The sequence below is a fragment of the Scleropages formosus genome, chromosome 1, assembly GCF_900964775.1.
Source record: "Scleropages formosus chromosome 1, fSclFor1.1, whole genome shotgun sequence".
Taxonomy (NCBI): Eukaryota; Metazoa; Chordata; class Actinopteri; order Osteoglossiformes; family Osteoglossidae; genus Scleropages; species Scleropages formosus.
In genome coordinates this window covers 32,484,537-32,549,134 of record NC_041806.1, presented here as the reverse complement: position 1 = coordinate 32,549,134, position 64,598 = coordinate 32,484,537, and the positions used below count along the sequence as shown (strand labels likewise).

The 64,598-nt window shown below is 43.4% G+C and overlaps 2 protein-coding genes across 3 annotated transcripts; both read right to left on the bottom strand.

Annotated features, from left to right (window-relative positions):
- Nucleotides 1–20,337: 20,337 nt before the first annotated feature.
- Nucleotides 20,338–26,941, bottom strand: ankef1a (ankyrin repeat and EF-hand domain containing 1a). 2 transcript variants are annotated; one of them, XM_018735103.2, is made up of 10 exons: nt 26,751–26,941; nt 25,883–26,246; nt 25,301–25,500; nt 24,841–24,990; nt 24,450–24,573; nt 23,289–24,129; nt 22,761–22,987; nt 21,781–21,929; nt 21,180–21,317; nt 20,338–20,840 (listed from the first exon to the last, which is right to left on the bottom strand). In XM_018735103.2, exons 2-10 carry the CDS (start codon nt 26,232–26,234, stop codon nt 20,676–20,678), a joined length of 2,346 nt encoding a protein of 781 aa, XP_018590619.1. In that variant the 5' UTR covers nt 26,235–26,246; nt 26,751–26,941; the 3' UTR covers nt 20,338–20,675. The 2 variants fall into 2 exon arrangements, with proteins under 2 accessions (XP_018590619.1, XP_018590620.1); XM_018735104.2 differs by lacking the exon at nt 26,751–26,941 and adding an exon at nt 26,414–26,418.
- Nucleotides 26,942–33,545: 6,604 nt separating this feature from the next.
- On the bottom strand, nt 33,546–57,554 carry emilin1a (elastin microfibril interfacer 1a). Its single transcript, XM_018735256.2, has 8 exons — nt 56,921–57,554; nt 42,971–43,096; nt 38,601–38,815; nt 36,033–38,135; nt 34,941–35,066; nt 34,791–34,808; nt 34,532–34,666; nt 33,546–34,338 (listed from the first exon to the last, which is right to left on the bottom strand). Exons 1-8 carry the CDS (start codon nt 57,070–57,072, stop codon nt 34,016–34,018), a joined length of 3,198 nt encoding a protein of 1,065 aa, XP_018590772.1. The 5' UTR covers nt 57,073–57,554; the 3' UTR covers nt 33,546–34,015.
- Between the last annotated feature and the right edge of the window lie 7,044 nt (nt 57,555–64,598).

Genomic DNA, 64,598 nt, shown 5'->3' with positions numbered 1-64,598 from the left:
AAAGTTTTTTTTGTGGTGTGCTTAAATTAATGCCTCTGCCAGAACACACACACACACACACACACACACACACACACACACACACACACACACATCTTCTGAACCGCTTGTCCCATATAGGGTTGCGGGGAACCGGAGCCTACCTGGTAACACAGGGCGTAAGGCCGGAGGGGGAGGGGACACACCCAGGACGGGACGCCAGTCCATCGCAAGGCACCCCAAGCAGGACTCGAACCCCAAACCCGTCGGAGAGCAGGACTGTGGTCCAACCCACTGCGCCACTGCACATCCCCCTTTCTGCCAGAACACCACATCCTTATTTGTCTCTCATTATTTACCTCTTAGGGGGTGCGGTGGCGCAGTGGGTTGGACCGGGTCCTGTTTTCCAGTGGGTCTGGGGTTTGAGTCCCGCTTGGGGTGCCTTGCGACGGACTGGCATCCTGTCCTAGGTGTGTCCCCTCCCCCTCCATCCTCACGCCCTGTGTTGCCAGGTAGGCTCCGGTTCCATGCGACACTGTAGGGGACAAGTGGTTCAGAAAGTCTGTGTGTGTGTGTGTGTGTATTTACCTCTTTGTTTTAATATTCTGGCTCCAGTGTTACCTTATCTTGGTGTTTCTTTGATGCTGTATGCAGTTTATGACTGGCCTAAGCAGAGGAAAGCCACGCTCTTGATTTTACACCTTGCTGCACCTTTTGTTTCTGTCCTAAACTTAATTGGCGGATAAACTCTGATCATGCAGCGGACATGCATTCTTCAGATGTTCAGGTGTTCGCCGACCTCGGCATTTGGATTGCAAACGTTGTGATGTCACCTCGACTGGTGACGAAGCGCTTGCAATCAAATTGCCAAGCTTGGCGAACACCTGAACATCTGAATCAACAACCTGAGCTGTGAACACCACTAATCTTCTCTATCATTTCTAACATGCATTCTTTTTCGGCATTTACCTAGCATACTCCGGGGGCCGCCCAAAGCAGTTGACTGAATCAATGAAATATTTTACCGGCTGCAAGGTTATTGTTTTTTTTCCTCATCTGCCGCTGTCTTTAACCATGTCGTTGCTCCTCTCATTAGAATGTCAGATCCACAGTAGATGCATCCAGTCAGGTGACGCACCTTTGAGAAGCTGAGAAAACTGGACAAAAGTCTGTGCTTACAAGCACGGAGCAGTCGCTGTGAAGTACAAGAGCCTTGTTGTTACGTTATCCTTTGTTCCAGTGCACAGAGGAGGGAGTTAAAGCTGTGGGATGATGGGAAATCTATGTCCCAAACAAGGGCTGAAGGCAGAGCGTGTTTACAAGGCTGTGAATGGACACGCTGTTTGTCAGCACACTGGCTCGGTTCATCCTCAGCTCAGCCCTCATCAGTCGGAATACACTGCATCTCCAGAGAAAGGCACAGATTCAGCACTGGGCCACATAATGGAACAAGGTGTGATTGTGGAACTGTAACCGCCAGGCAGCCTGGGGAGCAGCTGTTTGCTGTTTAACAGATGCCCGTTCAAACAGCAGAAAACGCGTGTGTCCTAAATGCAAACACACCTCACTAGACGAGCGAGTTAGAGGAATAATAACTGTTTACTCTTTGAAACAGGGGATTGATATGAACCGCAAAAGCAAATACGCCTGCTGAGCTGACCTGTCGTCAGATGAGTGAGAAAAAGAAAAATAAATGTGCAGTGAGAAGCACGGGTATTAAACAGGACTCATAAACTGGCGTGTGCAAGATGCAAACACGTGCATGTGGAGGAGGGGATGAGGCACCTGAGGTGGGGGCGGAGGTGGGGGTTGTGCTGCTGGAGTGCGATCAGTGAGAGCGAGGGAGGGAGGGAGAGAGGGAGAGAGGGAGGCATGGAGGGATGGAGGGGGGGGAGCATGCAGCAGAGACAGATTCTTGCAGTGGTTGTGACTCAGCAAATCCTACCCTAAACCAAAACAAGTGTCTGCTGCTCCTCACGCAGCTTTGTAAAAAAACCAAGGAGATTTTCATAATCAAGGGTCTTCATATGCATGGTTGTCTTTACTTCTCAGGGTTCATCCTGTGGTCATCATAATATGCAATAGCTTATTTGAATATCAAAGGCGATTATTTTAAGGACAGTTACTTTTCTCTTATGGACTTCTTAAAGCACTTTTTTGTTATTGACTGTTATTTCTGGCTTATTTACATGTGCTTGTAGCACAAGCATTTACCCTGTTTGCCAGGGTACGACTACACGCAGAGATGCAGGCCCTAGCATGTCTAGACACAGTGTTACCCTGGGTACATGCTCAAAGTCTGGGCCATGATGACTCAGATGTCTTCATGATGTGTTAGACTGACAAGTGACACTAAACCAGGTGCATAGCATTGTAGTCATAGGAAAAATTTCAAAGACATACCGATAAAAGTTCATTATGTGATATAAACATTTTGCTGTAACGATGCTACTGACATCAGCTGGTGTGTAACTCCAGTTTAGTGTGTAGGAAATCTTGCTGGCAAGTACAGGAAGAAATGTCGAATGTGCTGATAACGTAAGGACTGGATTAGCTGGACTACGGCATGTCTGAGGTTGACTGACTCTTATATGGTCTCTTGGCACAATCTTTCCCGTTAACAACTGAAATGACTTGCATTAATTCCATTATCTTCATTTGCACTTATGAAGACCATATTTTTTTCTTCTTAGGTTTGTTATGCCATCTATGTTGAGCATCCACATGGGCAGGTCCAAGGCACAGGACAGGAGGACTTGAAACAAAAAGAGGTTTATTATAAAGCAAAGGCACCAAAACGAAGTCCCCCCTTTCAGGTGAACAGCAACAAAACCATTCAAACTCTCCAAAACCACCCTTTCCTGTCAAAACCAGTCATCCCCAAAAGTTCTCTGGCCAGCTGCCTTTAATAGCCTTTCTTATTACCCTTTAGTGTATACAGCTGTCACTTAGGGCAAGAGTGGCTCCTTGAGAGCTGTCGATCCTGTACCTTCTGCCTCCAGCCCAAGGTTAGACCACTGACCATCACATAATATACAGTATCTGAAGAGCTGAGGAATTTCCTTGTGGCTCCTCTTTTGTTCAACTTATTGGGGCTGAGACATGTGCCTAGAGGCTTTGTCAACAGCCATTGTTGGGGTGGGCAAGCCAAGACCGCTGTCATGGGTAGTGGGAAAAGAGGGAAATAAACTGCTGCTTCTCATAGGAAGGGTCTATCAAATTTAGTGCAGAGAGCTGGGTGGGGAAGGCACAGAGTACAGTCGGTGTGGGAGTGGGGGTCGCCTGGATGGAAATATAACATTTCCTTAGGGGTAGACTGTCAAGAAGAGAGGAGTCACTGTTATGGGAATCCATTTGTGTGCATTATGTGCCACCATATGCGCAGTTTATACATGTTTGTACCTAAGGGGCAAAGCACTAAGTGGCTGAGTTTGTTGTATTCCTTTAGTATATCATTTGTTCACTAAACACATCCAATGAGTACTCATAGAGAATATTGCATGCAAGCAGAGGCCTGCTGGGCATCGCAAGGATATGTTCTCTAGCATCCACTTGACCGGTATGCATCTGGTCTGTGGAATGAGGGATGTATACATGCTCAGTGGATGACAAGCAGCCAACATCAGTGCGGCTCATAGTGAGATGTTGCCTGCCAGTCTGTAAGGAAGAGTGACTGGACCATGTGACGATTCCTTTTACCACGCTTGAACTAAAAACTTCCTGCAGGGACCTTTCTTTCTGTGAGCGTCTTGCAGCGGGGCACTAAGAAATATGATGCAGTCTGGGTCTTTTTGGCAGCTACTTGTTTTTCTGTGTGGAAATACTGAACAGGTATGCATTCTCTTTTGTTTTAGTGCACTAAAACTGTGTGGCGGTGACTTATCAAAATATCATAACCTAACCAGTGATATAACATAAACAGAAGTAAAATTCAATAAGTATTTGGAGTTGGCGGCCTTAGATGTAACATCAGCTTCAACCTGACAATATAATATCTCGTCAGATAGCATAAGTGCAGTGATGTCAAAGTTGCCCCATAACTATCACTCATGTAGTTTTCATAGGAAGGGAGGGTATACAGGTGGTTTACCACCGTCTTATTCCACATATCTCTTCGGGTTGTGAACACGGAGAGAAGGTGCGAACTCCACACATCCTGAGCAAGATTCAAACCTACGTCCAACTGAGCAGCTGAGGATCTGTAGCTTACCAGCGTTACTCCGTACACCACCATGCCAATGAGATCTTGTACACATACATTACATATGTGTGGGGGAGTTCAGGAATGGACACATAGAATAACAGCTATGGGTGGTTGTAAATCAGACCCACTTTACTGAATAGGACTGTAAACAGTGTAAGCCACTGCCCCCTGCGAAGGCCATGGTCTTGTTCAAGCAAAGGACACACAGCACTAATGCCCCCCTCTCTGGTAGTCCGTCGGCATGCCGTCCTGGGGCACAGAGAAATGAGAGCACGGCCCTGTTGGGGGGGGCGGGGGTGGCTTAGTGAGGCAGAAAACTGAGATTCACATGGAGGCAGCAGGCTTTAGGGTGCCGTGAAAGCATGTCGCTGCAGCACATGGAGGACCAGAACAGGCTGTGTTTTATTTGTGCAGGACGATACAGCCGTTGGCTCAAAAAACTAAAATTATGGCACCAGGGATATAATATAACTTTCCCAGCTGTCCAGCTGATTGAAAAATATGAAGCACTGAAAATATCTGGGAAAATAGTTCCCGGTATATTTAATAGACTAGAGGGTTAATCTTTTAAATAGGTGTTCTCTGGAATATTTTAACAAACACTCAGTCAGGGATGCAGAAACTGAAATGAAGGAATGAACACACATGACCACACATGCATAAACCAAAAAGGAAGTGCCCACAACTGAACACGCACAATGAGTGGCATTTAAGGCACTGCTAAGGTAGAGCGCAGTTGTTATTGCTGCCACGTTTCCCCGTGGGTCAATAATCCGTGCTCCGATGCCGAGTACTCACTCCCGCTTGCCATTCATATAGGCACACACTTCCCAGCACAGCATCTTCTGACATTATGCAGTTCTAATTAACCCGATATAGTGGAAACAAGTCTTTTAAATCAAGTTACTTGACACTGCAGCATTTGGGTCATTTTACCTCACCTTAAAAGAAACGTCCCACTGACAGCTTTCATAACTTTCATAAAGACTATATTATAAGGAGGAATAGAATATACCAACATACAGTATGTCTAACAGCATCCTCACAGAACAGGATAGTTATAAAGTAGCCCAAAGAAAAACTGAAATACTTTCTTGTCTGGTTTCCTATTCAGGATGTTTTATTTGTTTGGAAGGTTTATGGCTTTAATTCCTTTGTCTAAATTAGAACCTGAACCGATACCATTAGAAAAAACAGTACTCTTTCAATGCAGAGGGATAAATGAAATGAAAAATAAACAGATTGAATAGCGTTGTACTCACTAAAAAGTCCTAATCACATTCTGATTTAGCCCAAAACCTCAAGTCCTCCCCCCTCCCCTCCACTTGGCAGAAAATATCCTTCAACTCAGCAGTAAACACATGCCTCCGTGATCGGATGCCTTTCAAAGAGGTAAATTACGGGCAACCCTGTGGTCATCAATTTGCCGTAAGGACACCCTTTCCAATGGGACATTAATTAAAGAATACCATAAATCTCATTTTTTTCCAGTATGCATTTGCCTGTCTGTGAGTCAGACTCCCGCATTTTACCATGAGATGCTTGAGCAGGAACAGCACTCTGCATAAAGCATCCAGTCGGGCCTGACGTGGGCTCCTCTACTATACTATCCCCAAAATTACAGTAAATATTCTGTCTGTCTGCAATGATAAGCATCTTGTGCCATATTTCAATGCATTGCTAAATCCTGTCGCCACTTGAGTTTCCCGGTATTGTGAAAACTGGAATGCAGCGTCTTGATAGTTGAACGCAGGATCTACTAAGATGTTTGCATGCACATGTTTTGACTAAACTTGTGAGGACGCTTCTGAAAAAAATGCCCCACAGGACAGTATATCCTGAATAATGGACCTTGTGGGGATAAGCCCAATATACAGTCTTTTTAAGCTAGTCAGCCTGTGGAAAAACATTTTGTCAATATCATTTATTGCGTTAAAGTAGGTAAAAAGCTCTCATAATGTTATGCAAACCGGAATGCGTGACAGTGTGTGCGAGACGCACGTTTACTTATCAAAGAGTTAGTAACCAGAACCCCTAAATGAGCACTTATAACACAAACTATTAGGTTCCTCTTTCAAAGCCCTTACCTTCTGTTGCTATGGAAACACAGCATCCTCTCTGTGTTCCAAGCAACCTTGTTTTATCTAATTTTCCACTGGAAATCAGTGAAATGAACTAAAATGGGAGCGGAATTTGAGCTCGTCAAAAACATCCCCCAGTGCAACGTTTGTACGGTGTCTATTTGCATCACAATGGGGACACTAAATAAATAATAAACCTCAACGGTCTTAAAATTTGAAAGCAAAATGAACATACTGTTTATTGCCTAGTAAAGATCAGCTTAATTTTTGCCCTATTTGTGTGTGTTTGCAGTGAGGGGTCCGTCGCGTGTAAGTCGGTTCGAACGGCGCCAGTAGAAAAGCGGGTAGAAGAAACAGTACTGCTTTCTTATTGTGGTAACGCGACACTTTATAGGGGGTTTTGTGGCGTGACAACGAGCTTTTGAGGATCTGCCGTGTCCCCTCTCAATGCGGGGCAGAAGGACATCCGGCGCCGGCGTCGGAGCGAGGCGGATCGGATCAGATCGTTCTGCTGCAGTGTAACAGTACCCCCCTGCCGCTGAGCACAATCGATTCATTGCAGCACCGGCTCTGGCACACACCCAGGCAATTTGGGTGCTCTGCAGTGCTTGGCTACAGGGGCTTTTCCTCCCCTCCCCTTCCGCCTTCACCCTCCCACACATCCTCCTGTCAGTGTCAACAGAGAAGGCACTACACAGGCAAGGTTGAAGAAATGCATTGTCGGTGTCTCTGTGTGCCGCTCGGCTCGGGTCAGTGCGTAAAGCGCTGTGTCGTTCAGGTTCCCACAGGTAGCACAGAACCAACACGATATCCTCACCGGTGCTCTGATGACCACACCTCCCATCTTTTTTCTTTTTAGACAAGTTTAAAACCTGCTTTTGAGAAACTCAGGATGATAAGTGATGTTTACTTTCCCTGAACCATTCCAGGCCCTTTCGTTAATTTTCATCGCCCAGCGCTCCTCCTTGCTCTTTGTGATGAGGGACAACGCTGCAAGAAGCCAGTGTCTGATGCAAGTATTTTTGAACCCCCGTCCACGCAGACTTGAGCTCTGTCCGTTCCTTAGGCACGATGCGCGCGGTGGTTCAAACGAGAGAATGGAACACGGTCACAACAGCAAAGCCACAGCCTGCAAAACCTCCACAGCTCTGCTCTGCTCCTCTCATCAGGACATTTCCTCGTATACAGGGTCAGCTGAAAATCCCGAACAGGGACATTTTATCAGCACAGGGTTGTACATCTCGTATTTCTGCAGCTGGACATCCAATATAGCTGTTCAGGTTTAAGTAGGGCGACATCATTATTCTGACACGCCCCACCTCTGTAGCCTTCCAGATGCTGTTCCTCTGCCGGTTCCTCTGACCTGGGTGCCCAACTCCAGTCCTCAGTAGTTTTACTATATGTTCTGATGTTTACTTCATCAAGGAAGTTTACTTGACATCCAACCAGCAACCTCACAAAAACAGGTAAGAACTGCTTTGGACCAGTAATTACTCACTCCTGTAGCCCTCAGAAATGCTGTAAGCCCTGATTTAGTCCATCAATGTCCAAAGTGTCCCACTATCCTCTATGGAAGCTGGAGTCATCTGATTAATGATCAGATATTAATGAAAGCTACTGAAATATTGTATGGATCAATGAGGGCAAGATTGCCACTGTGAGTATTCCAAAATTGGTTTTTAAACAGCTTTCAGGATGTGTTGCGTGTTTTCAGTATTTCAGTTTTCTGCTTCAGTTTCAAAGACCCTTAACTGTTACGGAATGTATTGCTTTTGTAATATTGCTGTTATTTTAATGTACAGTGCTGCTTGAAAGTATGTGAAGCCCTCGTGTCCCTTAGTTTTACCATGAAATGATTATTTACTAAGAAGCAGTCTTTCTCATCTGGCATAATAAGTGTATAATTGCCAGTCCCATATGTTCCAATGACTCTCACCTTGTTTCGTTGGATAATTGTGTCTTAAATAATGGTTTACATTTACATGTAAGATAAAACACAAGACATGCTCAGCTTATAATGAAATAAAGAATAAAGGGCTTGAGTGCTCAAATTCACTCTTGTATATAAGATGTATAGTCAAGATGGGAGAGCACACATGAGCTTGCCAAAAAACCTTTATATATTCCAGAACTGGTCTGTTTTGGTGGGAAGCCTTTGTCTTAATCATATGTTGCAAAAGAATGACACAATGTATAGACTTCTGATATTATTAAATGTGAAATGACATCATACTCAATGGAACAACAACATGAAAATGGCACAGGGATGGACGAAATGGAATCAAAAACCCCAAGATAAACATGTGTCAAACTAAATAGAGAAAAGTAAAAAAAAAAAAAAAATCAAATACAGAACAACTAAAGTAAAATTGGTCACTGCAAATAAAAACAAAGATTAACAGCAGAGATCCCAATACTGATACTAAAAACCACAGCAATAGCTGTACAAGCTGACATGCAAAATGAGATGACAAACAAAATAAATAACATAATTACAACAGACAGGAGTATAAAAACAGTTTAAGAACATCTCTTCATTAAGGCTATTTGGGTGCAGTGTGTTTGAGTGAGGAGGAGGAGTGTGGTGGCACAGCGGGCTTGGCTGGGCCCTGCTCTGTGGTGTGTCGGGGGTTCAAGCTTTGCTTGGGTTGCCTTGTGATGGACTGGCATCCTGTCCGGGGTGTGTCCTCTCCCCTCCAGCCCCCCAAACTGTGCTGCTGGGTTAGGCTCTGGCTCACTGCAGACCCGCAAGGGACAAGCAGCTATAGCCATTATGTGTGCCTGAGTGAATACAGTGCTGTTTGAAAGTATGTGAAGCCCTTATGTCTCTCCATTTTACCATGAAATGGTATTTAGTTAATAGCTGTGAAATTATCAATTCCATATGTTGCTTTAGAGGAAATCATGTGTGTAGTAGGGGGAGCTCAGTGGTGCAGTGAGTTTGACTGGGTCCTGCTCTCTGGTGGGTCTGGGGTTCAAGTCTCGCTTGGGGTGCCTTGCGACGGACTGGCGTCCCATCCTAGGAGTGTCCCCTCCCCCTGCAGCCCTATGCCCTGTGTTGCCGGGTTAGGCTCCGGCACTCCACGACCCCGTATGGGACAAGAAGCTTCGGATGATGTGATGTGTGTAGTAGAAACATGGAGGTAGTGCAGGTGCAAAAATAAGTGAACCCCAAGTTGGTCAGTTAAATCAAGTAGGTAAGTAGAAACAGGTGTCTTTAAAGGTTTTTTTGTACATTTATTTTAATATTTATTCAAGAATAATGATCATTCCTATAGGGTTCACATACTTTCAAGCAGAGAGGACTCTGAATAGTGAGATATATTCAAGGCTGTAGCTGTGTCTCTGTTCTACCAAACTCACATTTTTCATGTGCTAAGACGTCTCCTTTGGAGTGGTTAAGTCACAGATGCTAACCGATGTTGACAGGAATAAAATACTGGTTGCAGCCTTAGCGATGTTTGTGGGTAAGGGCAACAATGTGACTGTTTTCTTTAACTCAGAGCCAAAGCGTGCAGATCTCGAGCCATGACTCTCACATCTTAATATACCCATTTCAAGGTATTATTAACCAAGGAAGGTCCTCTTCTTCACAGAGAATAAACAGCCCCTAATAATGTTAGGTACTTTAAATGATGAAGGTGAACTCATGTACTCTCAAGTGCAACCACATAAAATTAAATTCTTTCGTTTATTTATTTATTAGTTAAACCTTTTATCGTGGTTCTGCAGAACCTTCTCTAAGTCCCTTAATATGTAATACGTGACTGCAATTTCCATCTTGAGACTATCCAGCAAAGGTGTTTTCCATGCTGTTCAGAGCTCTCTATTGTCATCCCACTATGTCAGGTTCATATTGGCAGTAAAAAGTCCTTCATACGTTGAATTAATTTTGACCTCTTGACGACTGACCAAAAGGCAAAGCTCAAGAGCCGTGATGCATTCTTGCTTATTCATTCTCCGCTATTAATGTATTATTGTTTGGGGGCGTTGTCACCGCCGACTACATCAACAGCCCAAGTTCAGATTTTTTGCAGGGTTCAGTCAGGGTAAGAGACTATTCCTTGGCTGTTTACTTGACTAAATAAACAGCAGGAAGTAAAAGGGATGGCAGTTTGGAAGTTAGACTCTGGGTGCCTCTGTACGTGTGTATTCCATAACGATAAAAGCAGGTCGCGCCTTCTTTCTTGTGGGAACACTTATGGCACATTGATTATGAAATTACACTGGAGTCCACACCTGTCAATTCCTAAATGGGACACTGGCATTGTACCCTTAAGAAGATTGACGGAAATAATTACTTACACACACACAGCTTGTCCCAAGTGGGGTCATGGCAAACCGGAGTCTAACCCGGCAACACAGGGCATAAGGCTGGAGGGGGAGGGGACGCACCCAGGAGGGGACACCAGTCCACCACAGGGCACCCCAAGCGGGACTCGAACCCCAGACCCACCAGAGAGCAGGCCCCGGTCAAACCTGCTGCACCACCACGCCCCCTGCCCCTAAATCCTAAATAATTAATTCCTAATTAAAATATTGATATATTCCGATGGCACAATAAGGCAAATACTACTGTAAAATTCTCTTACATTCAAAACTGAAAGTAGAAAAAAGCAGAAAATAAACATTTGTGTTCTTGAATATTGTGAGTCAGGACTGAAATCAATATAGTCTTCATATAATATTCAAATTATAAAACCGAATATGTCTTTATGCGGGGCTTTTAATTTACTATTATGGCACTGATTAATTTTAGCCAGCTCTGTGAACTGTGCTGTGGACCAGCACAGCAGTATAAACTTCTGTATCGATCGATCCGAATATTCATCTCTCGGTCATTACCTTCCAACAGATTGTAATTGTGCTTCTTTGATGCCGCTCAGCTGCATCCTCTGAATCGGCTCCCTTCAGAAGCTGGATTTGTTCCACAAAACCTCTACTCCAGCATACAGATGTTTGCCATTCTAATTTTCTTCATCTTCTACTCACCATTTCCCTGCTCCTTCTATATCTCCTTATTACATCTTACTCGCCTTCAACTTTTAAACTCTCATTCTATCTCATTCTCAGCTCCTTGACATTAACATAAATGCTCCCTCATTGTCAGAAAGCATTATGTTTTATAGACTCATTTCCACCGACCAGTATCGCAAGTATTCATATTTCATCAAATCTGTTCAGCTGACATATACCTTTCATTAGGCTAATAAGGCTGCCTTTTTTTTGATGATTATTCTATTCAATGTGGTCAAATAGTGATAAAGAAACATGTTTCTATTGCCATACATACACAGTCTGTTTACATACACAGTGGAGGGATGTTTGCAGTTGATGAAGAGCTTGAGAGATGCCAGTCAGTTCTAGAAAGAGCACAGTGAGGAAGAATACACTTAGTATGAGGAAATAGGAGAGAGGAGCAAAGTTAGGAGGAAGGGCACAAAAGACAAAATCAAAGCAGTTGTGCAAAATCAGGGTTAGTTTTCACAATTCGCCATCGGGTTGAAACAATAGCTGGATGCTCCAGTTCTCACTGGGTGAAGTAATACTCTTGAAGGTAAGGATAGAACTACAAGACCTGGTGGTGTGGTGGCAAGTTGGTGCAGTGAGTTGGACCAGGTCCTGCTCTCTGGTGGGTCTGGGGTTCGAGTCCCACTTGGGGTGCCTTGAGATAGACTGGTGTCCCGTCCTGGGTGTGTCCCCTCCCCCTCCGGCCTTACGCCCTCAGTTGTCAGGTTAGGCTCCGGCTCCCCCGTGACCCCATATGGGACAAGCGGTTCAGATGATGATGATGATGATGTTGATGATGATCCTCCCTGGGAGGTTTGCCGGACGGACTCATTGTGGTTGCAAGTCCTCGAAATACATGAATCTGAACAGTAATTTATTGACCATCCCAATCTGGGGGTTAGAACTGATGCCTCTGGACTTGGTGGTCATAGGCTTGGGTTCTACCCTCTGCTGTATACCTTTACACAAGCTATCTACCCTAAGCTCTAGTAAAAATACCCAGCTGTACAAATGGATAAATCATTATGTGAATGCTGGGAAAGTGTCAGCTAAATTAATAAATATATAACCCACAGCATCAAAAAGAATGAAACCTCAGCTTCCTGCCTCCTTATCCAGACAAGCTGTTTATTATTTTGAGCTGCACATTAATGCTGTTTTGGGGCCAGATGTGTCTCTGCTTGTTTGTCTTTTATAAAGAAGCAGAGATTTGTTTCCGACACAGTGCCAAGCATGATGTGCGGCAGGGTTTTTACATCTTGTTACGATGCTTCGGGGGACGTCTAACTGGAGGCCCTGCTGGCCCAACACTTGCACAGCGTTTCCCCAGACACCATGCTGTAACACCGGAGTGTGTTTTCAGGACTGGTGACATGACGCCCACAAGGGTCTGGTGTTCGCCTGAGGGCTGTGCCCGCCAGGTTTGGAGCTGCTGTTAGATGGTGAGCTACGAGTCCGCTGTCTGGATGTGCCGGCTCTCTCGCTCTAGTTCTCTCTCTCTCCCTCTCGAGCCTGCTGGGGACCGGAACTGCTGAGTAAGATGGGCGAGAGCAAAAACACTGCAGTGCTGGGAGGCCGGAGCAATTAGGAGGGAAAGTGGAGAGGTTCATCCCTGGCAAGGCAGCTGGGGCATTTCATTAAACACTGCCGTTCGTGTGCAGCCTCACGCCGACACACAGGCACTCCGCTCTGGACATGATCTGAGTCGGTGCATCGGCACGTACTCCGACGGTTGACCTCGTCTGCATCACACGTCCTCTTGTTCCGCTATTCTCGAAGGTATCAATTCATATAGAGTCCTGCACAGAGGATATTTAGCCCAAGTTCCCCTGCATGTAGGATGGTGGATGTTTTTGACTCTGTATGTTACAGCTGTTGCATTTTTAATGCAGAACAAGGATTAACTGGCAGTGCGAAGGGACTTCGGTGCAGTGGTGTTCCTACATCGCCAGGTTTAGCCAGCCTCATCTGCAGCACCTGCCTCTTCTTGGCACCTTCGTCCTGAGTCTCTGTCGCAAGCACTGAAATGTCTCAGTTTTTCGGTTGAAACACACACACTCACGTTCACTGACAAATACACATTAAATAAAAAAAACATGCTTGAATGCTTACTCTTCAAATGACACTTTCGTAAATTTTATAGCACCGCACAGAGTGGTCTGCAAGCTGTGCTCCAGCGCGTTGAATTATTCAAAAGCCTTTTTTTTCTGTTCTCGGAATGGATTTAGCTGTAGTGTTTTAAAGGAAATTATGCTTTGTTATCAAACACAGCCTCTTAATTATCGTTTCCTGTTAGGAATAAAGTGGCCTAAGTGAAAACACATTTGTTGCTTAGTTCTGTTTGGGGAAAATTTTTAGATTTTCATATGTAGATAAAGCAAATCAATGATATGATGTGTCTTCTCTATTTGTGGAATTTTTCTCAGGAAAATTAGACAGTAATAGTGGGGAGTTCTATTAACGGTGTCTAGAAAAAGGGAGAAAAAATGTACTTAGGTGAAGAGCAGGAGCTTCTCACATATGACACCAGAATTAGAGCTGAGAACAACCCTGTAAACGTGCCGTGGGGAACAGATGAAACAACCGTGTGCTAAAACAATGAGCCTCCGAGTCGCCACTGGCGTTCATGCATCTCCCTGGGTCTCCCCAGCACAATAACTGGCATCATCTTTTGTTTTCAGCCGAAAATTGGGATGCCTATGATTACAAATTCATCAGGATTGTATAATAATGAGCCCAAATCTCTGCCTCTGTCAAATTTAATCCTCACAAGCACGACTTTGGCTCTTTTTTAAAGACCCTCAACGGTTTTACTGAACCAAAAGTGTTTTTACTCTGGTTAGGATTAAATACTGCAGAGCAATATTTTCAACTGTGATGAGGCATTATTATTATTATAATTCTTCTTCTTATTATTATTATTATTATTATTATTATTATTACTGGAAACAGGAAATGTAAAAATATGAAAAAAATGCCATAACTGTACGTATGTTGTGCAAGTACATTTTTTGTAAATTATTACATTTTCTAATATTTCTGGTGTGTAATGCCTCTAGAAGTTTCTTCAGACCGCCATGTAAACAGACTGTTCTGTTTTCAGTGAGTGCTCCCTACTGGACGGAGCTCAGATAGCATGGCCTGCAGGAAAAGCAGCCAGCGCACAGCCTGGGAAGTAAAACTGTGTACAACGGCGTACAATGATGTGCAATGGTCTGCAAGGGCTCTCACTCGTAGGAAAGCCTCAGAAAATAAAGGACAAGGAGGGAGGGGGTGTTGTGGTAAGCACCGGATACGACTGGGGCTATGGTTTAATAAGTAGTGCCATCAAATGAATAATGGTATTTGCCAGGTAAATTAGCTACACACACACACACATTTTCAGAACCGCTTGTCCCATACAGGGTCACAGGGAACCAGAGCCCACCCAGTAACACAGGGCATAAGGCCAGAGGGGGAAGGGGACACACCCAGGACAGGACACCAGTCTGCCGCAAGGCACCCCAAGCGGGACTCAAACCCCAGACCCACTGGAGAGCAGGACTGTGGCCCAACCCACTGTGCCACCACACCCTAATTATTCTAAATATGTGATGTTTTCTCTCTTCATATACTCAGAAATTAACCAAAAATGTTGTCCAGGCGACAAATACGAATTTGGCCTCAAACCATGGCAGCTACTTTGGATTTAAGTCAATGAATTGTCAATGTGGGTGGGGCACAGTGGTGCAGCGGATTTTGCTGGGTCCTGCTCTCTGGTGGGTCTGGGGTTTGAGTCCCTCTTGGGGTGCCTTGTGATGGAGCCCAGTCCTGGGTGTGTCCCCTCCCTTTCCAACCTTACGCCCTGTGTTGCCGGGTTAGGCTCTGGCTCGCTGTGACCCTGCTCAGGACAAGCAGCTTCAGACAACGTGTGTGTGTGGGTGTGTGTGTGTGAATTGTCAATGAATTGTTTAGACTGCATTAGCATGTAATACTGAAGTACAAAATACATGAAATGGAGAATTAATGGAATGTAACAGTTAATAACTATGATTCCAGCAGAACTGGGGAAGGACAATGAGCATGAGGGGAGCGAATGATGAGAATAAAGACAGTGAAGAAACCACGGTTGAGCAGAGGTCCTATGTTTCACTATATTTACTGTTACGTGAAGGAAGGGTACTGGATTTGGAGACATGGAGATGCTGAGCTGCTGCCATTCAATGAGCAAAGTAAGGGTATGCTGTCCACAGGTGGTGCTCCAAGTTATGTGGAGGCCAAAAGGCAACATGTCCGTGACAGAGGGTATATTGAGAAGAGGGCAAAACTTCAGCCAGCTTCCCACTGGCAAAGGATGTACCTCTTGGCCTGTTTTTCTATGGTGCTTCTTGCTTCATGTTTTTCTTTTTTCCCCTTTGCACTGTGTCCTCAACTTATGAACACAACTGGAACCAGAAATGTTTGTAACTCAGTTTGTTTGTAAATCCAACCACTTGAGTTACAGTCGGTACAGGTTTAACAATACAGATGTCTCCGATTCTGGGTTCTGTCTCTGATTCTGTAATGTAATTTATGTATTACCTTACATAAAACTATGATGAATTAAAAATTCACTGTAAGATGTTTAATTTATTTCTTCCATTTTCATCAGCTGCTCATCTTATGCAGGGCTGCTGTGCTCCACAGCCTACCATGGAAACACTGTCTGGGACAGGGAATACTGTGGAAAGGACACAATCCACTGCAGGACCTTCTGTTAATTTGAAACACACACACATTGTCTGAAGCCACTTATCCTAAGCAGGGTCGCGGCGAGCCGGAGCCTAACCCGGCAACACAGGGTGCAAGGCTTGAGGGGGAGGGGACACATCCAGGACAGGACGCCAGTCACTCCAAGCGGGACTTGAACCCCAGACCCAGCAGAGAGGAGGACCCAGCTAAGCCCGTTGCACCACTGCGCCCCCTGATTTGAAAAACAAGTAATGTTTGTCAGCATCTGGCCACTTTCAGTTTGCTTGATTATCAATGTAATCAATAAAAGCAAAATAGAGGTATGTTTTGATTTATTCTCTGGGTTGGTTTAGTACAGATGTCTGATAGAGGTAAAATAAGTAATATGTTGTAAGAGCTTTACTAATGTAAAATATAGTCCCTCTTTAACTAGTCCTAACAATGAAATTTTTTAACCGTTTGGGGAAAAATTCCGGCTTGTTTCAAGCCCATCCTAAATTTCCTCCAAAATCAACCGAAGTGATGCCTAATATTTTAAGGTAAAACAAGCATAATACATTTTAAAAAATGAGTAAAAGTAACATTATACACTCAGTCCTTCATGTTTCAGCTTTTAATGTGACCTTTTTTTTTCATTTGTTCACGGAAAAGAATTCTAAAACATTTTTTTCTTTATTCAATAACACTTGCAAAGCTTATTTCAATTGCTTGTAGCTGTAGTAGCAAACATAGTCTGTATATGAAATCTTTCCTCACTATTTGATATCTGACAGTTTTTTTAATTTTACATTTGGAAGCAAGGTAAGAATAATATATTTTGTCTTTACTTTTATTCTGATGGGGGCTGTGGTGGCACAGTGGATTGGGCCTGGAATTTGATTTCTGCTTTTGGTGCCTTGTGACAGACTGGTGTCCTGTCCTGGGTGTGTTCTCTCCCTCTCCAGCCTTGTGTCCTGAGTTTCTGGGTTAGGCTCCGGTTTGCCGCGACCCTGCTCAGGACAAGCAGTTTCAGCCAGTGTGTGTGTGTATATTCTAATGATTTGTTAGATTTCAGTATTTTAAATTTAACATATTTAACTTTTTTCTCTGACTCACTTTCATTAACCGCCTGCTATGGTCAGGATCGCAGGAGTTCGGAGCCCATCCCAAAATCACTGGCCACAAGACTGGGGGGGGGTTCCTTCCAGTCGGGACACCAGCCCATCACAGGGTACTTCTTTTTCTTTTACTCTAAACTATATAAGAGTGTGGGAATTAGATAAAATGTGTTATTTTACAGTTGCTATTTTCTAAGGTGGGGGTGCGGTGGCGCAGTGGGTTGGACCACAGTCCTGCTCTCCGGTGGGTCTGGGGTTTGAGTCCCGCTTGGGGTGCCTTGCGGCGGACTGGCGTCCCGTCCTGGGTGTGTCCCCTTCCCCCTCCGGCCTTACGCCCTGTGTTGCCGGGTAGGCTCCGGTTCCCCGTGACCCCGTACGGGACAAGCGGTTCTGAAAATGTGTGTGTGTGTGTGTGTGTGTGTGTGTGTATTTTCTAAGGTTTTCTTGGTCTATAGGGGAACAGTGAGCTAGCTGCAAAAATGTCATTCAGAGCTACCAGCACTAATGATGGTGAACAAATCTCCAGTGCATATTAACTGGCTCGAGGAAGACAAAGTCTGCATGTCACATTTAAATAAATAATTCAATAATTAGAAAATTAATGCACAGTGGTCAAAAACATGGGATGCAAAAACAAAAGTGTGAGTCTGTAAGCGTGACAGTTGAGCATCCCACCTCAACTGAAAGCATGAGTGCACATTTCCCACAATGCAGTGCATCTCACGGTCTCTCTCACACAGCCACTTGGCACAATTTTCAAATGCAGTCTCAATTTATTGAAGCACAGCGAATGTTATGGGCCTGGAGCGAATGTCAAATCTGGACTCATTATGATAATCGGTATTAACAGTCTTAGATCGGTCACTTGAAAAACCCAATATCGTGAGACTAAATAACGGGAGGAGCGTAACTGAAGATAAAAAATCTCAACAAGTTTGTTTTCAATATCAAAGTGACTCATTTATCCCACAAAGGTGTAGCATTTGTCATATTGATCAGGACACCACACAACTGTAAACACTATGGAAAGCAGTTCCATTAATTTGCCTCAACACTCCTACTTTGCTTGGGCAACATAACAGTGTGGGGAAGAAATGCAGAGATGTTTGCTCCACAGCAAACAAATAAAATACAAATAAAAAGTATACAAATAAAGATGTGTTAAAAGAAAAAAATGTTTGCATTTCTCATAATTTGCAACTGGAATGTTTGTAACACAAGGACTCAATGTAATAACATCTCTATGACGGGTGACATTTCATTATAATCTTTTTGTAATTCATTGACAAATATTACCTTATTTTATGATACTAGGATACTGTTCTCCCATTTTTTTGCTAGGAAATTGGCCAATGATTGCTAATCCATGCCATTGTTTGCATCTAAGAATTACAATATTCCCATTAAAATATTTACAGTATAAATGTTCACATGAAAGTATTAAAGCATTCATGTAAAGCCACACACACACACACACACACACACACACATACACACACACACACACACACACACACACACACAGTCTGAAGCCGCTTGCCACAAGCGGGGTCCCGGCAAACCGGAGCCTAACCTGGCAACACAGGACACAAGGCTGAGGTGGGGGGGGGGAAACGACACACACAGTATGGGACGCCAGCCCGTCACAAGGCACCCCAAGCAGGACTCGAACTCCAGGCCCAGCAGAAAGCAGGCACAGGCCAAACCCGCCTCCCTAATTCATAATTGTTCTTTGTAAATTTAATAATCTTTCATTTATGAAGATTTAAAACAGTAACAAAGAAGCAAGTGATGAAAAGCTGCTGACAGTAAAATCTAATTTTATTGAGTAAGTCAGCATAAATGGTTTTGCATAAAGTTTGGAAAGAGGAAAAACAAGATGTTTAACTGAATAATGTAACCAATTATACAGCAAGGAGTTAATTATCTAAATAACACTGGATTGTAGCAGAGTCTCAAGTATTGATGTCTGCTGAGCAGGAATGAGGTGACATGAGGTCCAAGGAGCCCTGGGACAATGGTAGGTGTCAAATGGTCACTTGTGCCCGTATGAGGCCAGATAGTCCTTCTGCACTGCAACACTGAGTGAAGTACTCTGCACACCCAACATGAGTCGGACCAGAGGGAGGTGATACCAGGGGAATGTGTGAAACTGCTCTGAGATTTCCACGAAAGCAAGACGCGAGACAAACTTTTAAACCAGCATTCCACCGCTTCAATCATTCCTGACTTCTTAGGTGTAGAACTTGAATTTGCGAGGCAAAAGGATCCATGTGCAAACTGTCTTTAAATTCTGTTTGATTGTTAAGCAATTATGTAAGCTGTCAAAGAAGGAAACCACAACTTAAAACCCAACGTGAAATTTTATTTCGCTTTTCCATTTATTTCTTGTTTCTTTGATATATCGTATGTTTTTATAAACAGAAGAATTCGTGCAAGATCAGCAGACATGCAGCTACAGTTACTTGAGGTATTTATGTTAAACTTCAACCGATTCAAATATTCCAAAAATGATTAAGTTTATGTGGAGGTCCGTTATAGACTGTAAAAGATCAATGGACCAGTCTGTACTTTGTCTGATGTTATCCATCCACTGGCACCAAAGGGCTGCTTCTTTAAAGCTCTTCCCAGGATTACAATGAAATGAATGCGATGAAAGTCTCCCCACAATGCAAGGAGTGCTTCTCTCTCTGAGTTTCTCTTTCTGGACAAAGCCAATAAACAAAATTCCACATAACGCCCAGCTGGCTGTACAAAAGACCTTATTGGTGATTTCTATTGCTCCAATACTGTCTCTCTTATACTCCTTTCTTGTTGGGGTGTGTTATCCACATGATTGTGCTCCAACTGGGGGATATATGATTCAAACATATGTTTGGACTACTCCTGTGGACATTAAAACTGAAGTTGCATGATTGCATGATTAAAACCAGAACTTCCATAACACTGGACTGTCCATGATTTTGCACTCTGCAGGGAACTTGATTCTTTAACAGATGCTCCTCAACCAATGATGGAGTTACGTTCCGATAAACCCATCGTAAGTGGAAAAATCGTAAGTCGAAAAAGAATAAAGTACCGCACCTACTGAACATCACAGCCTAGCCTACCTTAAATGTGCTTAGAACACTTACTATAGCCTACAGCTGGGCAAATTTAAGCAGAAGACACTCATGGACGTTTAGTAGACATGATGGGATGTGAAAACACAACATAAAAAAACGCTTTCAACACCGTACTGGTTGTTTACACTTGCGGTTGTTTACACTCATTCACGTGATCGCTACACAGACTGCGAGCGTGGTTGAGTGGATGCTGCGACTCGCTGCCATTCCCCAACATCGGGAGAGAGTATCGTACCGCATATCGCCAGTGTGGGAACAGATCGAAATTCAAAATTCGAAGTACGAATTCTATTGAATGCGTATCACTATTGTACCATCGTAGCTTTGAAAAATCGTAAATCGAACCATCGTAAGTAGAGGAGCATCTGTATTGAATTCACAAACATGAATATATATGTGACGTGAATGTGTAACACTATGTCTGATGTAACACATACATGTAAAAAAGAGCAGCACGGCTGAAGTGTGTTTATTTCTGTTGCCTGTTGTCCACTGCTGAGCCTTGAGATTTCTCTGAGATATTTTGGTCAAAGGGTACAAGGTCGTCTTTGAAGGCCACCTGGTTGGAATGGTGCTGCCTCTGCTCTTCCTTCTTCTGGGCTGGCTGCTCGGCCGTCAGGGGCATCACCCACACCTGCAGCAACGAAACGAGAGAGGCAGTCGCATTAAGGAAAAATATTTGCCTGCATGCAAACACACACACACACACACAAACACAAAATACACATTTGCTATCATGCTCACATACAAACTCATACTGAAGAGCCACACCTTTATTCACACTCAAATATACACAAACATACACACACACATTCTTTCACACACAGTGTGGCTCAGAAACACATCGACACATTCGCTCACATTCACTCATACATGCACACGCTTTTGGCCTCTTACGCGCACACTTATAAGCCACGCTCATCAAGTTGAGTCTAGCACTGAAAGGAGGAGAAAAAGAATTCGAGGTCCATACTGTTTTCGGCACGAAGCTGATGTCCATCTTGTTGAGCGCTGCACTGCTTATCCGAGTGTTCTGCAATATGATGCTCTCCTTCAGAAACTCCTTCATCAGGGCCGGCTTGGACACCAGTGGGGATGTAGGCAAAGGCTCCTGCATGGCATAGTGACAGCAAACTGTGATATTCCAGATGATGGAGTAGAGAGCTGGTCCAGAGCCATGGTCAGTCTCTTAAAAAGACACCTTGCGGCTTTTTCTAGAACAGTACTCGTGGGACTGAGATCCTCCACCTGCTCCGTCCACCGTAATTCTACACGCCTTCGCTAATTTGCTTACAATTTGCCGGGCGACACTGTTACAGCATCTTCTCCTTCTCTGGTTTCCGTATCACTGTTACTTCATTACTTTCTTGGTCTACTGAATTTCAGTCTGATTTGTATGTAATTGTGGGAGGAGCTGAACATGGTAGGGGTTGAAGAACAAAACACCAGAAAGATGGAATAGTTGGAGGCATTGAATAATCAAAATATTAAGCTGAAAACAATGCAGATAAATGTCTTTATAGCAATATTGCAGGTAGCAGCGATAATCACAATAGTACTGTAAAACACATTACCTTCACTTTAACTGAGGTGGGTTCCTGTTTGGTCCCTTTTTCTTTCTTAGCGCCGTCTTCAGAAACGGGGATACTGTCGAACTTGGTCTGAATTAAACTAATTATCCGAACGTCCCCAAAGGTCCAAGCAAAGTCCAGGCAATTTTTCCCTTGAATCAAAAAATAATTAAGACATCAAAAAATACAGAAACCATTCTTCTATTTTCTGTTTAGACTCCATGATTAGCTTATAACTTAACAATTAGTAGAATCTGAAAACAGTTACTACTGGCTCGTTTATTAACCTGTGCTGAATAGTTATAATTACATCAAAATCCAAAAGCAGTCAGTTTACTTAAATTTCATGGACTTTGTGCTTTTTTATCGTGTTTGATTTCAATGTACACATCCAAGGGTAAGTCAGAACCTGATTTATACATTATTGCAGAAAAATTTTGACTCATCCACATACATTCCTGCCAGCGGCAAGGAGACTCTTCAATGGGTGCTCCTGTTGTCGAGGTGGAACAGACCTCCTCTTGTTAAGAGTGGTATTGAGCAGCCTGTACTACTTTATTTTTTACATAATTGCATGTCCTGTCTATTGTCAAACTATTTATTTATTCCTGTTTTATTCCAGCATCCTATCTATCTATCTATCTATCTTGTATAAATCTGATGAAAATCTGATTGCATGGTAGGTTTGACTCCACTTTTATTTAGCGAAAAGTTTTCAAAATTGGTCTCAATAATTGGCCCTGAAATGGCAAAGATCTGGTGATACCACAGATCTCAAACATTTCTGCAGTCTGAATATGCATAGCGTACTGTAGATGTTGACGATTATCATGCATTGGGAATGGTTGTTAATGTACTGTACCTAACATATTTAACAACCTGACTGAGTCCAATGTATTGTATGTATTAAAAATATTCAAGTAGTGTGTATGATGAGTTTTAACATATTTTATGCATTGAAGACACAGATGCTGGTTGAAAACCTTGCTTGTTCTCAGCCTGCACGTTGGCACCGGCCTGCAGGAGGTACTCCACGCAGCTAAAGCGGCAGCTCGCGATGGCTCTCATGAGCGGCGTGGCACCATTCAGGGCCTGGGCATCCACCTCAGCACCCGCCCCCACCAGCAGATCGACGATGTCGACCTGCCCCGCGTGACACGCGTGGTGCAGGGGTGTCCAGTTGTACTGGTCACATGCGTTAACGTCAGCCCTGTGGGGTGCAAATTACCACTTGGTATTGGTAGCCATGCATAATTAACTTGCACAGCAAAAAATGTATCAAATTCATATTTAATACTTGCAAACCACACCAATACAGGGCTGCAGGAAAGATAATATCTAAAGCATTAGTTTATCAGAGGGCTAAACTATCTGAGAAAAGTACTTGTTCCTACAAATAAAACTATAAGCAATGTAAAAGGTTCACTATGGAAGTGTCTTTTAAGTCATTTATAACAACAACAACAATAATAATAATAATAATAATAATAGCAATAACAACATCTACTAACCCCAGTTTCAGTAGGAATTTGGTGACCTCATAGTTTCCACAGGCACAAGCTGTCATGAGCGGTGTCCTGTAGAAACGGTCCTTGATGTCCACAGCAACTTGCTGTCCGAATGCCAAGAGCAAAGAATCCAAGTCCCCAGTCTTCACACAGTAGCTAATGTTGATGTAGATCTTCTCGGGCTCATCAATGTACCAGGCCGAATCGTCCTCAATCGGGTGCTTTGGTGGGTGGTCCCTGTCGAAGCGGTTTCTGTCGGTGAAGTGCCGGTAGCTCTCTATCATGAAGAGGGGGGGTCCGCCGTCTTCACGGCGCTGCACAAGGTCAGGAGGCAGGGTGCAGATGGGCAAGGGGAGGATAAATTCTCCCTTCTTCTTGCCCTTTCCAGCCTTGCCAGACTTCTTCTTCTTTTTCTTGGGGATATATGAGGATGCGACAAATGCTTTCTGTAGGTACTGGAGACCACTGAAGAATTCCTTAAGACTGATGTGGCCCTCGCGTTTCTTGTCGTGGGTTAGGACAATCTCCTGCAGCTTGTCCACATCCACAGGTGCACCTTTTGCCAGTAGGATTGAGATGAACGTCTCCCCATTGATAGTGTCCTTGCTGGACACCCCATCCTCGGCCGCCTCAAACGCAGCCCTCAACTTCACCTCGTGCTCAAACGACCAGTCATGGAGGGTCAGTGCCCAGCGCTCATTGGGGTTCACAACTCCAGGCTTGGAGTACTTGTAATGTAGCTGCTCTGCCTTCTTGAGCTCTTTCATTGCCATCTTGTGGCCGTTGTCTTTGGCAATCTGAGAGGCGACCAAACCTTTCAGATTCTTCAGCTTGGGGTTGCAACCTGGGGTCGAAAATGTAAAGAAATAAATTCGGCTGGATACACAGCAAAGCGAGCACCTCTGAAACACAGCGGTACATTTCTTAACAGGACTGAATGAACCACCCCTTGTCATCACAAATGCACTGGCTGACAAGACTAACAATGTGAAGTCTTACAAACAAGGGGGCTAAAAAAATAAGGAAAGGGGTCTTTGCAAAGTAATGTCATTGTACGTGTCATATTGTCACGGCAAGGTCATGGAGCAGACGCTAAACGTGATCCACGTCCGTGTACCATCCCACAGTGAGGAGGTGGATCTAACAGTGTTGGTATAGATTTACCTCTTTGGGCCAGGAACCTGCAGCACTGAGCGAAGCCACCTCTAGCAGCGTAGTGCAGAGGCGTATTCCCATCCCTTGTCATCACACTCAGGTCTGCCAAATATGCAGACATGACCTGAATGATCTGCACAGGGCAAAAAATCCACATTGAACAATCAACAAGTTCCATGAAAATGTGAGCAACAATGACAAAGTTACACAAAGTCATTTCACCAAATTAGCAGGAGAACTGGTGAAAGCATATCCTTCCAAGCACAGGAGAGCTTTTAATGCCGAGGCTGTTAGAAAAGAAATTCAGAAGATTCTGCTAATAGCCCACATCCAAGGGGACGAAAGCAACAGAAAAAACAAGCGCTGATGCAGGGCTTGGAGTGAAGGTGTTTAAGCCCACCTCTAAGAAGCCTCCCTCTGCAGCAAAATGAGCAGCGTGCATTCTACTCTTCTCGAGCAAGTTGGGGTTGCCCCCCCTTTGGAGGATTCCTCGAACCAGGTCCAAAGCCCCTTCCCTGGCCGCCTCCATCAGAGCTGTGCGACCCGTTGCCTGGGTGGAAGCGAGCACGTTAAAAAGAGATAAGAGAAGATCATCATTCACCATGGTGAAGTCACATTATTCCGAAGCCATTCTGAAATGTATTAAATTAAACGGACCGGTTTGGTAAGTCAAACAGCTGAAGATGAAGCCCTTTTCATTGACTTATTTACACAGCTGAGCAATTTCTACTGGAGCAGTTCAGGGACAGTACCTTGCTCAAGGGTACTACAGTTGGTTGGGGGGTGGGGGTTTCAACTCGGCTCTTTTGACGGCTCTAATCACTTCGCTACCAACTGGGCCGTTTGCTGGGAGAGCTGACCTGACTGGTGGCATTGGGGTTAGCGCCTCGCTCCAGTAGGCTCATGCACATGCTCTCGCAGTCCCCAGCCTGTTCGCAGGCCTGCAGGAACACGGGCTTGCCCACCAGAGACACATTGTTGACGTCAGCCATGCCGTTCAGGGCCAGCTGCAGGCAGCGCTGGTGCCGCTTGGTGGGAGACAGGCAATAGAACAGAACACCTGGAAGAAGCAGTCGGGCAGAGATGCTAACAGAGTAGCCGAGCCTGAGGTTTCACGTAGCCTAGACGATGAGATGTTTACCATGGAGATGTTTCACTGTACATCATTTTTTTCTCATGACTCTGGACTGCACAGCAGTAACTTGACCATGAAAACGGTCATGTGATACATTTTAGTGCCACTGGCCTCTTAACCGGGAGGTTCTGTGTGCCCCAAAACCGTGGCTTCATCAATATTTAAGGACAAACAGGAGGGGGATCATGAATTCTAGAGACTCAATCGGGTAAACTGTGAAGAGCTGAGGACAGGAGAGGCTGTTCCTAAAACAAAATAAAAAAGTAATGGGAATGGTGCGTGAGAACAGCAGCTGATGACCTGATACCTTTTCCCTCCGCATCCACTGCTTTCATGTCAGCTCTGCTCTCCACCAGCAGAGCCACCACGTCATCATGGCCCAGTTCGGCAGCCTGCATCACGGGCGTGCGCCCCTTCCGGTCCCGCACGTCTGGCGATGCTCCCTGGGCCAGCAAGAAGCCCACCATATTGATGTCATTTGCCTCGGACGCCAAGTGCAGGGCACTTTTGCCCTCCTGCGGCTCGGTGAGGTCAATCAGGCCAGGAACACCCAACTGGACCATCTTCTTGATGTGAGGAGCATCCCCCTTCAGGACGCACTGGAGCAGCTTGTAAACCTGCAGGGCCTCCAGGCGTCCTTCGGCCACAGAGCTCACCATCCTGTCACCCACCTCAGAGGGGAAACACAGCCGTCATGTCCGATAACCGCCTTAAGTTACAAACCCGTATTTTTTGTAGTTCACTTTATTCTCCATTTTCCAAAGTATCAGTCACCCGCACATCGAGTTACCCATTTATACACAAGGGTGTTTTTATTGCATCAACTCAGGGTAAGTACCTTGGTCAAGGTAACTACAGCAGGAGTGGGACTCGAACCAGGAACCTTCAGATTACAAGACAGCAACTAGTAGAGCTACGCCTCCTGCTTCCCCTGGCAAGAGCTTTAAACACCACAATGAGCTGGATTACTGTCGGGCACAGATCTAGCGATAGCAATTCGCAGATTTTGAACGAAGAGAACAAAAAAGAAAAGTAGACGTTTGTTCAGTCGTGAGCAAGAACCTCGGAGCGAGATCAGCTCTGCCACCTCCACACCAGTAAGCGAGGAGGAAGGAGGGAAGCCCGTGAGACGGAAACTCTTTGGCCATAAGAACAACTGCACTGATCGTACTTACGAACCCGCGGGGATGGACGCAGGACCAGCTGGACTCAGGAACTCCTTTCTTGTCATCAAAACTGTCTTTTCCTCTCCGTTCCGCCCCCTGCAGCGCAACGATCGTGTAACTGCGGCGCAAAGTTCAGCACATCGGCGTCCATTTCACTTCGCGGAAATCATGACTTCCAAGCAGAGTCCTGCACTGTCCTGTCGCGCTGTCTCCATGGCAACAGAACGCCGCACGGCCAGGTGGCGAGGGGCGGGGCCTTGTCCTCGTGCTCTGCGTCCAGTCTGATTCAACCCTCCCGCGCGGCACCACTTACTGCAGCCGAAGCTCCGCTCGGATGTGAATGACTTCCGATTCGGTGCCGCCTTGGCTTTTGGAGCATGACGATGTTCGATATCCAGCTTGCAGTGTTAAGAACTACTACCTACAAATCATGTTTATGTGTGTTTTTACCGTGTCAGCTCAGGTAAGTACCTTGAATCATCATGGGCACTGCACTGCGTTACCAGCTCCCCACCGTCATTAGCATTTTTCCACGTAGCCTATTAAAATGTAATACTAAATACATTTATCAAACAGTATAAATATGATGTAACTTGATTTATTGTAAATGCGTTTCCGGTCCATATTTACATATTCTATTGTGAGTTGAACATGAACAATTGTCCTCACATGTGCACCTATGCGAGTTAAAAGTAGAAATACGGTAGTTTCCTAATAAAATACTGCTTCGCTTGCCAAAGTCGGCGGAGCGCAATTTGTGGCCACGAGATGTCAGTAGTTTACAGGGCAAATCCGGCAAAATACAGGATTGTAACGACCCGCGTTACTTTGTATCTTAGCGGGAAAATATTTATTGTAAATAGTTGCATTCTGGGTAAAATGTGATTTAGGTGTTCAACCACTAGAGCGACTTACGGGGAAAAGAATGGGGTGACTTTTCCAGTAGGAAAGAGGAAAATTCTACAGCTAAACAAAGTGGGAAGACTGGCTGAAGGTGTTGGCCTTTAAGGGGAAGGGGAAGGGGAAGGGGAAGGGGAAGGGGTCCTGGGACTGAGACTGAGACTGAGACTGAGACTGAGAGTGAGAGTATTTCTTTGTCTGCTGGTGTTCAAATAAGTGCTCTCTGTTTGTCCTTTTTCACCCCATCCAAACCCACAGTGCCAGGCCATAGTATTGTTTCTAATTTTTGTTAGTTTTTATTCAAAGGGTATGATTTTCACTTGTTTCGTGTGGTTTTAGTTTCTTGGACTGAGAAAGGTTTTTACAAAAGTTCATCTATCCGTTTTTAATAACTGCTTGTCCTTATCAGGGTCACCTATCCTGGAAGCATTGGGTGCAAAGCAGGGGGGGACACCACCCAGGTTTATTTCAATAACATCCTCCAATTGGCAGGTGATTATTGGGTCGTTAACAGACCCCAGTCATGTGAGTCTCAAATGGGCTCCACCCATAGATGTTCCAAGTTTAAAACCAAAACTCCCCGCCAGTCTTTTAGAACTGAAGAAGCCACTTGGATGAGTGGTGAAATGTATTAAAGAAAATTCATGCAAGTCCAGTTGCCTTTGTTTTTTTTTTAGCTTCATTTTTTAGATAAGGCAGAGGGGATGCCTGTCTATCGCAGGGCAGCTACACACACGTGGCAATTTATCACCATCAATCCACTTGATGTCTTTGGACAGTGAGAGGAAACCAGAGCACCCTGACAAAAACCAATGTTTTCTCACGCCACTCAGGTGCTGTGAGGCGGCAGTGCTTCTTACTGCACCACCGTGCTGCTGGGAAAGTCCAAGGTTTTTTATTTAGCAGATGTAGGATTCAGGGCGTACACAAGTGCATTCCACAACTGACAAAGAGATTAGACACATTACATTATGAAGATAATAGATTCTATAGATCATATAGAGACATATGAAGACACAGCCACAGTTTTTCTGATGCCACCATTTTGTAGGCACACCTTACTTATGTATCTGCCTATAAAAAAGATAGCAAATACACACCTAATCATGGAAGATGGTGTGATTGAAATGTATGTAACTTTTAAGAAATTATGAGACAAATTAGTGTGAAGAGACGGGTTTGGAGACCGTTCCTGTTTGCTTGGAGAGTTTCAGTAGTTCTCAGGGAGAGAGGGAACTCATTGCAGCACATGAGAAACGAAACAAGGCACTGAATGTAGTGCTCCTTATGGACTGTAGGAAATGATCACTTACTCTAGGTGATGAGGTACTGTAATATACTGTAATATATTGTTCTTTTGATGGGGGAGGCTGGTGATGTGGTGTCGTCTGGTGGTTGGAGCAGTTGCCTTTGACTCCACTGGTTTGTAGGTTTGGTCCCCTCCTCTGCCCATAGTACCCTTGAGCAAGGTAAGTTGGCCCCGCTGTGTGACTGGGTGCATAGTTGTCACCTTGCGATGGACGGGCGTCCCATCCACGGTGTGCCCCCCTTTAGCCTTGTGCCCAATGCTTCTGGGATAGGCTGCGACCGTGCTCAGGACCAGCGCTTATTGAAACTGGTTGGTTACTCTTTTATATAGCACCATGGTCCTGGAGGAACGCTGTTTTGTTTCACTGTACAGGTGGTCGCCGATTCATGATGGTTTGACTTGCGATTTTTTCGACTTTACGATGGTGAGCTGGCCACAGACATGATTTAGTAGAAACTGTACTTCGAATTTTTATTTTTTTCCAGGCAAGTGATACACAGAGCGATACTCTCTCGCGATGCTGGGCAGCGACAGCGATCCGCATCTCCCATTCTGTCATGCAGAGGTGTGTATTTAGTGTATTAAATGCATTTTCGACTTACGATATTTTCAACTTAAGATGGGTTTCAGGGAACGTAACCCCATCGTAAATCGGGGACCACCTGTATACTGTACAAGCTGTATATGGTTGACAATACAGCCACTTTGATTTTGACTTTGATTTTGAACAGATGGATGGACTAGCAGGAAGATGGTAGATATCGGCTTTGGAGAGGTTGAGTAGATGATACTCAGTCATCCCAAGCAGAGATGTTGGAAAGGCAAGCTGCAATGCAGGAGGATCTATCTGTGCCACTTCGGGGAAAAGGGAGAAAGAGCTGTGTATTGTGTAGGTGTACATGGGAGAGAGTGGGGGGGGGAAACTGAGTCCAGTGGAACATCAGTTGAGAGAGACTGAGGGGAAGCCAGGGATCCATGCCAAAGCACCTGGTAGGATCTTTCCTGTAGGTAAAACTCAAACCCTTTCAGTTACAAACCTTTGATCCCATGCTGTTTAACCCAGATCTGAACCCACAAATGTTGCAGAGGTTCAGGACAATGAGGTATTAGGAGTATTCCAGATGCCAAACAGGCTCCTCCATTTGATAAATCAACACATTACACACACACACACACACACACACACACACACACACACGCTGTCTGAACCGCTTGTCCCATACAGGGTCACAGGGAACCGGAGCCTACCCAGCAACACAGGGCGTAAGGCCAGAGGGGGAGGGGACACACCCTGGATGGGACGCCAGTCCATCGCAAGGCACCCCAAGCGGGACTCGAACCCCAGACCTACCAGAGAGCAGGACCCGGTCCAACCCACTGCGCCACCACGCCCCCTCATTATAAAATATTTAAATTTTTGAAGGTAATAACCTGAAGTTGCATGTACAATTTTACCTTCACCTTCGCTCATAATGTCATTTTCTCAGGACAATCGGGAGCTGAGCTCTCTGGTCTCTGCCACCTTGTAACTTGTCATTGTCCAAGGGCATAAGGATATTTTTCTTTCTTCACATGAGCATGAATGGATCAGTAGAAAGTGTCACCTCATCACAAAACTGCTACTTTTCTCAGTGCTTCTGGGTGAGAGGACTCTTCTTTACAGGCCTGTGTGTAGTAAACTAGTAACTCAACTGCTGCACAATGGCAAGTTTACTGGAGCACACGAGAAACAAATGACATTGTGAGAATAAGGTCAATTCTATTTGGAACTGATAAAAAGATGAGCTTAATGTATTTCTGCATGTCTCATGTCCATTTGAAATGAAAAGGTGCTTACCCTGACCGGAAGCTATAGTGTAGTAAAGACTGGAATAACAACCAAATAGCCACATCTACCAAGTCCTCTATTTGTTCTGCAATCTCAGTTGTGAGACGAAAAGTTACTGAAACCCTGCCCAGACCAACAGCTGTCATTTTTTAATTCCCCCAAAGGGAATAATAAACTGTTCGATCCCCACTCAATCCGTGTGGAGTTTAAATGTTTTCCCCATGTCTCCGTGGGTTTCCTCCGCATGCTCTGGTTTCCTTCCACAGTCCAAAGACATGCTGTTCAGGTTCCCCCTTAGTGTGTGAGTGACACAGATAGTGTGTTCTGCTGAGGTATGGATGAGTGACCCATTGTAAGTAGTGTCTCTAGCAGTGTAAGTCACCACGGTGAATAAGGTGTGTGGGCTAGTAACACTACATAGTGTCCATTGTAAGTTGCTTTGGAGACAAGTGTCTGCTAAGTGAATAAATGTAAATGCAGTTCAGGTAGATTGATGACTCTCTGTTGCCTGTAGTGTCTGAATGTGTGTGCGTGTACCCTGCAATGGATTGGCATCTCATCTAGAGTGCACTCAGCCTTGTGCCCAGTACTTCTGGGATAGGCTCTGGATCACTCTGATCAGGTCAAGTGGTTATTGAATATTAATATTGGATTAATAAAGCACAATCATTATCACACACACACTTTTGGAACCGCTTCTCCCATACAGGGTCACGGGTAACCGGAGCCTACCCGGTAACACATGGCGTAAGGCCGGAGGGGGAGGAGACACACCCAGGACGGGACGCCAGTCCATCGCAAGGCACCCCAAGTGGGACTCGAACCCCAGACCCACCGGAGAGCAGGACCCAGTCCAACCCACTGCGCCACCGCACCCCCACAATCATTATCATTATTATCATAATTAATTGTGTTAGACCACTGATTTGTCCAAAGATTCCAGTATTGCACATGCACTTTTGTGAACTACCGCTCTACAGATAAACTTTGTTTGAGGTTTTTTAGGAGTTATGAGTTCTTCCGAGTTCCTCTACCAGCAGCACTTCTAGACGCTGCCAGCTTTAAGTCAAGTCAAGAAAAAAGAGCAGAACTGTACTCCTCGTAAACGAAGACTCACTCTTTCTACTGATCCATTTCCAAAAACTCTGTGCACATGTCCACGCGTCCATGGGAAAATCTCCAGATGAAATTCTGGCATTCAGTTTGGAAAATGGGGTGTTTTTACAGTTACACGTTTTTTTTTTTTTTTAAATTCTTTTATGCAGTAATTTCAGCCTGGTGGATACTTGTGTGTACACATTTATTACAGTTTTGAAACGGGGTATATGCATCTCACAAATGACATGTCCGTAATCCCTATGTTGCCTGTACCTTAGGCAACAGATGGCATAGTTCTGAAATGTGTAAAATCTGTCAGTCTGTCTCCTTTCCAGCACAAAATTATTAAATTGGTATTAAGGATTCTTTGATTAGAACCGATAGATACCTAAAAATAATGTTAATGCAGCTTAGGATGTTGTTAAAAAACTTGGATCTTGTGGACTGTTAATTTACATACAGTATTGTAGCTTTGGGATTCGGTAAAGGTGCATTTTCGGAAGCAATTTCTCTTTGTGTCAGTAGTGTTTTTTTAAATTATTTAATTTTCTTGTGCCTTGACACCGCGTATCTGGAAATGGCAGCAAGCAGCTTTCCTGATAAAAATGAAGCATTTAACACCAACATGATGTGGGTTCCAGTCCATCTGTTGTGTTCGCTGTAACTCGACCATACACGTGATTAAGGTAAAGTGTGAAAAAGACACAATAAAATTGATACATTTTATTTTAACCACACGTGCAACCAAGAAATACATTATAGAATGCATGTTAAAGTGTCAGAAGTGTCCGGAAGAAAGCTTCATAAAACATTTAAAGGCATCTTCAGACTGTACAATGCAATGAATGAAAACTAATTCTTGTATGTTTTTGCATCCAGAGTTTTGAGGTTTCTATATTAGCAGGTCCAAACATGTTTTTGGTTCTTCGTCAGAGATATATCTCATATTAATATGGAAAGCACGGTTTCCCCCTGAATATGTCCTTTCGGGTGTATTAACGGGGCTACATTAGGAGCCAGGAAGATATAGGGCTGGGGTCATCGCACCATGTATCCCGTCACAAATGAGAATATTTTGGCACAAGGATTAGCTGGAGGCCATCATATATTTCTAATCATTCACAGGATTATTTGAGGTTATAAAGGAGTAAAAAATAATAAGCTCTGCCCTCTAGCGGAGTGTAATTTATTGCTTTTCACTTCAAATGCACGGTTTAGTGACAAAAATTTGAACCCTTTTAAGGATATAAAAATCAGTGTTTATAAAGCATACTGCCCTTTGTTGTTGTTCAAGAAATTATATGACTAACCAGCCCTGGAATTTTTTAATGATATGGAATATATTCATAATATATATCTAGAACTGTATTGAAGACATATGTTTTCACATTATTGTAAACTGGTTAATGCATGTTTTCATTGAAAGCTTGAGTCAAATCTTGAGTTGTGTTGAGTTTGTCATCATTCCTTTGTCGTTACAATAATTATATTATTGTAAATTGTATTATAAAGCTTGTGTATGAATGTAAAGTTTGCATAAGAGTAAGGTTTAAAAATCTTTCTATTTTCATTCTGGAGCACTGAATTATTTACACATACATGAAAAAAGACAGACAGATGTGCACAGATATTAAAAAAAATTAACAAATATTTTTACCAGATAGCATTTTTTTCAATTTCTTGAAAAATATATGTATCTATCTTCACTACTTGCCCATAAAAATAATAATACTCTGGGGTTACCTGGAACCCTGACTTTATGTGTAACACTTCAAAAAGAAAGGAATTTTGGCAAGACCAACTTTGGCGGCTAACATGTAACACTCGTGTTGATAGTGCATAATAGGAAGGAGACAACAGTGTGTATGCAGTCTCATCTGTTATCCAGATGAAGCGTTATGTTTAAAATAATCACAGTCAAGGTGTATATTCCATGTAACACTTAATCCTATTTCCAAGCAGTGATACAAGTCTTTTATTGTCACTGAGACTGAAAAAGATAAAAACACCGCTTTCACTGTCTCCTTTATTCCTGTGGGGACTGAAGTTGTGCTTTATTGTCAAACGCCATCGTGTTTGATGGAGCGTAGCCTCTTCATTCTGTGGCTGCTAACACAATCTGTTCTCTGAGTTGGCTTGCTATCTATCCTTATAGAGCAGCATCCCACTGAAGATGGTCAGAGGTTCCACTGAGTAAGCCAGCTTGCCCATGACCAGGTCGATGCAGATCATGTCCCCCATTTTTAGTGGCAAGATGATGTTGAAGACAGCCAGAGACCCTGGGTTTGGCTTGGTCTCTGCCATGGGCTTGTTTTCCAGGCCCTCAGGCTGGTAGCCTGCTGAATCTACACGTGCCACACCGGTGTTGTTCAGAGACAGCACTGCCTCTATCTTCACGTTCTTGTGGCCTGTCAGGATGCCGCTGAAAAAGTACCGTCCATCCACTGGAGCCGTAAAGATTCCTGAGGGGGGCACAACAGCAGCACGAGTCTAATAATAAAATCTGCACGGCAAATACAATGTTGTGATAATAACGTGAAAAGATGTACAAACGCACAATAAGTGTTGGAAAAGCAATAAATTGTACAGCAAAATGTTCAGTAAACAAGTCTTCAACCATCTGTTGTCAGAGGCGTGAAGGTCTAGGTACTGTACCTGTGTCTCTGTTATAGACGTTCCCTTCATTAACAAACACCTTGCTAAAGATGATGGTCCCTGAATTGACCTGAGGATGGATGAGGGCAGCAGAGAAGGAATATCGAGGCACGTCTGCATCCCTTCCAGCAGCACCTAGGAGATCAAGGTTCAGGGTTTTGGTGGACAAATAAAATGGCAAACATGTATTCAAATTAGGTTAGCAAAATGCTATAGATGTCAACAAGCATAGGCCACAATATAATAGCTGGAAACATACCTTGTTCACCTCTGAGACCTGGATAAGGAGAAATAAAATTGGTCCATTAGGATTGATCATTTTTTAGTTAAATGTGCAGTTGCTGCTTATTTCAACAGCTGGTTGAAATGTGTCAAAAGTTATTGGGGATGAGATTTTGGTTAATTATACCTGGTGGTCCCATAAGTCCTGGCAGGCCAGGTCTACCTTGTGGACCATCAAGACCTGGTGGCCCCAGTGGCCCTGGTATTCCTGGCAACCCTATGTCTCCCTGAGCCCCTGGTGGCCCAGGCAGGCCTGAAAAAACCAAAAGAGACTCTTTGAACATATATTTACATCAAGCAGTGTAGTGGTACAATCAGAAAATCCAGGTTCACACTCTACTAAACATCAATAGCTGTTAAAGCTGTTTAATTTATTATTTGTTTGTAGTTTATTTCTAATAATAATAAAAAGGACAGTAGACAGTCTCCAGATGTGCCAACAGGTCCATAAATTTGCATCATGTCATCAAACTCAGTTTTACAGGCAGCAGCGTGTTTATGTGCGCCACCAAAAACAGCAGTCAAACTATCTATGCTTCAAATTCCACCTACAATAGTACCCTTCAGCAAGGGTACATACCCTCAATTACTCCAGTAAAATTAACCAGCTGAAATTAAATGAAAAATAGCTGAAAATTACTTCTTTTAGTTTTAATAATTGTAGTACTGCTATCTTTGGTATTCTTAGTCTATTAAGAAATTGCCCATCTGTATAAATGGTTAATAAATACACACACACACTGTTTGAAACCGCTTGTCCCGAGCAGGGTCGCGGCGAACCGGAGCCCAACCCGGGAACATATGACACAAGGCCAGAGCGGGGGGGACACACCCAGGACAGGACACCAGTCTGCTGCAAGGCACCCCAAGCAGGATTCAAACTCTATACCCGCCACACCACCGTGCCCCTCCGGTTAATAAATACCTTACTATTCAAATCTAACATTTCAGAAGAAAGTGTTATGTACATGAATAATTACATTGTCTTTTATTCATCATGATGTAGAGCTAAAATATTATTGCTGACAAATATTTTTGCTGTTTGTTGCAAAAAGTATTCACAGCTGGGAAGGCAGTTAAGTTGTGAGATATGTCTTTAGGATTTTGGGCAGATTAAACACCAGCAACTCAGTTTTCTGTAAAGTAATGTGCTGTGAGTATAGTAAAGGTCTTAAAGTAAAATGTCTTCAGGCCATGCTATATAACTGTGTGTACTCACCAACAAAATCTTGGCTTGAGAAGTTCCGGACCTCATGGAGGATATGCAACATGGAGGAGTTAAGATGCTTTATCTTGCGGTGGATGCCATCCAGCTGAATGTTCTGGATATCGTCAATGAATCCGCTGTGGGTGATCACAGTACTGTTGAGGCTATGGACACAGCTCCAAAGCCCAGACACATGCTTGTTGAGACCCTCTCTGATCCTCTGCAGGCTGTCTGATATGGTATCCAGGCGGCCACACACACCCTCCATCTTGGACAGCCTCTTCTCCAGCCCTTCCCCAGACCGCTTGCAGTCACCCATCTCCACCATGAAGTTGTTGCTAAAGCGATGGATTTCACGACTCACTTGGTCGAAGCGGCTCTTACTGTCCTCGTTGTGCTCATTCATTTCCATCTGAATCTTGTCAATCTCAGAGATTATCTTGTCTTTGGTGTTGCTCAGGTCAGTGATGACACTGTCATGCTTCTGCACACTGTGCTCTAATCCCTTCAGCGTGTCGTTGATGGAGCTAAAGGTCAGAATGACCTCAGAGAGCTCTCCTTGAATAGACTTCAGACTCCCATGGGATGTGCTGCTGATGACACTGTGACCATCCAGAGGCTTCTCTGTGTCAAGGTCTCCACCTCCAGTTATTCGCTCCAAGCTGATTTTGCACTGTCCACTGCACTTCTCAACCTCCTCCTTCAACTTCCCCACTTCCTCCTGCAGGGAGGAACACACCTGAGAGCAAGTGGTCTCATCATTGTCTATTCTGTTTTGCATGTTATTGATATCCACCTGCCACTTCTCAAATGCTCTGTTGGTGTTATTCTTCAGCAAAGCCAATTCATTCTCTAGAGAGCTACAGATGCCGCAGTCATCTACATTCCTACCCAAGTTCTCAATTTCTGTCACAATCCTGTTCAGGTGTTCACCGTTTTCACCCGTGAGCGCCTTAATTTTGCGGACATCATGGCTGAGATCCACCACTTTGTCCATCAAAGAATCACCTGTGACAGTGAGATCCTTCAGTCTCGTATCAAACCTTTGAATCTCTTCTTCATTAGTAATGACTCTCCACTGTAGAGATTTCATTGTGTCCTCAGTATCATCTCCCCTGCCTGTGCCTTGTCTGGAGCCACAGGATTCAGTGCAGTGGTGTACTGCTGAAGTCAGTTCGTTGTCCATGTGAGATGTCAGGTTCTCTAGACGACTTAAGTGCTTTTTTTGGTCATAAACAGCATCCCTCAGTATAGTGACATCAGCTTCAAGATTTGAAATTTTGTAATCGTATTCATGTTGCATGTCACTGAGCTCCTTCTGAAAGTAGTCCTTCAGGTTGTTCTCCAGATAATCACAGTTTTCACTTGTCTGCTGTACTGTGTTGTTCAGACGTCTCTCCAGGTCTTGCAGGTGTGTGTTGAATTTTTCCTCAGTCACCCTTGAATTCCCTCCAGTCCCAGTAAGCCCTGTTAACTCCTTGTCCAAGCGGTCACTTATAGCAACCTGAGCATTCTCTGCCAAGATCATTTTCTTCTCCACTTCACTGAGTCTTCTACTCAGTTCGTTCACCTTGTCGCAGCAGCCTTGCAAGCTTGCCAGGTCCCCGCGGATGCTATCCAGTGTTTGCCGATGCTGCCTGTCTATGGAGTGGATGAGCTTCTCCAAGGCAAAAATCCTCTCGCGGTCCTCCTGCTGCTGCCGTCTCAGGTCCTCCACTCCCGACTGGCAAACAGAGCAGGAGAGACTAACCCTATGCTCCAGCTCCCTCAAAATCTCATCCTTCAGCGTTATCAGCTTGCTCCCACTCACACCATCCAGGTCATTTCCACTGCCCCTCCCATTGACCAGGTGGTTGTTGATGCTGACTAGGGTTTTGTCATGTGCCCGGGTCATGTTATCCAACTGGTCCAGTTTCATCTGGATGCTGTGGATAGTCTCCTTTATTTCTGGCTGTGCAGCATCAGCCGGCGTCTTGCCAGAGAACCCTGGCTTCTGTGTCTCTTCATGAGACTTCTCATTCATGCCCCTTACAGTGTCCTGCAGATCATAGAGTTCTTTGGTTAAACTTTGGATCTTCTCCTCTAGCTCCCTCATTTTTTCACTGTCTCCTCTCCCTGGAAATACAAGACAGTAGGATGTTACTAGTCATACATGCTGTGCTTCACATTTCCTCATGTAGGCATTGTTCTGTTATTTATACAATTTAGTCTATGCTTTCAAAGATATCATATTTCACAAATCAAGCACGAGAATAAACATGACAGTGAATGGGCCACCACTTGTGTTTTGTGCATGTTCTTGGGCATGCAAACATATGAAGAAATACAACCTCTACACGCCCTGAGCATGGTTCAAACCAAATTTACACCAAGCAGCTCTTGATCTGGGAGGCGCTAGCAATTCCTACTGTACCACTATTCTCTTTAGAATGAGCATATCAGTGTTAAAATATGTAACTAATTTCCTGCACATTTAAGAGCATTAATGATGCGTGTACATTTTTACACAATTCATGTATAAACAGCAGCATACATTAGTTTAAACATTCTGGAATCTAATATTAAAAAAAGTCGGTATACCTTCTCCACCACTTTGCCCTGGGGTTGTACCAGAGCCTGTCTGTCCTGGATTATATGGTCTGGGTTGGGGCCTGGCAGTGGAAACCTGGGTGATGGACTGGCCATTAGGTCCATCATTGCAGTCATCCCCTGAATAACCGGTACAGCACTTCCACTCCATTTCTGTCACCACTTTGAATGCCACCTTGTACCGGGGCCTCAAGTATGTTCGATATCTGTAGGAAACAGAAGACAAAGATTTTAAACCTGAAGGGGGCCATTTCAAGTTCCATTGGAGCACTGATGTCAGTCACCCTTTCACATTCACGAGGGATAGGGGCAGAAGACCTATGGGAATGTGAAAATTGGCGAATAATACCTGGGTCCCCCTAACGGTCGACTCATTTATCCCGTAATGGCGACCAACCGCTCTTGCAGACTTTCCACTGCAAAGCATATCTAGCAATTCCACCTTTTATGTCAAAGTCATCACAGTCTTCTTCCTCTTAGGAACACTTTTAGAAGCACTGGGAGCACTGTGTTTTGGACCCGTTATTAAAAATGCAAAATTAACAGCACTGAAAAGTTTAAAAGTTATTGCGAGAAATGTGAGATTCCACAGTCACAAAGACAGCTAACAATGAGTGAGGCCGGTTACCGAGACAAAGATGCACAGCTTACCCAAGCCAATATGCGTAGATCCCACAGTTCAGTGTATGTGTGTAATATTTATATATGATTTTATGTGATACAAATCATTTTCAGTATTGTTTACATATAGTGTTTAGATGTCAGGAGTGCGAATGAGTAAAACTGTACTGTAAGCTGCTCTTGTTTCCTCTCATAGTCCAAAGAGGTGTTTCAGGTGACTTGGTGACTAAATAACCTGTAGTGTGTACGTAGTGGATGTATCTCTGTTATGTTGCTCTGATGCATAGATGGAAGGGTGTCTGTGGAGAGGTTAGTGTATCTTTATTAATAATCATGATGTCACTCTGGAGAAAAGCATTTGCTAGATGAGTAGGCTAAATGTAAAATGAGCTGGTGATGTTTCATAGTGCATTTTTAACTTTAATAATTCAATAATCTTGAATTCAGAGAGACATGAACTCAATTGTAAATCCTGGCAACAACAGCAAAATCAGAAAAAAAAGCTTACCAAATCTCACTGAATGAAGATATTTTTATTTTATTCAGATTTTTCTAACAGAAAGCTCAGCTTTGAATTTCCCAGGGAGACAGTGGACCGCTTGTATGCTTAAATTGAACAATACTGCAGTATGCACCCTTGATTTTAGATTACAGTTATTACTGTACCTGAATTAAATGGATTTATAAATTATGAACTCTTTCCAGGGATAATACTTTTGTTGAACTCTAAGTAAAAAGCAAACTATATTGAGTGTTCTACCTAGTCCTGGTTTTCCTTTAAAATAATCTTGGGACTTTAACTGGGTATACACTGAAACAAAGATGTATACATCCAGTTAATTGGGTAATCAATTGCCCAGGAGGTAGAATCCCATTATCAGGGGTTCAAATGACCATTATTTCATATGAAACAAGAAAAAAATCCTGGACAAAAATATGTCAATTAAAATTAGTTATAGTACAATAATAAATGGCATTTTTATGCATGCAATGAAATGCAATGATAACACCAGCATAAGCCTTACTTATAAAAAAAATATTTCCAGAGTTACTTTAAATGTTATATTTTCATTCATTAATTTTTAGTAACCATTTGTATAATGCAGAGTTGTTATAGTCTAGTTTTGCATATTTGACATTTTTGAATGCCTATTGACTATATGGGCCACTGTGAAGCACTATATGGAACTTTCCTCTGTTGAGGGAAACCTCACACTGACAAAAAGACAATGTTTTAAAAACACTTTTAAAAGTACAGGAGAGTGTCATATTTTCTTCATTTTGAATTAACACATTGCTATTAAAATGTTTCCTTTCTGGAGCAGGTTTGGAGAACATCATGCATTTTATCTTGCTTTTAAAAGCCCCCTTTTACACCTTTTAAACAGTTTTTGAACTCACAGGATGCTATTTCAGTAGCACCTGAGATGAAAGTGGGAAACAACACTACTACAAACACACTCACACGAGGAAACATAGGGAAGCACTGAGAGAAGGGTCTCTTACTCTGTTTTGAAGACCACAACTGTAATGTTTTAACTTAGTTTTTATCAGCTGCCCTTGTTTGTATGAGTCTGAAAGCTGTGCAGCAACTACATTGGCCTGGGAGTGACTTGTCTTAAGATTATTGGAGGAAATAACATAATATGAACAAATGGTTATCTTTTATCAATCATATTTATTTTCCACACTTTGTATGATTGTTAAGGGGGGTGCGGTGGCACAGTGGGTTGGACCACAGTCCTGCTCTTCGGTGGGTCTGGGGTTCGAGTCCCGCTTGGGGTGCCTTGCGACGGACTGGCGTCCCGTCCTGGGTGTGTCCCCTCCCCCTCCGGCCTTACGCCCTGTGTTACCGGGTAGGCTCCAGTTCCCCGTGACCCCGTATGGGACAAGCGGTTCTGAAACTGTGTGTGTGTGTATGATTGTTCCCCTCATTGAACTGTTTTGTACCCATGTGCAAAGCATCCTGAAAGCTGTGCCACAGTTACATTGCACTGGGACTCATTTGTTCCTTTTAAAATGTACCAGTGGCTCAAATTACACATGAGAAAAGATGACTGGCGTTCTTATACGAACTCTATTTCAAAAATGCCATTGTACTAAATAATAAGCCTGTTGTATGAAAAAGAGTGCTCAGTGTATACAAGTATATATAATATATGTGTATGTATACACACACACACACCCATCATCAAAACAGGGTGCAAGGCCGAAGAGGGAGGGGAAACACCCAGGACGGGACGCCAGTCCATCGCAAGGTACCTTAAGCAGGGCTTGCAGACCTGCCACACAGCGGGTACCAGCTGAACCCACCATGCCACCACACCTCCTGTATGTCTGTGTGTGCGCGCGCGTGTGTGTGTGTGTGTGTGTGTATGTATATATATATATATATATATATATATATATATATATATATATATATATGCATGTTTAGAATGTGACATTACAAAGAGTACATGTTTTTTTTTTTTAGTAATGTGTCAGAGTGCAGCAAAAAAGTGTGATACACTGAGAGAGCGGAAGAGGCAATGTATTTAGTCATTTGCTGTGTAACTGCTGTGGTGAGCTGATTATAAGGCTTGGAATTGTCCGAGTATCGTTGTTAGCATAGTGTGTACGGGGTTGCCGTTCTGGGAACGTGGGATTAAGCGCTTACATCTGGGTTTTGCGTGCAGGCAGTCATCGGGGATCTGAAGCCAAACGGTCATTAACAAAAGTCCACTGTGCGAGCCAGACCCCAAACACACCTATTTTTTGACACAATTCCCCCAGCAGTTTCCTTACACAGAGACACACGTATCCTGCAGGAACAAACTTTGGTTTGTTTGTTTCTGAGTGCATATTTGTCTTTTGATTAGTTTATAGCACAGTCAAATATCTATACCATTGTGAAACTGCATCTGCACTAATATCCTTTTTCATCTTGTTATATATGAGCCAAAAATGTGACTTGTTTGTGAAAAATTAGTGATACCTCAGTCTGGTTCTGGCAGGGTTTTTTTGGCCAAAATCTGTGTCTGCCGTATGTCCAGCTACTGGTGGCCTCATTAGGTTCCAGAAATAGCACACTATTTCTCTCCCCAAAGTGAACGGCATTCCCCCATCTCAATGGGAGGATGTTCTTCTTCTTCCTATGACACATGCCACAGCAATAACTTCCTCTGTCTTGAGAAGCAGAACAGCTAATATTGTTTTAAGAAACAAATTATTCCAGTTGGTTCCTGCAGCTTTTTATAACTTTGGAGGACCTTTGCAAACGATTTATGCCTGTTACTGTCACATATTATTATATGCAGCAGAGCGCTTGACACACAACATGATCTATCTACTGTACCAATGAAATGTGTGAGCACATGTTCATGGAAACTTTTTGTTTTCCAGGCATTTGGTTAACAATATTGAGCAGAAAATCAGCCGACATATCTTCTCAGCAGTTCCCAGAGATGCTGGACACTTGTGGCTCGTTCGAGTCTCACTCCTCTGTCATGTTCATCCCATACAAGTATAGCACAGGTGTACTCACATGTGAACTGGTACTGTATTCCTAGACTATAAGGCACTGAATTCAAAGAACTTCCCCTTAACGTTTTTTAGAATCACAGAACTATAGAAGAATTTTGAAATATAGCAATCTGACTGTGCTTCAAAGTGATAGATACTTGTTTTTCCCATGATGCATTGTACCAGAGATGAAGCTGTATGTTTGAATATGCATGAGCAAGTGAACAGGTACTCACGCCACCACACGCGAGCAATGAACCTGTCCCCAGGAGCAGGGCTGGTAGTCTGGCTTCACGTAGGTCTCCACGCCATCCTCCACCACACAGCTTACTTTCCTTGTCACCACGTACGCACACCAGTTCCTGCAGGGACAGAGGAAAGAGCTGACTGCACCACAGTGCTGTAATGGACTGAATGTCTACCAGGGGTGGCAGGTTCATGGGTGTGGAGGTACAGGAGAGATGTTCTTCATGGAGGTTCTGTGACACCATAAAATAGGAGTAACAATTATTAACAGTAAGTAAGGTTATAGAGTTACTTGCATCTTCTGCGATGGAATGGTTACAGAAAAATTATTTCTTTTACCTCAATTGGTTCCTAAACGTGCTCTGTCCCTTCTGTATTATATTCACCTATATTTTTTGTTAAATACTGAAATGGTCAAAAAACAAAGTCTTATTGAAGTCTACATACTGCTATGCTGTTCAGCATCCCACACATCACAGGTGAGTGGTCATACACTGTTTTTCCACATATTGCTTAGTCTCCCAGGCAGTGAGATTCAACTCAACTGAACATCCCGATAGAGTGATGTTGCACTGCACAAGAACGACACAACAGGATCTTTGGGTCGAAACTGTCTACAGCGAGACAACGCAGAGTAAATTCAAAAAGGAGCATCTCTGTGGTGGCACGGAAGCACGGAGTGTAGTGCTGCCACCTCACAGCACCTGGGTGGTGCGAAAGAACATGGGTTAGATCCCCAGTCAGTCTGTGTAGAGTCTGCATGTTCGTCTTGTGTTTGCGTGGGTTTCCTCAAAGACATAGGGTTCAGGTGAATATAAATTGTCTAACTTCTGTTGAATTGATGACACTGAACACTGCCTGTAGGTGCTCCCTAAGAGCAGGACAGCTCTCACCAGATGAGGGTTTGGGTCTCTGGTGGTTTCTCTGCCCAAGTGACTCATCAAAACGTAACCGTACGCTGATGTCAGGTCAGCTGTTCGTATAGTATCCAACTTTCAGTCATGAGGATGGGACATAACATAGCAGCTCCATTGCTACGACAATGTGAAAAATTGTAAAGAAAGATATGTTGGTTTTGATTAGTTCCCCATGGTGTCACGGCCCTCAGAATTTGGTAAGGTCTCCAGTTGCTACACTGGAAATGGGGCAAAAAACTAGATTAAATTATATTCTTAACACCCACATAATAACCCCCACTCCATGTGATAATTATATGTCTAATAGATTAACTCTGGGAAAGTTTCCATGGCAATTTGTTCATTTCAGCTACATAAAACCATAAGATGAGGCTGCTGGTTTCAACTAGCAGTTTAAGTTACAGTAAGCAGAGAATTGCAATGGAAAAGGCTACATTTGGAAAGTCAGGTTATGGTGACTGGTACTGAACAGGAAAAATAAGAGGACAACGCCTCATAAACCCTGACCTATTATCATTTTTAGTTGTTCTGCTATGTTTTTGCTCTCTAGTTTTTAGTTTCACTTCTTTCTCCAGTCTCAAAACATCAGTAGTCAAGTTCTCCCTTCACAAACACTTTCATTCTCCAAGTCTCCATAAACACTTTTAGCCCATGTTTTGACCTTCAACTCCTGTCTTGCTCGACTTTACCATTTCTCGGTGCCCAAAATTAATTATGATAGTTGCCTCTGGGCCTGAGTGCTGTCATGAGCTATTCTCCTTGTGCTGTGCTTAAAAATGTTAGTTCCCTCTTTGTCACAGTTTCCAGACAACCATTGGATTTATGTAACTGCCGGTGGTGAATGTTCTCAACTGTAAAGAAGTACTGGGAAAACTCATGAAAGTTAAGCTAAGAGCTCAACACCACAGTTTAACAGAGATTGTAGGAAACGACTATAATTTTAAGTGGAAAGGGATTCTGAAGCCAAAAGTTATTAAAATGGTCGCTTTGTTGAAATATTTGGACAAAACGGGAGGTAGGGTTGATTTAGGTGCCCAAAACCCGCCCCCCCCATAAAAAAAAAACAACAGAACAGACTGAAAGAAAAGCTACAGACAATCTTCATAAATGATTTTTACAGCACTGCTTCCCAGAAATGTGGAAAGTGTCTTGTCAGACACAAGGATCATTTGTACAGCAACAGTTAGAAGAAGACCTGTACATGAACACTGTACATGAGCCAGTAGGTAGGCTAAGAACAGCGTAACCAAAACCATTACACATGGTGATTCAGTTACTGCCATTTGGCTCTTTGAATGGAAAAAAAAATGTTTTCATGTGCCCCCATCCCTGTGGAAATGAAAACAATATGACACTGACCATGCTATTGCTGCAGAATCGCAGTTTAACCTGTTGAAAAAGGCAAAGCTCAGCATCGGTTTGCTCTCCTCTTTTTATGCATAAATCCATTTGAGATATTTGCTTAACCACTATATAGCTGCCACACTTCTGTTGTGATTCTTTTGTTAGTACTGGTAACAAATGAACAGAATAAATGCAAAATATGATACATAATACACACACACACACACACACACACACACACACACACACACACACACACACACACACACACACACACACACACACCTTCAGAACCGCTTGTCCCATACGGGGTCACAGGGAACCGGAGCCTACCCGGTAACACAGGGCGTAAGGCCGGAGGGGGAAGGGGACACACCCAGGACGGGACGCCAGTCCGCCGCAAGGCACCCCAAGCGGGACTCGAACCCCAGACCCACCAGAGAGCAGGACTGTGGTCCAACCCACTGCGCCACCGCACCCCCTGATACATAATAATGATCCTTATATCGTGTAACTTCTTGATAAACTTTGTGAGGGCAATCAGGTCTAAAGATGCTGTCAGTCTTTTGCATATCATATTGAAGAGTCATTGCTCTGTAAAACTGTAAGAAATTATTTTTCCTTATCCACTCTTGGTAATGAATAAAAAATGAAATGCCGTGCAGTTCTGCAATATGGTATGCTCAAAAACCAGAAGTAAAATTCATGGATACATACTGCTGTGAGACAATGACTTTAAAAATACAAAAAAATGCAATGATCCCTCCTAATTATGTCTTCAGGATGAATGGTTTTTCCAGCAATTCAGAGAATTGGGTTCTGACCCCAGAGCTTTTATTTTCCCGTCTCATCGACCACAGTACCACCCTTTCTATTGTCTCCTCGACCAAGACGTATGTGTGTGTGTGTGTGTGTGTGTGTGTGTGAAGCTGCACTGCTCACTGAATATGCTGCTCCGTCAAGAAACAGAACCTCATCTAGAGCACTGAACAGAATAAGCACAGACTCCCATTTCCCATGAGCTCTAAACCCATTTCCTGGACCTTGTCTAAAGGGCTTCTATTACAAAATTTTGGCAACAGAGAGACATATTTTATACTTACCATGCTCCTGTAACTGGTTCACTGTAATACACAAGAGCTTTGATCATCATAATGAATAGAAATGGTATCAGAGAGAAGGACTGCAAAGGACTGCAATAATGACAAGTAACAAGAGCAAATATTTCAGTTAGCTGACCCATGTCTTCATGAATGAGACAAGTCAATAATTCTGAAAAATCTTTAAAATGCTGTCGCCTGTAAACTGGATTGAAATGCCATGAAAACTGTATCGTTTGTATCCAGCATTTGTAACCTGAAAAATATTTGTTCAAGTCTGCCTATTGATACTGCTGTATAGGAACCTTAATTGAGGTACAGTACTTGCTCTTATTTGCTCTAGTTTATTGCACTGTACTCCGCAGTGTAACTCGGTCCGCTACTTTAAGTTGCTTTGGTTAAAAATAGCTGTTAAAAATCTAAGCTGTTAAAAGTAAGGGAAAATAAACAAAAGTAAATAAACACCTTCTGCAAGCCTTTAAAAATAATTGTTCCCTCATATGTTTATAAAGTTTCACTCAGTGTATTTTTACCTCAACCAGTAATATTCATTTAGCTCCACACTACATTTGTGGGAATATGTGGATGTAAGTGATCAAAATGGAAAGACCTGAGAGGAAAGAACAGACCTGAAGAAAATTGAAGTCTTACGTCCAAGTCACGGTAGTTAGCTGAGATGATGGCATTTCCAGCCATGGAAACAGACAACCTTTGGGATCTATTTTGGCCTAAACTTCTCCTGTTTCTTTCTCTAAGCATCTGGCCTTGAGGTGAAGGTAAAGAGGTCCTAGTCTTGAAAATCAGCACAACTAGACGATACTTTCTGTGACCATACTCTACCCATTTTGTTTGTATTACTTGGCTATTGCTCGACATCTGTCCTGCATGCTTTGATATGTCTCTTCCGTTCATCTGAGAGGAACTGAAGCCCTTTCTGTGTCTTGTGTAAACACCACCCTATCTACAACAATGATGTTGTATAACTGCATCTTCTACTTAAAAGACACTCCTGCCTTCTTTTCCGAAATCCTATTGGTCATAAATTAGTGTAAATAGTAATGTAGATACAAGCGGAGAGACACTCCAATGTCAAGGTGCAGAGCACATGAAAGGTCCTAAAAACATAGGAGAGGTGATGGAAAAGGTCAAGACATAAATTTGATCAATAAAAAACTCATCAATTCAAATTCTTCTTGATAGCTACAGTGGCAGCAAAATAAACCATTAGCCTATGAACTACAGTGCTGCTTGAAAGTCTGCGAACCCTACACAGATGATCATTATTTTTCAATAAAATATTAAACTTATAAAATCCAAATCTTAAATAAAATGCATAAAACAATTTACACACATTTTTCTCCCAAAACTACAAATTTGTACAGGAAGGTAATTTTACAGGGGCAAGCATCTTGGTCAAGGGTACTACAACTACAGGTGGAATTCAATTTCTGAACCTCTTCATCCAAAGGCAGCAGCTCTAAACACTACTCTACCACTGTCCACACCTGATTCTACTTACCTACTTGGTTTAACCAATGCAATTTGGGGTTCACTTATTTTTACACCTGCACTACTTCTATGTTTACATTTATTTACTTCGGATGCTTTCCTCCAAAGTAACTTCCAATGAACTCTATGGAGTGTTATCAGCCAACACACCTTATTCACCAAGGTGAATTACACTGCTAGATACACTACTTACAAAGGGTCATTCATCCACATATCATTAGAACACACTCTCTTTGTCACTCACACACTCTGGGGGAACCGGAACAGTATGCCTTCATACTGCGAGCAGAAACTGGAGCACCTCGAGGAAACCCATGCAGACACAGGAAGAACATGCAATCCCCATGCAGACTGAATGGGGATCAAACTCATGTTCTCTTGCACTGGTCAGGTGCTGTGAGACAGCAGCACTACTTGCTGTGCTACCCTGTTTTTACTACACAGATGATTTCTGCTAAAGCAACATATGGAATTGGTCATTACACACCTATTATGTCATGAGAAAGACTCCTCACACACACACACTGTCTAAAGCCGCTTGTCCCAAGAAGGGTTGCGACAAACCGGAACCTAACCCGGCAACACAGGGCACAAGGCTGGGGGGGGCATGCCCAGGACAGGATGCCAGTCTATCACAGGGCACTTCAAGCAGGACTTGAACCCCAGACCCACCACAGAGTGGGACCTGGTCAAGCCAGCTGCGCCACCACACCCCCATGAGAAAGACTGTTTCTCATTAAATAACCATTTTGTGGTAAAACTAAGGGACATAAATGCTTTGCACACTTTCAAACAGCACTGTAAAACCATCCGTGCACTATCAATAAACATATGTCCAATACAGGGTCACGAAGCACAGTATACCCTGGTCGGGACACTAGTGCATCACAAGGCAGTCACACACCCTCACAGTAAAGGCAGTTCAGAGTCACCAATTTCTCAAAAAAAAACAGTTATCTTTGGACTATGAGAGAAACCAGAGCACCCTTCATGTGACCAGAGAAAAAAACTTTGCACATATTGAACCCACATCTAAACCCACAACCCAGAAGCTGTGATACACCAGCAATATCCGCTGCACCACTATGCCACCTGATGGTGAAAGCAATCTGCTATAAGTATACCGATGATCAATGAGTCAATAATGGAAAAAACGTATTTATGCAATTTTTTGAGTTTTGATAAAATAAACACCAAAACTGTTTAATGTAACTAAGAATATAATGTAGTGTTTAAGAGCTAATGCATTATGAGAATTCTGGAGTATTCAAAAATTAGTTCAGAAAAAACGAAAGTGAAACCCATGAGCAATTTCTGAACAGGTTTAAAAATTGGGCTACAGAATGAATAATCACAACTTATCAGAAGATCTCATGTCCTTTTTGTAAAGGAAAAACCCTGTAGTGAGTCAGAAGCTAGAAGCATGAATGCCAAATTGGCAAGTTATGAAAAGCAAGAACCCACGTTCTGAGCCAAACGACAGCATATACAGCAATAATGTTCTCGGTTTAGGAAAGAAAGCCTCTTATCTATCAGCGCAGGCAGCACGTGGTCATCAAAAGGTCACTGCACTTGGCCAGCTCCTTAACTAATCGATGATGGCTGGATGTTGAAGTTGAAGTAAAATACCGCACTGTGACCCAGTGGCATGAACCACTGCATCCAGCCAACGTCTGCTTCTCATGCCTCTTGACGGTCAAAGGAAGTTAAAATGGGATTATCGAGGCTTCAGCGCTTCCTCCTATGGAGCTCAGCTTGTGTCACTAGCTGGAAGGGAAGCATGCTCAATACCTTGCCAGCATGGCACTAAATTACACAAGAAAAAAGGCATTTCAGTGAAAAGAAATATTACCAAAAATGGGACCGTAAAGTTAAACCTGACCCAACTCACTCCCTCGCATGTCCTGCTCTGATGCAACAGACTGCTGGCAAGACCCACTCCTTTCGGGAAGGCCGTACTGCACAAGTAATACTGTGTAAACACTGCAGATCTCCAAGTTAAATTTGGTCTTGGATACTGTAACATGTCAGAATAGTGAGTATTTAATAAAAACAGTAGGTGTCCATTCTTGGTTCCTGACCTCAGCATGATGTCAAAATCACAACAGCCGCTGAAAGATTGCTGTAAGTTGCCTTGTCGCAGATATGATTTTTATATCTGCCCTCTGAAATCCAGGTCACTGTTAACCTCTAACTAAAGTGCTCTGCATTTACTAACTTCTGCCTCTGGACACATCCACTGACCTGTGGCTATAGAACCCACCAACTGACCAGTGCCTACTGAAGACACCTACTCACCTGTGGCTATAGTACTATAGCTTTTTCAATTACTCATGTCCATTTGAATATGATGATACAACAGTAAAAATTTTTAGTCATTAATTGCATTCTGGTGAATATAAGTTTTATGGGGGGGGGGGCAGCAGGTTGGACTGGGTCCTGCTCTCCAGTGGGTCTGGGGTTCAAGTCCCGCTTGGGGTGCTTGTGACAGACTGGCGTCCCGTCCTGGGTGTGTCCCCTCCCCCCCAGCCTTACGCCCTGTGTTTCTAGGTTAGGCTCCGGCTTCCCACGACCCCGTATGGGACAAGCAGTTCAGACAGTGCGTGTGTGTGTGTAAATATAATTTGAAATATATATGTATTTTTTTTAGTTTTACATGATTTTTGTTTACAGCTGTTGTGAATATAATAGTCTGGATATTGTAGTTTAATGTTTCCAATCACATAAATTAGCTATTTTACAGTTTTTCTTGTAAATGTTTTTTTACAAGAGTAGTTTTCTGAAGTATGGAGGTTTGACTGAGTCCTGCTCTCTGGTGGGTCTGGGGTTCAAGTCCCGCTTGGGGTGCCTTGTGACGGACTGGCGTCACATCCTGGGTGTGTTCCCTCCCCCTCCAGCCTTACGCCCCGTGTTGCTGGGTTAGGCTCTGGCTCCCCATGACCCCACGTGGGACAAGCGGTTTCAGAAAGTGTGTGTGTGTGTGTGTGTGTGTGTGTGTGTGTGTGTGTGTGTGTGTGTGTGTGTGTGTGTGTGTGTGTGAGAGTTTTCTGAAGTAATAAGAGGGGGAAAGTAAAGTACCTGTGACACCCTGTGAACTGGCCATTGCTGTCCCACCAAATATGACAATCCCACCAAAGCTCATATCTACAAGGTCATTCCTTGCTGGTAACTTGCAGAAAGGACACTACTCATCATGTTCCATGATGCCTCCTAACTCTTCCCTGTGGGCGTAACACTGAATGCAGTGCTTACTTCATAATAATATATTCATAGGTGTTCAGTTAGATTTAGGTGCCGTTTCATTCACGGGCCACATTGTCTGTAGGCCTCCGTACACGCTTCATTATTTTTTATAACCCTCCGATATAGAAATCAGAACAGCTGTGCCCACCAGAACTGTATTTCATGTTCAAATTAACTGTGCTGGTAGCTGTAGTACAGAAGGAGCCACACACTTTAACCGACAGGCTGAGACGTGAACGGGTTGAATCCCGCGTAACTCACACAAAATCCCTTAACAAGGAGCTAAACGGGAACATTAGGGAAACCCTAGGGCTCCCAGATCACAGTTTTACAGCCAAACTTAGAGCGATTTCTATCCCATTGAAGCTATATAGCAGAAATCTTTTTTGTCCAGAGAAAGAGACCCAGAGAGGGGCACTTTCGGACTATGTTTGCTTTGCTTTGCTGTTTCCGTACTTTCAGAACTCACAACTAATTGGTAAAGCCTTTATTAACACAACATCACTGTCAGGATTAAGACCTGAATATGGTGATACTATGTGCAACTTGTATGTTACACTTTAATTGTATAATAACTGTATGTATATTATTTCATTTGTATAACGGTCAGCAACTTTTTGATCTGTGTATATAATTTGAAACAGACTGCAGTTACTGAGCAATTTAAACAAATTTATACATAAGTATGGTTCAGGGTCAATAACTGCACAAACGCCAGGCTGCATTTTATTATAAACCAATCATTACTTCTCTTATATTTGGTTATGTGGAGCTACACTAGGCCCTCAAATCTTCTCGGTCACATAAATATTCATCTAACTGGAAAGCTAGCACTGGTGTAAGTGCACAACCCTCAGAGCAATGTTAATGTTGATGTTACAGGATTCTGCCACGCAGTGACAGTGACCCCAGACTTTGGACAGAGGTGGAAATTCAAATAGGTGCATCTCCAAGGAGCACTGTGGAGCATGCACAGCTTATGGAAGCCACTTTGCCACTGCATTCGTAGACAAGCATCAGAAGATATGCCAAAGCTGCACAGACGTACGTCAGGCACACGGAGAAATAATAAAACATCCATTGTCATTTCGAGCCAAGGCTGTAGCTGCACGCAGTTTTCTAAATTGCCTTAGCTTGGCAGATAGGTGCCTGACCTCTTTTTCACAGCCTGTCAGCTGGAACAAAGACTGAAGGCAACTGAGGACATGGGGTAGTAAGGAAAAAAATGAAAATATGCATTCAGAGTATATAAACCAACTGGAATCATTACTTTAAGTAACTGCACACTTGATGTTAGATATCATTGTGGGGAGAGATACAGGAGATTGTTGGCTCCTTTGGTTTTATCTGTTTTCACTTGAACTGTTGAACCAACGGCCTTTTCCTGTCCAAACCACATCAGTGGAATGACTCTTGTATATGGATGCCATGGCACTTTATGTGAGCAATTCAACACAACTGCAGCGAGTAACTTAATCTCAGATAAATTCTGGCTGCTGTGGCTAGTTGTGGAGTGGAGGTGGATAAAGGGAGAGCAAAGGTCCAAACAAAACTAGGATTTTTATTAAAACATGGTAACATTAAATGGGGATGAGGCCCTTTTTAGTAAATGAACTAAAATAGGGAGACAGAAAACAATAAGTGTGCCAAAAGAACTATAACACAGTGAAGAACCCAAACAAGGCCACGGGTTTGAGAATTTTGCTGTTTTTCTTCAGTGCTCTGTCTCACTTCTCAGACTAGCTGCCTCACACATGTTCCTTACTGATCTTTGGCGAGAGGCAGCTGATCTTCATTATCTGAGATCTGGAAAGAAATAGGCATCAAAGAGCTGTCCATCACATCCAGTTCCTCTGCTCCAAGATCCCACCAGCTCAAACCAGACCCCCAAAAGGCACAGGTCATCAGAGACTTCAGACCTAAACCTTTCACTGTGCCGTGCCATCTCCACAATTTTACTGTGTAATGCAAACTTAATTCATAACGAATGAATAAACAAATGTTAAAAAGGAGTAAATAGAAAGACATTTGTTCCTTGACAAAAACTTCTAATAGAATTCATCTGTGTTACTTTTAAAATTACAAATAGAAACCACAAATCTCCATGCTAAAAGAGCTACAAACGCATGATTGATTCCAAGTGTATCTGTATATTTAGTCAATCATTATGAAGTTTCATGACTTGATATTTTAAAGAACAATGTGAAACATTTCTATCGCATCTATAATGTGTCATTTCTCAGCATAACTATAGGATTTGTGATATTAAGGTTAATAATTATTCATAAAATGCATGTATTCTAACATAGCAATCTTTCTTTAAGATCTATGTACAGTTAACCCCTATTTCCATTCCTCCACCTCCTCAGCTGCTAACCCTGCCCGAAATGTTTATCATACACAGCTGGAGCCCTGGAGTAAAATAAACGGAGCTGTGTGCACCGGTGAGACACTTTTTACAAGATTAACCTCAGCATGCACCTCAGCTACTAAACTGGAATTGTGAAATGAGCTTTGTGAAGCAACCTGTGTACTGATTTTATTTCCATCACACTTGACTCAAGCACATTGTTGTAGATATAGATGTTTGTGAAGTAGAGATATTTCTCTCCTTGGTTGTTTTAACAGAAAGCAGAAACACAATTCTCACAATTATATGTGGAGGATGCATTTCAGACAGTTGTCCGAGAACTCATGACCTCGTAAGGAAAAGCATCTTTGGACACCATCAGTCCAAATGCATGATGTCTTAAAGGCCGCCTGGTCAACTTCATCTTTTGAAATCATGTCTCTGAGATTCAAAAACCATTCCAGGGCAACTAGCCAGGCTGTCCGCAAACATGTTAGCACAGCATGTAGGCAATCCTTCAAACATGAGAGTAATTCAGGGGCCTGAAATGTGTAAAATCCTGCATATTCATTTCAGGAAATTCTGGCTGATCTTGGGCTTGATGGCACATTCTGTTTCTAGCTGATAGCCAGCTGATGATCTGGCCATCTGGAGCTCATTAACACCTTCAATTTTTTGTTGTTACCAAAAAGTATCTATCATGAAATAGATAGATATCTATCAGAAATAAAGAAATATTAGACTGTCAGCAATCTCATCTTGATTTAATTTGATGTGAATACTACATTATGAAATTTTTTGCCCTTCATATTGCTGACCTCTTATTATTACAGCTAAGCTACCCATGGTCATTTGAAAAAATATCATAAATAACCAAAACTATAATTAAAAACATGAAAATAAGTTCTTTTCAATAGAATATATAATACATCCCCTTACAGACACATATAGAGGAATCATAGACTCCACACAAATATTTCACACATCTGTTAAAACAAAAAGAGTTCAAACACGTTGAGGCTGTTGGGCCAACAGCCAACACATTCTCTGGGTAGACTGGTTGGAGTGGAGTGCAGCACCCCCCACCGCCCTGCTGTTCCAGTTCCCAGCAGACTGATTCCTTGCCAGTGTGGAACTGGACCCTACTGACACTGATCTAACATGGTAAATTGAGGGGTCAGCTCATACTGAGCCCCCAAGGGACTGGCTCTCAGTGTGAGGGAGTTGGGTCTCAACACAACACACGACGCATCACACGTGTGCAGACAAGAGGGGGTCAAACGGCCACATTCCAAGAGACAATTATTTTCTTCCCATTCAGCAGTAGCCTACATTCACTCTTTTTAGGCATCATAGACTGCTAGTCGGCATGAAATGGAAAAATATTGCAAGTCCAAAAATGGAGACTGAGTGTACAGTAAGTTACATTTATTCATAGCTTTTCTGCAAAGCAACTTACAATATGAACATCGGTGCATCAAGTGGGAAGTAACAAACTATGTTTACTTAAGAATCACATGTCTGCAGCTATGTTTCTTTCTCTTAATGTAATACACAAATTGTATTTTTGCTGAGATGTACATCGCTTTGGAGAAAAGCGTCTGCTAAATAAATAAATGTAAATGTACTGTAAATGTATAACATCAAGAAGTACTTACAGCTTTCAACCCATTTATACACCGGGATAATGTTACTTGAGCAAATTTTTTATGTAAGTACCTTGCTCGAGTGTAGTACAACCAGAGGTGGTGGATCAAACCTGCAACCTTTGGATTCACAGGTCTAAAAATGCTAACCAAAACGCTAACCACTACATTACCAGTTGTCCCACATATAGGCCCTGTAAACATCACCTAGACAAAAATTTAGATTTCTTCTAGGCAAAAAATGTCACCTTATAATTCATTCATTCATTCATTCATTCATTCACTCACTATTTCAACAAACCATGCGATTTTAAAAAACCTCAACCGAAAGGCATTTGGAAATAACAGGTGTCTGGTTAAAAACCTTTCAACAGAACATTCAGTTTTTAAGTAGATATTTTGCTTTTCTTTGGCTCACTGTATGGCGGGTCTGGGGTTCGAGCCCTGCTTGGGGTGCCTTGTGGCGGACTGGCATCCCGTCCAGGGTGTGTCCCCTCCCCCTTCGGACTTGCGCTCTTGTGTTGCTGGGTTTGACTCTGGTTCGCAGTGACCCCGCTCGGGACAAGTGGTTGTAGACATTGTGTGTGTGTGTGTGTGTGTGTGTTTGTGTGTGTGTGTGTTTCTTTTCGCTCATATTCTCCTGAATTGATTCATTCATTCTCAATAGCGGCTTAACCAGTGCAGGGTTGCTATGGTCAAGAACCTATCCAGGAAGCTTAGAGTGTGAGACAGGGTACATCCTGGACGGGACATAAGCCAGAGCAACATTTTCCTGAATATACTGGAAAATATTCTCCCATGTAGATATATAATTTAAAGTTTTCTTCATGAGATGTGCCCAGACACCAAGCGGTTACTACACTTTTGACTGAAAAGCACCTCAGGGGTTTCCGTCCCATGTCACTATTTTCTAACAGCTCCTACTTAATCCATTACTTCAGTATGATTAACAGACATTTCCCCCCCAAAAAAAAACCAAATGAAAGTGGTCTGAAATGCCACATTTACTTGGCCCTAAGATGCTGAACAGCTTTTTATAATCTAACTAAACAGAGACACACACATGTCACGCGCTGCCAAGCGGCGTTTCTCCACGCCTTCGACGACACAGCTAGAATTTAGTTTCACAACTGGAAATGACACAGAAAGTGCCGTCGTCATGTATGTTTTATAATAACATGCAAGCCACGGCACCACAACTTAGTTTTGAAGTCTTCAGAATGAGCTGTTAAATGTCGTACAGAGAGGGCTCGGGACACACACACACACACGTCCTTCGTCACCAGTGACGGTCAGGAGCGCGGACTGCTGGGCTCCCGCCTCGTGCGCAGTTCGCGCAGGTGTGGATTTACACACCACAGCCCAGCTTTGTGTATTTACCCGATTTAGTCACCCAACCAAGTAAATACTGACCAAACAGAATACAGGTGCCAGCAGCAAAAAAAAAAACAAAATCTGAATAGGTCTGCATGCTATTCAATCGCTGAATTACGTCACGTCAGCGTAATATTTTCCGTTATTTTAACGGTAAGTCCCGTTACACGTTGTACGGTTGTTTCGCTATGTAGCGACTCAGTCATAGTCCATGTTTACATATCTGGGATCGGGAACCATGATCTGTATCTCAGTCAGAAGTTTCCGTGAGACTTGCTGGCTCAATTTTCGTCACCAAAAGAGTTTGCTATAACTATAATTTTACAACAAAAAAAAGTACACTCACTGCTGGAACGTCATAAAATGAAAAGCGCTATTAAAATTAGTATGATAATGAAATGGGTGCAAACGGTTGTCTTGACGTGTCCGGGGACGAGGGGTCAGTACAGGGTGTTACCTGTGTCTGCTCGCCGCTCGTGCCCCGTTCGGACCCTGCGCCGGACTCTGCTGCGCCCCGAAGCCTTGGTACCGAGAGGGAAAGGATACGCTGTGCACCCCGGCACACACAGTCCAAAGCAGCAGCAGAAGATAGGGAACAGGTCCTGCCATCCCCGCAAAAAGTCAGCGAGAGCCGTTGGAGAGAAATGATGAAGGGTTCGTTCGCTCGCCTCGGTTCCGCCGGAGAGCCGCGCGCGCACCGCGCCTCGAGTCTCAAGTCACTCCATGCTACGTCTCCATGCTCCGCTCTCATCAAGCACCGCACGACTTTCCCTCGCTTTTCAAGAAGCTTTTCAGCATTTGCTGGCCTACTCTGCTGTATATTTCTTTCACTTCGTTCGAAACGTGTCTAGTTTATGATCTCATCCGACAGACTCTTACAACTTTCGGCGTCATCGGTCACAGTCTTGGTTACAGCTTCTTGGTATTTTCCCCGTGAAGCAGCTGTGGAATCTGGGACGGATTTTCCTTTCGTAAATGCGAGTGCGGGTTTCGTAAACCGGGGGTGATGATGTGGTGGTGTTGCCTGAAGTGCAGCGCATCAGAGTGTCCTCCTCCGTCCCGAGGCGCTCGCAGCTGCCCGGCTCCCTTCCCTCCTCCCCCATCCCATCCCATCCCACCCCACCCCCATCTCCCCCACCCCCCACCCCTGCTTGCGGTACCCAGCCGGCCGACAGTCCCGCAGCCTCTCGCTCCAAACGATACACCCGCCAGAACTTCGGAGAAAAGTGCCGCGTTTCCAGACTTATCGGGCTAAAATATCATAGGCAGGAAAGTCCCGATTATCTAACTCACAGGAAGCGCAAATTTGTTTTAAGAGCCCGAAACTGATGAGTTCGTCAGTTTTTTTCTCAGTAGTTGGCGAAGGTCAAGGCTAAAACTAAGAGAACTTTGATGATCGCCCAACCCCCTGTCTGGTGTATGGTCTTTTTCTTGCATTTCACCCAAACCCAGGTAATAGATTTTTTTTTTTTTTTTTTTTTTTTAAATTTCGGTTCTGAGTGCCGTGAGTTCACTTCACACATCTGTTCCTGGTTAGACTGACTTTTCCAGAGAGCACTGTACAACAATAAAGGTGTTTGTGTTTAAAATATTATGTTTGCAATTCTATGAACCTGTGTTTCCCTCTCTGTGTCATTTATTCAGTATATAGTAAAATCCAGATATATCAAGCAGAGATGTTTACAGATAAAGACAGTTCATTTTGGAGTAAGCTGGACAGGGGTTGTGATTATGAATATTAATCTTCTATTAACATAAAGTGGTAGCTCAGTTGCAAATAGTATTTGGAATGGCCAGCAGGAAATATTTTTTTAATGTTTTCAAAAAATATCATATCATACCATATTATAATGTTCAAAGTCATGCACTTCAGGTCAGTTCAAATGATTCTAAACTGCCCATAGTGTGTGTATGCGTGAGTGATTGATTGTGTGTCTGGCTACCCTACAATGGGCTAGGGCTCTATCCAGGAAGTACCAAGTCTAGCCTAGTGTTTTGTGCCTCCAAGATAGGCTCCAGACCACCAGAACCCTGAGCTGGAGTTATTTTTGTTGAATCCAAGAAAGCAGCATGGTGGCATAGTGGGAAGCATTCAAGTCCTACAGCTGCTAGGCTTTGTGTTTGATTCCACTTATGTTTGTGAGGTTGAGAGAAATGTTTCCCCAGTGTTTGCATTAGTTTCATTTGTGTTTCCGCTTCGGTGTGTGGCTGCCCTGAGATGGACTAGCATCCTCTCCATTACCGACCCCACCTTATGTCGCATGCTTCCTACGGATGACTCTGCCCTAGCATGACCCTGATGTTTTTACACAGTTTCTGTAAATGAATGGATGTGTGCAGGAATCAGCGCGGGTATCAGCGCTACTGATGTTACTGTCACATCATGATTTCAAAACACTTACTTTTAACTGTATTCTAACTAGCACTTCTAAGATCCAAAGGTCCAAAGATGTAGTTTTTAATAGAGACTTTAATCATTACTTCAGTAGCTGCGAAAGGTGTTAAACTGAATAAGTTATAATGCATTAAATAACCTAAGAGAGCTAAAGCTGCCCTGAATCCTGAATCCCAGTAGGACTGTATTTTGAGTAGCTGTATCATCCTTTCTTCTCCGCAGATTTGGCTTTAGTGAGGAATGGAGACTTTTAGGAATTATTGCCATAAAGCCATTTGCTACCTAACCTTTTAAGACCCTGTTTAACATTAGTTATAGAACAAGGACGTGAATTATACAGATCAGTCTTTGCAACAAATTATATTCATTGTGCTGGAAAAGTGCTCTTTGAGCACTGAGGATTTTTATCATCTTGGAAGACTTGTCTATATTATTTCTGTGATTTCATCTGGCAGAGGATTTTAATATTTGAGAATTTTCTGTCTTCCAAAAATCTCTGGCTGTGTATGTATATTAAGAGACACAGATAATGGAGATTACAGGAACAACCCACTTTGGAGTATAAGCCATGTAGTTGAGCATCTATTAATAATGAGAACCAGAACCGCTAAGTTGGACTTGAAAAGCAGTCAGACACTTAAAAGAAGTGGTTCTACCGTAAAAGCCAAATTATTAAGCACAGACACTTAAGTACTTTAGTCTTGACCACTCTTGAGCAAACTATCAAACAATGCAGAAGAGTTTAAAACTGGAAAAATTGTGTTACAAATTTTGAAAAAGAGGTACAAAGGACCCAAAGAAAAAATACAATAAAAATATGTACAAGATACAATAAAAGGTGATTCACTGATAAAGATTATTTAAAACACACATTTTTCTTAGAGAGGGGTACGTGGTGGCGCGGTGAGTTTGACTGGGTTCTGCTCTCCGGTGGATCTGGGGTTTGAGCCCCGCTTGGGGTGCCTTGCGACAGACTGGTGTCCCGTCCTGGGTGTGTTCCGTCCCCCTCCAGCCTTACACCCTGTACTGCCGGGTTAGGCTCCAGCTCCCCTATGGGACAAGCGGTTCATATGATGATGATGAGGATGATGATGATGACTTTTCTTAGAATGCATTTTGTATAGGTGCTGGGCCTTAAATTATTTTATGAAAGATACTGGTTTCCTCCAATATTTTTTACCTATCACTGTACTGAATTAAACCCCATATCCATGTTTACCCTCACTGCCCTTTTTATATGCATGACTGGGGTGACTGAGATGCTGTTTGCTTTAGATGGTCTTTTCTCATGTTGTGGAGGCAAACACTTTTGCCACTTGAACCATCTTTTGAATGTGTGTAAAGATTTCTCAGATTTAGCTGCCACCAGCACACACAGTTACAATGAGAAATTGTCCCAGGCTCAGAAATCTTCCGAAAAATCATCTTAACTTTGAAATATCTTTGCTGAGGGATTCTGAGAACAATCCACAAAGTACAATAGTGAAATGCACATAAGAAAACATATCAGTGAGCAGTTAGTACAGCTGGATGGGTTAATCTGAGGTCAAAGGATGCAGCTGCATCATTCAGCTGTTTCAGGATGAATAAAATCAGCAGGAATTTATGGACCTCGTTTACAATGTACATTTACTAAAGATGTCTTGAAGGGACGTTCCTGCAGCCTGAAATGGTGGAACAAGGGGACAGGCGAGCTGTACAGACTGCATCCTCATTTTCACCCTGAGGGCCAGTAAAGCCTGACCTCGTCCCCCACCCAACCCTGGGATGAGGATCGTGTGGAAGCCAAATTGTGGGGATAGTGAATTCTGTGGCCTGCCGTGTCTTGTCTAGGAGCGTCAGCAGGAGGACCTTCGTGTCCTCTTATGCAGTGGGACAAATGAGCAGGGCAGTGTATTCGTGCACATGGGAAACTGGGCTCTCCGTCAGTGACATGCCTCACTGCAAGATCTAACCTGTTCTGACCTTCCACAGTTCTACAGGGCAAAGGATGCTATTACTTTCACCACTACTGTGCCCCCCCCCCCAGTAAAAGCAAGAACAAGCCCACATTTACGTTTGCAGTTATTCATTTACCAGATGTTTTTCTCATAAACAATGTACAACTCACAGTAAACAAAAGCATAGCAGACAAATAGCTTTCGATGCAGACAAGAAATTCTTGAAGCACAGTCACTTGCCCAATACTGCTGTTTTTTCCAAGTGCCCATTAAATGAGTACCTTATACGCTGCCCTTGAACCGCACCTTGTGTGTACTGTATTACATAAACCTCAGTATATCCATGCAATGAGTCTTATACTAGTTTGTTTTAATTCTGTAATGCTGTGCTATAGAGTATATCATACAGTAATATATAATACAGTATACATATTTATATATAATATCAGTAACCCACACACACACTGTCTGAATTGCCTGTCCCATACAGGGTCACTGGGAGCCAGAGTCTAACCTGGCAACGCAGGGCGTAAGGCTGGACGGGGAGGGGACATACCCAGGACGGGATGCCAGTCCATTGCAAGGCACCCCAAGCAGGACTTGAACCCCAGACCCATCGGAGAGCAGGCCCCAGTCCACGCCACCGCGCCCCCCTCTAATATTAGTAACCCTCAGCCTTAAATAAATTATCCTTTAACTGATAACATTTTGTTAATGACTCCTTTACTTTTACACACACACCCACACACACACATTGACTGAAACCGCTTGTCCCGAGTGGGGTCGCGGCAAGCCTAACCCAGCAACACAGGGCGCAAGGCTGGGGGGGGAGGGGGCACACCCAGGATAAGATGCCAGGCTGTCGCAAGGCACCTCAATTGGGACTCGAACCCCAGACCCACCAGAGAGCAGGCCTGGGCCAAGCCCGCTGTGCCCCCGCGTCTCCCCCCTTTACTTTTACCCTTTCGTAAATTTAATATACATGCTATGTTTCCATTTTGTTATAGAATAACATAATCTCTGGAACTTTACAAGTGAGAAGCAATTTACAATCTCTCACAGGAATTTACAAAAATGTAGGCCCTGTCGTACGCTCGGTAAACACTAACTCAGCCATCACACCGTGCTGCATGGTATTTATGACCCCTGGTTTAGAGTCTAGAAGAGTGTCTGCCACTAGTCACGACGATGTCCCTGGATACAGAGCAATACATTTAACATATGTGAGTGCTAAGGCCTGACTAGGACTGTCAGACTTGGTTAGCACCAGGAAACAGTGAGAGGCAGCCACTGGGCTGTCTGGCAGAAACCAGCTTTCAGGGTGAAAGTGCCACAGGTTCTTGGGAAACAGACCTCCTGGAAAGGGTCCTGCTGAAGCCTTGGGATAAGGGGGACAGCTGAACCCTCAGCGGAACGCTACGCTTACAATGCGAGCAAAACATCGGCAGCATTTTTTCACACTGATTTCATTATATCTGTAATTTAGGGTACTGAACAATTCAGTTAAACTGAATCCACCCGAGAATTTAGAAAACATAAATGCAGAACACACTGAGAATTTTTGGCCCTTATTAAGTAAACAGTTCATGGCTAGCAAGTATCCGAGGAATCTTTGTGGTCGTGCAGTCTTATATTTTACGAATAAGCTGCTAAATAATGACAAACTGCACAACAATTGCTGCCGTAGCAGCGAACGCTTGCTATTATTCCTTTCCTGTCACATCAATGTCGATCATCAGCCCTTTATGTTTCAACATGTTCAGGCATGTTTTGTCTTGAACAAGCAAACATGGTGCACGTTCCATGTGAACATCTCCTTGGAAAGCTCCAGCTCCACATGGATTTGCAGTGCCATGCACAGCTGTAGCAGAAATATTGATATGTGAGCATGTTTCTCTAATGTGATTTCATCTGGCAAAGTCACAGTTTTTAGAATTAAAACTGGATGTCCCACCGTCACTGTTTTCCCAGATTGCCTCACTTCTAACCCAGAAATGACTTTTCTTTCGCGGCTGTGCCTCATCTTCCCGCAGTGACGTCATACCAACCGCTTCTCATACTTCACTGCTAAGTGAGTCAGAGGCCATCCAGGACATCTGAGTAAAATTTCTTCGGAACTGGTAGTCTCAAAGACCTCGGTGATTACGTGTGTATACCATGTGTCCTGTGCGAAATTCCCATAAGTGTTCAAAAGCGAAGTTTGAATCATGATTTCCAAACACATCAGGAAATACAACCCAAGCCAGAACATTGGGATGTATTAGCTTGACAAAAGCTGCACTGGTGGAATTTTCTGGAGAACGGAATTACAAGGCTTATGTGTGACTAATAACTTTGCTTCGGGGGCATTGACCTTAGATTGAAATCTGGCGAACCAGTAAACACTAATCCACCCTCGGGCTGCTGTTATTAGAGCACCAGCTGTAATACTTTAAACAATAAAAGAGATACTATTTCTTTTTTGGGAATAATCATTTTATTCTGATGGAATTAGTTGACCACTTAGATTTTCGAGATGTTAAAAATGGACTAATCTGTAATAAACACAATATCCTGGCAATTGCAGCCTTAGTGGGAGGACTCAAAAAGTATTCTGAAAATGGGGAAATTTCAGATAAGAATGAAATGTTTAAAAGTTTTATTTCATTCACACTAGCATTCTCTTAAAAACACATTGAAGCAGTTGCGTTAATATTTGAAGGCATCGGTTTAAAGGGAATAGACTTAAAGTGGGGGCAGCTACTCCCTTTGGACCCAAAGGTCACAGGTTTGATTCCCACCTCTGGCTGTAGTACCCCTCAGTAAGGTACTTACCCTAAAATTGCTGCAGTAAAATTACCCAGCTGTATAAATGGGTAAATAATTGTAAAGACCTTAACATTTTCAGTTGCTTTGAAGAAAGCATTATATTCAGTGCCAGGGAGGTGTGGGGGGATGGGGGTGCAGTGGCACAGCAGGTTTGACTGGGTCTTGCTTTCCAGTGGGTCTGGGGTTTGAGTCCCCCTTGGGGTGCCCTGTGAAAGACTGGCATCCTGCCCTGGGTGTGTCCCCTCCCCTGTGCCCTGTGTTTCCGGTTTGCCGCCAGCAGTTTTGGTCTCTCTGTGTGTGTAAATGTAAAAGTGGGGTTCAATTTCCAGATGCTAAAACTGATGTCAGAAACTTTCTGTCTCTTTGCAACAAAATATTAGTATACAGTAGTGCTTTGTGTCACAAATAAAATGATTTTTGAAATAAAAGGCTCAGCTTTCTTGCCTGGGGTTTTGGAAAAGAGTCTCCTTTGGTTTAAGAAATACGAGAATATGAGAAATATGAGCAATCCGGAAATGAAGTGCAATTCTTCTAAGAATGGTAATTTAAAAAAGAATGTGTGTGTGTGTGTTTTCTATTATACTATTACAGAAAATTGATAAACTGTAGTTTTTTGGAATCTATGGTACCTGGCAGTATAGTGGTTAGAGCCTTTGGATTCAGTGGTTGCAGGTTCAAACTTCCAGCTTTAGTACTTATGTTAAAGTGCTTCAGTTGAATTACCCAGCTGTATGAATGGTTAAGTAATTGCAAGTCACACACACACACACACACACTTTCAGAACTCCTTGTCCCATAGGGGGTCACAGGGAACTGGAGCCTAACCCAGCAACAGAAGGCATAAGGCCAGAGGGGGAGGGGACACACCCAGGATGGGACACCAGTCCATCACAAGGCACCCCAAGCGGGACTTGAACCCCAGACCCACCGGAGAGCAGGACCCAGTCAAACCCACTGTGCCACTGCATCCCCCACTAATTGTGAGTTGCTTC

What these genes read in the sequence shown, in the direction of transcription:
- emilin1a (XM_018735256.2), bottom strand. Translation starts at nt 57,072, where the DNA reads ATGGCAGGACCTGTTCCCTATCTTCTGCTGCTGCTTTGGACTGTGTGT. An exon ending in CTCAAGCCAAGATTTTGTTG is followed by an intron (nt 35,067 to 36,032) that starts GTGAGTACACAC and finishes TGGTTTTTTCAG; the next exon opens with GCCTGCCTGGGCCACCAGGG. An exon ending in CGTCTATAACAGAGACACAG is followed by an intron (nt 34,339 to 34,531) that starts GTACAGTACCTA and finishes TGCCCCCCTCAG; the next exon opens with GAATCTTTACGGCTCCAGTG.
- ankef1a (XM_018735103.2), bottom strand. Translation starts at nt 26,234, where the DNA reads ATGGTGAGCTCTGTGGCCGAAGGACGCCTGGAGGCCCTGCAGGTTTAC. An exon ending in ACCCCAATGCCACCAGTCAG is followed by an intron (nt 24,991 to 25,300) that starts GTCAGCTCTCCC and finishes GCTTCCACCCAG; the next exon opens with GCAACGGGTCGCACAGCTCT. An exon ending in CCACCTCAGTTAAAGTGAAG is followed by an intron (nt 21,318 to 21,780) that starts GTAATGTGTTTT and finishes TATGCCATGCAG; the next exon opens with GAGCCTTTGCCTACATCCCC.